The sequence below is a fragment of the Trichosurus vulpecula genome, chromosome 7, assembly GCF_011100635.1.
Source record: "Trichosurus vulpecula isolate mTriVul1 chromosome 7, mTriVul1.pri, whole genome shotgun sequence".
Taxonomy (NCBI): domain Eukaryota; kingdom Metazoa; phylum Chordata; class Mammalia; order Diprotodontia; family Phalangeridae; genus Trichosurus; species Trichosurus vulpecula.
The window spans coordinates 246,565,558-246,637,646 of NC_050579.1; the positions used below are offsets into that span (position 1 = coordinate 246,565,558).

Genomic DNA, 72,089 nt, shown 5'->3' on the forward strand with positions numbered 1-72,089 from the left:
CACTTTCAGTTGAGATACGGGGTTGGAAGTGAGATTGTAAGAGACTGACAGGTAAGTCAGTCAGTCAATAAGCATTTAAGTACCTACTATGTGGCAGGTACTGTGCTAAACACTGGGGACAAAATCTTTGCTCTTTAGGAGTTCCCAGTCTAATGGGGAAGACAACATGCAAACAATTATGTACAGACAAACTATGTACAGGATAAATTGGTAATACTTAAGAGAAGGAATGTTCTAGAATTAGGAGGGACCAGAAAAGGCTTCCTAGAGAAGGTGAGATTTTAGCTGGTACTTTTGAAGGAAGTTAGGGAGCAAGGAGGTGGTGATGAAGAGGGAAGGCATTCCAAGCATGGGGGAAGAGTTTGGATGTGAAAAGAAAATGGGTTATAGGACAATAACTTGAGGTGATGTCAGGGTCAAGGGAATGCTTTTTTTTTAAGGATGGGAGAGTCCTGGGATTGTTTGTGGGTGACAGAGAAGGAGCCAGGGGAAAAAAAAGAGATTGAAGATAAAAGTAGGACCACAGGGAATAGTTGTTGGAGGAGCACAGGTTTGTCAAGCAAAAGGTCCACTTCTTCATCAAGATATGGAACAAGCGAGAAAAGAAAGGGTGTGGGGAGGTGATGATGAAGAGGAAGTTTAATATGTGGCATAGGAGCAAAGAGAGAGCTCATGAAAGATGACGTTTTTCCCCAGTAAAATTGGAGGCAAGGTCCTTAACTTGAGGCAGGGTGATTGGTGGGTGGTTGGGTAAAGAGTGGTACATATGGAGGAAAATGTTTGAAATGAGTAGAGAAAGTGTTATAGAGAGTTAATGGGGAAGAATAAAACAATTGCATGAAGAAGTGAGGGCCTAGTTGTGCTTAAATAGCACAAATTTGTACTAGTTCCAGCAGCATTTGAATAGGAGTGGAGAAGATGGATGGTGGCGGGTTGGGGTTAGGTGAGGTATAATTGGCAATAGGACAGGAGATCAATGGAATTAAAAGTAACTAAGCTGATAATGTGACAGAACTGGTTGACCATAGGGCCAAGATTGTGAAAGGAGGGAACAGAGGCCAGACCAAGGGTGATGGACTTATAGAACATGGATGGATGAAGGACTTGAGGTTCTAGTGAGGATGAAGTATAGATTTGGGAGAAAGGAGACAGAAGAAGAACCAAAAGATACAAGCTCTTCCTAAATATATGGAATGCCACCTATTCCATCATGTAGAGAGGCTGTAATACAGATAGAGATAGGAGTATAAGATAAAAATTTCAGATATTAAAATTATGAAAGAGGGGCAGCTAGGTGGTACAGTAAGTAGAGCACCAGCCCTGGAGTCAGGAGGACCTGAGTTCAAATCCAGTCTCAGATGCTCAACACACTTACTAGCTGTGTGACCTTGGGCAAGTCACTTAACCCCAATTGCTCTGCCTTCTCCCATCCAAAAAAATTTATGAAAGAAAAATTATAGGCAATAGTCAGGTAGCTATGTGGCCCAGTGGGTAGAATGCAACCTGGAGTCAGGAAGACCAGAATTCAAATCTAGTTTCAGGCACTTAATAGCTATGTGACCCTGGGCAAGTCTGCCTCAGTTTCCTCTTATGTAAAATGAGGATAATGATAGAATCTCCCTCCAGAATTGTCATGAGGATCTTACAAAGTGCTTTCCAAAGTTTTAACGTGTTATTATTTATTATCATTACCTCTATGAATGACTGAGGCAAAGTAAAGGAAGTCATAAGAACTTGGAAAGTTAATGAACTGGGAGACCAGAGTGATTGAGGATGCATCAACATATATATTAAAATCCTGAGAATGAAGGCAGAGAAGACCAAGATCAAGGTACTGAATTCCTTGAGAAAGGAAGGAAATGGACCCAGAGAAGATGGAAGATAATTATGACAAGGAGTTAGACTGAATGATAAATATGGATGGAATAAAGTTCTAAAGGAGAGCTTGAGAAAAATCAGCCTACTGCTCCTCCCTGCTCAGTAATTTAAGAGCCATGAGAAAACCAGCATTCATACCATGGAGAGTGGTCTGGAGTGCAAAAGGTTGGAAAGAGTAGGGAGAAGGTTCAGAATTAGAGCCCCTTTGAGTAGAGTTCCTATTTATTCAAGACCAATAAATAGGAAAAAGAATTAACAAGCATTTGTTTATTGTACCTATGATGAGCTCTATACAGTCAGTTAAAACAAGACCTGAAACTGACTGCAGCTCAGATAATGAGCCTCCTATTGCAAAGACTTAAATTGAAGAAAATAGGGAAAACCATCAGATCATATAGGTATGACCTAAATAACATCCCTAATGAATATGAAGTAGGAGTGATGAACAGATTTAAAGGATTAGGTCTGGTAGACTTCTGTCTACCTGAAGAACAATGGATAGAGGTTCACAATATTGTACAGGAAGCAGCAGCAGCAACAACAAAACATTCCAAAGTAAAAGAAGAGCGAGAAAGCAAAATGGCTGTCTGATGAGGCTTTAAAATAGCTGAGGAAAGAAGGAAAGGAAAAGGTAAAAGCAAAAGGGAAAAACATATCCAACTGAATGCAGAATTCCAGATAATAGCAAGAAGAAATAAGATTTTCTTAAATGAGGAAAATAAAGAAATAGAATAAAACGAGAGATTGAGAAAAACAAGAGATCTCTTCAAGAAAATTGGAAATATCAAGGGAATTTTTCATGAAAAAAATGGGCATGAAAAAGACAAAAATAGTATAGACTTAGGAGAAGTAGACTTGATTAAGACAGAGTAGCAAAAGTATACAGAACTATTCAAGAAAGATCTTAACATCACTGACATCCATGATGGTGTGGTTGCTGATCGAGAGCCAGACATCTTGGAGAATGAAGTCAAAGGGGCCTTAGGAAGCATTGCTAACAATAAGGCCAGAGGAGGTGATGGAATTCCAGCTGAGCTACTTCAAACCCTAAAAGATGATGCTGTTATAGGGCCACATGCAATACGCCAGCAAATTTGGAAAACTCAACAGCGGTCACTGGACTCGAAAAGATCAGTTTATGTCCCAATCCTAAAGAAAGGCAATGCCAAAGAATGTTCAAATTACTGAACAATTGCTCTATTTTCATCCGCCAGCAAGAGTATGCTTAAGATTTGGGAAACTAGGCTTCAGCACGATGTGAACTAAGCATTATCAGAGAGCAGGCTGGTTTTCAAAGAGACAGAGAAACTAGAGACCAAATTGTCAACATTCACTGGATTATGGAGAAAGCAAGGGAGTTTCAGAAAAACAAACAAACAAAAAAAACCCCAAAACATCAATTTCTGCTTCATTGACTGTGTGGATCACAACAAAATGTGACAAGTCCTCAAAGAGATGGGAATACCAGATCATCTTAGTTATCTCTTGAGGAACCAAGAAGTAACAGTTAGGACCAAACATGGAACAACTGTTTGGTTTAAGATTGGACAAGGAGTATGACAAGGGTGTATATTGTTGCCTTATTTGTTTAACTTATATGCAGAGCACATCTTGCAAAATGCCAGGCTGGATGAATCAAAATCCAGAATTAAGGTTGCCAGGAGAAATATTAGGTATCTCAGATATGCAGATGATACCACTGTTATGGCAGAAAGTGAAGAACTATGAAGCCTCTTGATAAGGGTGAAAGAGGAGAATATAAAAGCTGGCTTGAAACATAACACCCCCCCCCCCAAAAAAAAAAACCAAACTCAAAACCAACTGAGATTTTGGCAACTGGTCCCATCATTTCCTGGCAAATAGGGGGAGAAGAAGTGGAAGCAGTATTGGATTTTATATTCTTGAGCTCAATGATCACCGTAGATAGCAACTGCAGCTGTGAAATTGAGAAGCTTGCTACTTGGAAGGAAAGGTACAGCAAATCTGAACAATGTGCTAAAAGCAGAGACATCACTATCCTGATGAGGCTATATAGTCAAAGTTATGGTTTTTCCAGTAGCAATATATGGCTGTGAGAGTTGGACTATAAGGAAAACTGAGTGTCACAGAATCAGTGCTTTCAAATTGTGGTACTGGAGAAGACTTTTGAAAGTCCCTCGGAAAGCAAAGAGTTAAAATCAGTCAATACTTAAAGAAATTACTTCACACTATTCGTTGGAAGGTCAAATACTGAAGCTGAAGCTTAAATACTTTGGCCATGTAATGAGAAGACAGGACGCATTGGAAAAGACCCTGATGTTGTGAAAGATTGAAGGCAAAAGGAGAAGGAGATGGCAGAGTATGAGATGGATAGATAGTGCCATGGAAGTAACAAACATGATCGTGGACAGAATTGGGGAGATGGTAGAAGAGATAAGGGCCTGGTGTGTCCATGGGGTCACAAAGAGTTAGACATAACTGAACAACAACTATAAATCAAGTGCTCTGCTAGGACATAAATACAAAGAGTAAAACAATTTCTACTCTCAGGGAGCTTACATTCTTTTTTAAAATTTATTTTATTTTCTCTTCCAGATTCTCTCCTTCCTCCACTCACTTTCCCACCCATCAAGGAGGTAAGAGATACAAAATCCATTATAAATATCAAGTTATGTAAAACAAATTTCTGCATTAGCCATGTAGAAGGAGAAGAAGAAGGAGGGAGGGAGGGAGAGGGGGGGGGGAGGAGAGAGAGAGAGAAGGAGGTTTTAATCTGCACTCTGAGTTCTTCGGCTCTCTATCTGGAGTTGGATAGTATTTTTCATCATGAGCCCTTTGGAATTGTGGTGGGTCATAGTATTGATCAGAGTTATCAAGTTTTTCATAGTTGATTTTCTTTACAATATTGCTATTACAATGTAAATTGTTTTTCTGGTTTTGCTCACTTCACTTTGTGTCAGTTCATATAAGTCTTCCCAGCTCTTTCTGAAACCATCCTTTGTATCATTTCTTAGAGCACAATAATATTCTATCACATTCATATGCCATAACTTGTTTAACCATTCCCTAATTGATGGACATGCTCTAAATTTCCAGTTCTTTGCCACTTCAAAAAGAGCTGCTATAAATATTTTTGTATAGGTGAGTCCTTTTCCTTTTTTTAAAAAATCTCTTTGAAGTATAGCCCTAGTAGTAGTATTTTTGGTTCAAAGAATATGTCCAGTTTAAAGCTTTTGGGGCATAGTTTCAAACTGCTTTCCAAAATGGTTGAACTAGTGCACAGTTCCACCAGTAATGCAATAGTATACCTATTCTTCATGTATTCCCTCCAAAATTTATCAATTTCCTTTTTTTTTTCATTTTAGCCAATCTGATGTGTATGAGATACTAGCTCAGAGTTTTTAATTTGCATTTCTTTAATAAGTAGTGATTTAGAGCATTTTTAAAATATGACAATTGACAGCTTCGATTTGTTTCCTCTGAAAACCACCTGTTCATATCAATTGAGAAATAATTCTTAGTCTTATAAATTTAACTCAGTTCCCTGTATGTTTGATAAATAAGACTTCTATCAGAGAAACTTCAATTTATTATTTTTTAACATTCTTTTCTTTTTAAATTTTGAGTTCCAAATTCTTTCTTTCCCTTCCCCTCCCCCACCTACTGAGAAGGCAAGTAACATGATATAAATTATACATGTGAAATCATGCAAAACATATTTCCATATTAGCCATATTTCCAAAAAAGCATGAAAAATAAAGTGAGAAAATTATATTTCAATTTTCACTTAGAGTTCATTAGTTCTCTCTCTGGATGTGGATAGCATTTTTTCATCATGAGTTCATTTGAATTATCTTGGATCATTGTATTGATCAGAGTAGCCAAGTTTTTCACAGTTCATCATCATTACAACATTGCTGTTACTGTACATGATGATGATCTCCTGGTTCTCATTTTGCATCAATTCGTATAAGTCTTGCCATGCTCCTCTCCACCCCAAACCATCCCCATTGTCATTTTCCACAACACAATCATATACCACAACTTGTTCAACCATTCCCTAGTTGATGAGCATCCCCTCAATTTCCAGTTCTTTCCCATCACAGAAAGAGCTGCTAAAAATGTTTTTGAACATAGGTCCTCTTCCTTTTTCTTTAACCCCTTTGGGATACAGACCTAGTAGGGCTATTGCTGTGTCAAAAGGTATGCGCAATTTTATAGCCCTTTGGGTGCAGTTCCAAAATGTTCTTCAGAATGGTTAGACCACTTCACTACTCCACCAATAGTTCATTGGTGTACCTATTTTTCCCTTATCCCCCCTCCAGCATTTGTCATTTCTGATAGGTGAAAAGTGGTACCTCACAGTTGTTTTAATTTCCCTTTCTCTAATGAATAGTGTTTTGGAGCATTTTGGAAAATATGACTATAGATAGCTTTGATTTCTTCTTCTGAAAACTTCCTGTTTATATCCTTTTTAAGTTCCTTATGATTTGTCATTCGTATTTACTTTTTTATGCTTCTCTTGATTGTTGAGTTGGATTCTTTTCATCAGGAATTTTGAAAGTCCTCCATTTCGTCAAATATCCATTTTTTTTCCACCCTGTACTATTTCAGTCAGTTTTGCTGGGTAGTTTATTTTGGGTTATAATCCTAAGTCCTTTGCTTTATTTATAGAATATCATATTCCAAGCCCTCTGCTTCTTTATAGTGCAGCCTCTATATTTTGTGTGATTCCGACTGTGGCTCCAAGATATTTGGTTACTTGTACTATTTTCTCCTTGACCAGGAAGCTTTGGATTTGCACTATAATATTCCTGTGAGTTTTAATTTTGGGATCTTTTTCAGTTGGCAACTAATAGTTTCTTTTGATTTCTGCGTTGCTTTCTGTTTCTAAGATATCTGGGCAATTTTTCTTTGTAATTTCTTGAAATATATTTGATATGGCCTTTTTCGATAGGGTTTATTTTTATCATGCTTTCATGTCTAACAATTCTTAAGCAATCTCTCATAGGGGAAGCTAGGTGGTGCAATAGAAAGAACATTGATCCTGGAGTCAGAAGTACCAGAGTTCAAATCCAGCCTCAGATACTCACTATCTATGTGACCCTGGGAAAGTTACTTAACCCTAAATACCTCCAAAAACAGGTCAATTATTTTTTTCTATGAGGTATTTCATATATCCTATTTCTTTAGTCTTTTGATTTTGTTTTATTGTTTCTTTGTGTCTTATGGAATCATTAGCTACCATTTGATTCTTTTAATAAGTTAATAATAATAAACTAATAAGTTATTTTCTTCATTGAGGTTTTGTACCTCTTTTTACTATTTAGCCAATTTTTATTTTTAAGGAGTTATTTTCTTCAATGTTTTTTGGTGCTTCTTTTACCAGCTGTTAAATCTTATAATTTTTTGGGTATAGATCTCAATTTCTTTTCCTAACTTATCTTTTACTGCTCCTATTTTATTTTTTAAATCTTTTTTTCTTTAAAAATCTTTTAATTCTTCTAGGAATCTGTATTGTTCTTTAAGACTTTGATTGTAGATGTTTTCAAGTCACTATTTTCTGAGTTTGTGTCTTGAGCTCCGCCATCACAGTATTAGCTTTTTATGGTTAAGTTCTTTTTTTGTTGTTTGCTCATTTTTCCAATCTGTTTCTTGCTTCAGACTTTATGTTAGAGTTGGGTTCTGCTCACCCCTTTGCAGAATGTCTGGCCTGAACTTCTGTCTTTTATTTTCTGCTGCTGTTTTCACAACTCCATCTGGGGGCCTGTAAGTTTTCCATGTTTCCAAAATCATCTGATCCAAGGAGAAGTCGGTGCTTTATAAATTCCTGACCCAGTTTGGGTCTGTTGGTTTTTGTGTGGTTGAGCTTCCATAGTCTACTGCTAAACTCAATCATAGTTAGCCTGCCAAGAGGTTTTCTAGGTTCAGCTCAATTGAAATGCTGGTTCTTCCTTGGTTTTGGTCTCCTGCCATGGATTATTCCTCTGTAAGTTTACGTTCAGGTCTAAAGGTTAGAACTAAGTCCCTGCTCTGTTTCTTGGGCTCAAAGCCATATTGCTATGGTTCTGGAGCTTCTTCCTTGTTTCGTACACAGATAGGGCCCTTGTGATCAGGCCTGCTCCTCCTCACCCTGGAATATGATCCATAATAGGGTAAAGGGGAGCAGAGTTTCCAAATGGCACCCAACCCTGTGCACAGTGCTAGTACAGGGGACCCCTGGGATCTCTTTTTGCTCAGGAATTCAGTCCCCTTTTGTACCTGGACACTGAGCCGCTCCTTACTACTGTTGTCGCCACAGCCGTTGACACTTCCTCTGCAGCTGTGGCCTGTTGCCAGTATTGCCCCCCCATTCTGGCCAGCCCCCACCCTGGTGTCTGAACACCTCTCTATCTTCTTAGCCAGCACTCAGCTGGGAAAATGACTCATTGTGACTCTTTCTTGCTTTCCCCAAACAGAATTTGATTTGGTGCATCTAGGTTGCTGGGAATGGGGTGGTGGGAGGGAAGGTGATGTTGGGAGAAAGAGGCAAAAATGCTGGCTCTCACTTTGCCACCTTAACTCCACCCTCCCAAGCTTACATTCTAATGGGAGAGTCAACAGGTACACACAAGAATGTGCATAGTGTAAATATAAAGTTAACAAATACTTACCAAGTAGTTAAATGTTGGATGTCTCCAAAACCTTGGTGAAGCTTTAAACTTTAATAACTTAAAATTGCCCCAAGACTTTTTGGCATATTTAGTATAAAGTAGTCTGGAAGAGAAGCAACCAGCATTTGTCCATGAGAAAGGGAGAGAATCAGAAAAGGCTTCTGGTAGAAAGTGGGAAGCCAGGGAAGTCAGTAGCTACATCTTAATGTGGGAGAGGGACTCTATGAAATAGAGGTAGGGAGGGTCTATTTACTTTGCAAACCTTAAAGCACTAACTATATAAATACTAGCTATTCTTATTCTTTTCTTAGTTTTAGTCTTATTCTTACTCCAGACCCTCCATCTCTTTTTTCTATGTCTTTGCATTGCCCATCCCCCCATGCCTGGAATGAGTTCCTGCCTTACCCTTTGACAGAAGGGGATTTGAGTTGAGGGAGGAGAAGTAGGGAAGGGGAGATGATGCAGCTGCCGCTTGAAATCATACCCATCCTTCAAGCCCCATCTCAAATGTCACTTTGTTCATGTATCTTTCCTGATCCATGCCCCTCATATCCCTCTTACCCCCAGTTAAAACTTCCTCTGTCTTCTGAGAGCACATCGTGCCACTTAATAGGATCTTACACATAGAGCTTAAAGGAACTTTAGAGACTGTCTCGTCCAATCTCCTCATTTTCTGAATGAGGGAACTGAGGCCTGGAGAAGTTAAATGACTCATACTGGTAGTGATTGGCATATGCAGGATTAGATCCTAGGTCCTCTGTCTTCAAATCCAGAGCTCTTTCCATTGTACCTTCCTGATTCCTGTGAGGATCAAATGAGATAATATTTGTACAGCACTTAACACAGTGCCTGGCACATAACAGCTTAATAAAGGCTTGCTCCCCTCCCCACTCCCGTTATAGTCTCATCTATGCTATTGTGTGCTTGTCTTATTTTCTCTGTTTTGTGAGCTGCTCTCTGGGCAAGAGTACCGTATCTTTGTATGCCCCTCCCTCAAATGCCTCGTGCAGGGCCTGAACAGAGTAGGAGCTAAATGTTTGAATGAAATGAAGTGGGGCTGATGCCTTCATAGATTCCCCTCCCCTGGTCTGACTCCCTCCTCAGGCCCCTTTCCCCAAGGATATCAAGGTGTGTGTGTGTATGTGTGTGTGTGTGTGTGTGTGTGTGTGTGTATGTGTGTGTGTAAGAAAACACAGAAATGTAGACAGCAGTTTGCAAAGGGAGGAGCTTAAGAGTGGGGAACCTCCTTATCTGTGCCTTAGTGGGGTCCATTGTAGTACAGTGCAACCTCAAAGACCTCTCTGTTTCTTTACCAGTCAGCCATCAATCTCCCTTTACCTCAGCTCTCTTCAGCTTTCCCCTCAGGTCCCAGATCTTCCAGTATTCTCCCACTCAGGGCCTCAGGTCCCTTCTGAATTGCCTAGGGTTTTTTATTTTATTTTTTATATTTTAAGTTCTACAGCTCCCCCAGTTCTACTAAATTTTTCTCCACTCCCAAATCCTGCCCAATCTCTTTTTTTCCTCTATTTCCACCCTTTTCCTTTGGCATTCTTCTCTGGGTCTCAGGCCCTAAGATGCAGAGAAAGCCCTGATTTTAGCTGTTCCTTCATCAGGGATCTAGATTTCTAGGCAAAAGTATCCAAGATGTTCCCCTCCCCTTTTTGCTGCCCATACTCTTTCTTCCTGTCTGAATCACCAGTGCCCAGAGGGATGGGAGTGGGGGGAAGGTAGGGATAGGTGGGATCTGACTACTAGGGATGCATTAAAGTCCCCCTAGAGAAAAATGAAGAGAAGTCCTCATGAGGCATTTAGCATTTCTCTTTTAGAAACACAAAAGTTCTGCCCCTCCCAGCTCTCAGAGTTAGATACAAGATTTTTCTAAAGGGCTGAGGGTCTGAGCAGTGGAGAACAAGATATGTTCCCCACAATACCATGAGGAAAGGGGACTGTGGAAGTAGTTGGGTTGTTGTGGTAGAAGACCTAGGAACCTGGGCCTGGGTGGGGCCAGAGATGGGGCCTGCTGGAAAGGGTGAGAAGGTGTGGTTTGAGGGGAGGGCAGAGCCCAGAGCTCTTGGCTGATAAAGTGAGATAGGGTGGGAGGGTTAGAGCTTCCTGGCAGCCTCCCCCAGATTCCTGGTCTTGAGTTTCCCAGCTATTGTACCAGTGACTGTGCCATGCCAGAAAACAAAGTGAGGGAGATATCTCCCTCTTGTCCTTGTCCTGTACAAGGAGGGAGGGCATCCTGAGAGGGATAGGCCTTCCCCAGTATCTCTGCATTGCTCTGCCCACTGCCAATCAGTTAGCCTAGTGACTATTGAGCGTCTGGTGTAGCGTACTCCCATACTATGGGAGATGGAAAAGAAATTAAGAGGCACAAAAAGCTAGCAATCTAGCGGGGGAGACAAGGTGAACAAACATAGAAGCCACATATAGAACAAAATCCTAAGTGATGCGTAGCGTGAATTCATAGAAGGAAAAGATCACTGGAGGTCGAAGTAATCCTGGAGAGCTTCATGGAGAAATTGAGATTTGAACTGGGCTTTTAAAGATGGGGGGGATGTGCCTGAGGGATTAGGGTAGAAAGGGATTAGAGGTGTAGAAAGTTCTCCAGATTGCAAAGAAGGAAGGAAACAAGTATTTTAAACACCTAATATGCGCCAGGCACTGGACTAAGCCCTATACAAATATCTCATTTCGATCTTTACAAAAACCCTGGGAGGTAGGTGCTGTAATTATCTCCACTTTACAGTTGAGAAAACTGAGGCAGGCAGAGGTGAAGTGTCACTCAACGTCACTCAGTGAGTAAGCATCTGACATCAGATTTGAACTTAGGTCTTTCTGACTCCAGGCCCAGGGCTATATCCACTTGGCCACCAGCTGCCTCAGCACCAGCTAAAGCAGAGAAACAGCATATAAAGCAGTGAGCATGTTTGGAGGGGGGGGGGGGGGAGGGGGGGAGGGGCTCGTGAGGGATCTGTTCTGGCCAGAGCAGAGTGTGCATATGGGGGTAAAGCAGGAGGTAAGACTGGTTAGCTGGAGTGGAAAGTCACATGCGCAAGTTTAGGCTTAATTGGTGGTCTATTGAGCAGAGAAGTGATCGTCACTCAACAATATTTTTTTATCCAGTTCTTTATTTTTTCAATTCTTAAAAAATTAAATTAATTAAAAAAAATGAACAAAACCCCATTTCCCCCCTCCCTTCTTTACCCCCCTCAATAAAAAAGAAACAAAATTCTTGTAACAAATATGCATAGTTTAGCAAAACAAATTCCTGCACTGACCGTATCTAGAAATACATCTCCCTTTGCACTGAGTCAGTCACCTCTCTGTCAAGAGGTGGGGAGCTTGTGTCATCGTGGGCCTTTTGCAGTCATGGTTAGTCATGGTATTGATTTGAGTTATTAAGTCTTTCCAAATTGTTTGTCTCCACAATATTGCTGTTATAGGAGAAATTGGTTCCCTGGCCTTGCTTGCTTCACTCTGTGTCTCTTCAAACGAGCCTTCTCAGAAATGGTCCCTTTCACCATTACTTACACACAACAGTATTCCATCACAATCAGAAACCACACTTTGTCCGGCCTTTCTCCCAAAGAATTCCTAGTTCTTGCAAAACGTTGTATTGGGACCTAATAGAAACAATACTTTAAGGAAATTCATCAAGTGGCCATATACATTACCTGTGTGACCCTGGGAAAGTCAGCTTAACTGGGTCTTAATTTTTCTTATCTGCAATAAGAGGGTGTTGGTGTAGATCACCTGTAAGGTCCCTCTAGGTCTAAATCTGTGATCCTGTGAAATGATCCTTACTCCAAAGGCACAGAGCCCAGAGCCTGAGGGAAAATGCTGCTGCTTGGAGTCCAGGACTGACCCCTTGTCTCCCTCAACAGGCCCTTGGCCTGGGTCAACCTCCTTGCCTTTCCAGGAGTGCTGGAGAGCCAGAAGCCACTGATCAACTGTGCTGATGTGTTTGCTTGGGAGTTTTATCCAGCAAAGCTTACCCCTCCAGCTCCTGCTGCTGGTGGGGGTACCTGTGGTCATTGTACTTCTGCTGGTACAGTGCCTTCGTTGGAGCTGCCTCCGAAGCAGTCAGCAAAACTCAGAGGCCCCACAGGACATGGAGGAGCCGGTCCCTGAGCCCTTCTCCTTGCCAGAGGATGATGCCCCAAGGCAGTATCCACCAGCCACCCTGACAGAGATGGCCAACTTCTACCAGGAGCTGCACTCACCCGCTGAGGGCCGAACTGTGATCCGACAACTGATGAACAAGCTCTTGGTGTTTGCATGGCGTGAGGTGGATCACCAGGGGGGCTGTCTACTGCTCAAGGACATGGGCATCTCTCTGTTCATCCCACCAGGCAAGGGACCCATGCCTACCCTGGTACATTAGCTCTGGCCCATTCTTTTCCCTCCTCCTTTCTCTGCCCTCTCCTGGTTTCCCTTCTTGGCTTTCACCTTACCTCCCACCTACCTTGGGGATGGAGTGAGTTGATTGATAGCTGTGTCACCTTGGGCAAGTCACTTAACCTCTGCTTGCCTCAGTTTCCTCACCTCTAAAATGAAGATAACAATGACACTTGCCTCCCAGGGTTGTTGTGAGGATAAAATGAGATTTGTAAATGAGAAATTTGTAAAGAGTATTGCAAACTTTAAAGCTCTCTATAAGTGCTAGTTACTTTATTATTATTATTATTAATTATTACCTCCTCTCCTCTAGTGTGTGTGTGCGTGTGTGTGTGTGTGTACACATGAACCAGAGGTTTCCTACTGTTGCTACCTGATCTCTTAATGCTGCATCTCTTTTTTACTACCTCTGTTCTTTATTCCCTCCCTCCCACCTTCACTAGACCCCAGCTCCTGATTTTGCTTCAATGTGCTACACCTCCCTCTTCTGCAATATGTATATATACTTCCCTCTCCTGCATCCCTCAGATGGTGTGACCGCTGATGCCTCAGTGCCTTACTCCTAGTGTAACTGAGCCCCACCTTGATTCCATCTGCCTTTAGCTTTGCCCTCTACTTCTGCCATTGCTGACTCTTCTACTCTGTGTTTTCCTTTTCCTAGGGGCAGTAGCTCTGGGACGCCGGGAGCAGGTGTCCCTGACCCTGGTGTGGGATCTGTCTGATGCCCCATCACTGTTGAGTACCCAGGCCTTGGTAAGCCCAGTAGTGGCATGCAACCCCCACGGAGCCTCTTTCCTGAAACCCTGCACTCTGACTTTCAAGCACTGTGCCCAGAACTCCAGCCATGCCTATATCTATTCCAGCAATACTACTCTGCTTGATAACAAGATCTGGAAGCCCCTGAGACAGCCTGGGGCTCACACTTCGAGAGATGAGTGTCGAATCCCCCTCTCCCACTTCAGGTAGGGTTGGTCATCTGCTCCATCTATTCCTTTTACTTCCTCCCCTTTTCAAATCAACTATGCCCCTAACAATTTGGACAGTGTCACTCAACATAGATTATTTCAAAAGTCTTAGTGTTATTTTTAGCTATTAAGGCTTAACACTACAGAAAGACATTTGAGACACTTGGTATATCAGTATAGAGAAGGGAGAGGTTAGGACAAACTATTGATGGATTCAGAATTTGAACTTATGAAGATTTATTTGCAAGTAGCGATCAATCAACCAGTCAATAAACATTTGTTAAGTATCTACTATGTGCCAGGCACTGCTTTAAGCACTGGGGATCCAAAAGGAGGCAAAAGACAGTCCTTGCCCTTAAGGAGCTTACAATTTGATGGAGGAGATAATAAGCAAACGAATATTCACAAACAAGCCATCTACAGGATAATTAGGAACTAATTAAGAGAAGGAAGGCACTAGAATTAAGAGGGGATGGGAAAGGCTTTCTGTAGGAATTGGAGTTGTAGTTGACACTTAAAGGAAGCCAGAAAAGCCAACAGGTGGAACTGAGGATGGAGAGCAATCCAGGCAAGGGAGATAGCCAGAGAGAGCCAGGAGGCCAGTGTCACTGGATCAAAGAGTACATGTGGGGGAGTAAGAAGCTACATCAGTCCTAATGTGTACCCATAGGCACACCCAGACACATAGAGACACATTCATTCATTCATTCAGGAGCATGCATTTTGTACATATAAATAGTTTCTTATTCTTAGCAGTAACCTCAGAGAGAAGTGGTAAATTCTCTCTCTCTCTCTCTCTCTCTCTCTCTCTCTCTCTCTCTCTCTCTCTCTCACCCTCCCTCCATCCCTCACCTCCCTTCCTCTGTGTGTATGTGTGTGTATGTTAAGGGAGCAGGGAATGGTGGTAGTGATAGTATGTTCACTCTGGATGGGATTAATAATTATTGTTTGTTAATTTTACAATTTCTTTATTTTTTAATACCTTGGTAAATTATTTTCCTCAGAAAACTTTCAGACACATATTAACAAGACATTCTCATATAGCCTCTCTTTCTATATATACATACATACACCACACACACATATACATATATAAACTATATAATGCAGAGATAAATCTATATCTGTATCATATATAATATATCTGAATCATATATGATATGCACATATGAGAATCTACGTATATATTATATACATAGATTCTTGTATAGCCCCTTTATGGATAAACATATAGGTATATTATATGATAGATAGTCTGTAATGGGGTGTAGGGTCTTTGCAGAAGACTAGGACTTCTGGTTTGAGAATTACAAGCCCTTTTCAGAACTGCTTTCTACTTTTGGTGTCTACCTGATTCACCTATCTCTCACCTGTGGCTCCAAGAAGCTGTAGCATGCGGAGTAGTCATACCCCAGTAAACTTTTTGCAGGTGGGCTAAACCAGGTTGGGGGAAACTGACAGACCTCAAACCTGATGGTGAGTTAGGGAGCTGTCTACCCTAAGCATGTGAAGACCTCTCCCAGAGGAATGGGCAGATGAGAATAATTTGTTCCAATAGCCATGAAGGTGGTGGAAGCAGGCGCTGTGGAATGCTTAGAGCTTGGCTAGACATCAAAGACACCAAGGTCATCCACTGCATTCCGAGCCATTGCCAGTCATCTTGGCTTTTGTCTTGCCACTGGATTTCCATGACTCTAGGAGACAGTGAGGCAGACAACTCTCTGCCTCACTTAAATCCAATTTATATGCACAAGGCAAAAGACATCGCTCATACCATTTTTCCATTTTTATTTACCTCAAAGTCCTGTGGTGACAGGGAAGTGATGAAGCAGCAGGTACAGATACACTGGGAGTTGTAGTCACAACCCTGCATGCAGGCAGCCCAGGCCATAGGGTCATCTTCTCACTAGACTGAAGCATCAGTGGGATTTGGCAGCTCCCTGGGTATCTGAGCAGCCTTTTTAAAAAATGATTGTGTTGCTTCTCTCCTGGCATAAGGAAAGGGCTAGAAAAGGTGCCCTAAAGTTATCTGCTTTATCCAACCCCGACCTGCTTGCTGTAGCAGGCAGGGATCCCACCCTGCAGTTGAAACACATAAAAAAGTACAAAAACTTTTGTGAAGATGATTCCACTTACCATCAGTACAGGGAATGTCTGCACACTTATGGACAACGTGAAATCCAGTTGACCTTAAAGATGAACAGCTCGTGTTGCAAGAAACCCAGCAGGTATCACATCCAGATAGCAGCCCTGAGTGAAACAAGGCTGGCAAATGAAGGCCGGCTTACTAAAGTTGGAGGTGGATACACATTTTTCTGGAGTGGCCACAGAGATGGAGAATGCTGTGAAGATAGTGTAGGTTTTGCACTCAAAACTAATCCATTCAACAAGCTTGTATGCCTCCCAAAAGGAGTGAATGACATGCTCATGACAATGTGATTGTACCTTGTAGGAAAGTGCCATGCCACCATCATCAGTGAATATGCTCTTACCATGATGAGCCCTGATAAGGTCGAAGAAAAAATTTATGAAAACCTGGAAGTCTGCATCAGGAATGTGCCAAAAGAGGACAAACTTATAATTCTGGGTGGCTTTAATGCCAGGGTAGGCACAGATTATCAGACATGGCAGGGAGTCCTTGGGAAGAATGGATTCAGAAACAGCAACGGCCTTAAAGGGCATTTACTACTGAAAACTTGTGCATCTCATGATGTTCTCGTCACTAACACTGTTTTCATTTACCTAAACATAATAAAACTTCCTGGATACACCCTCACAGAGAACATTGGCATTTAATAGACTATATTATTGTGAGGAAAAGAGACAGACAAAATGTGAGAGTAATGAAGGTGATATGTGGCACTGAGTGCTGGACTGATCATAGACTTATCCTCTCGAAGCTAAACATTCACATGCAACAAAAGCAGCAGTCCCAAGGCAAGATGACTACCAGAAGACTTAATGTCAACAGATAAGAACTCTCCTCAGAGTGTGAACAGTTTGTTGCTAACTTGGAGAGAAAGCTGAGCCAACACACTGTTGGCAACAGTGGAGTAGAAAAAGAATGGGCAGCTTTCAGAGATTTGGTATACAGCACTGCATTTATTCATCTGGGCCAGAATATTTGCAAAATCAAGACTGATTTAATGAAAATGGGGAAACTCAGAAAATGCTAGATGAAAAACAAGAACTCCACAGGCTTTACAGTAGGATGGTTCATCCAGCTCTAAGAAGTCAGCATTTAACTCCATTGAAAGTAAAGTGCAAGTGAAGCTGCAGGATTCTTGGCTCAGTAAGAAGGCAGGTGAAATTCAGTTTTATGCTGATAGTAATAATTCAAAGTACATTTATGATGCCATAAATGTTATTTGTGGATCAAAGACCCATGATAATCTCAGCTACTCAGTACTGATTGTGCCACATCAATTAATGATAATGACATGATCCTGAAGAGATAGGCTGAACACTTCCATAACATTCTCAACAGACTGTCATTAATCAATGCTGAGGCCATTGACCATATACTTCAAGTTGAAGTCAGTCCCCCCCTTTCTAGCCAAATTTCCGAATGAAGAAGAGGTTCTGAATTCCATTCAGCTCCTCTTGTGTGGCAAAGCGCCTGGTACTGATTCTATTCCAGCTGAGATTTACAAGGCTCATTGCTCATACAAAACTTGACTGAAATTTTCCAGGTTATATGGCAAGAGGAGGTTATTCCCCAGGAGTTCAAGGATACTTCCGTTGTCCATCTCTACAAAGTAAAGTGAAATAGGTTGTCCTGTGACAATCACAGATGGGGTGTCTCAGTCATTGCTGGCAAGATTCTTGTAGAGTCCTTCTTAATAGGCTAATCCTTCACTTGGAAGATAGTCATGTTCAGAAAGGGCCAAGGAATGGTTAATATGGTGTTTGCTGCTGGACGACTCCAGGAGCAATGTCAGGAGCAGAAAAGAGGCCTGTACACAACATTTATCAGTCTGCCCAAGGCCTTTGATACTGTCAGTCATGGGGGCTTTTAGAAAATCATGGCAAGATTTGATTGCCTGGAGAAGTTCATCAGTATTATACATTAGTTTCATGACAGTGTGCTTGCCTGGGTTCTGGATAGTGGACAATGCTCTCATGCTTTCCCAGTCACCAATGGAGGGAGGCAGGGCTGTGTACTTGCTCCTACACTTTTTAGTATGATGTTTTCTGTGATGTTGGACACTTTCAACAAGGATGAAAATGACATCAAGGTCAGCTGGTGAATTGATAGTAAATTATTTAACTCGAAAAGACTACAAGCCAAGGTTAAAGTGGAGGGAGAGTTGATAACATGACTTTTTGTTCGCAAATGACTCATTGTTTCAACAATCCAGCTAGCAGCTTCTGTGGGGGTATAAGATCCACCCACAGCTAGCACCCAAAAAGCTGCCAACAGCACAGGTTCTTTTGATCTGCTTAACTAAGGAAAGCAAGGTGAAGGGGTTGACAAGCTCACTTTAATTCAGCATACAAATATCATTCACTTAGTTCAGGGGAGAAGGCCAGCACCTTGAACTTCAGAGCAACATACAAACAAATTATAAACATCAACAGACAAACCCAATACAGATTCATAGTTACCAACATCTAGGTTCAGCCCGGGAGCTCAGAACAAGGGCTGACCCAGAGTCACGCTCCACCACTGCTGTAAGGAGGAGCTCCAAAAAACAAACAGCCAACCCCTGGTTTTTATATCTTTTTCAGCATCAGGGGTGAGTCACGCATTCGACTCACCCACAGTGACCTAGAATCGTCACAAAGAAGAGGACTTAAACCCACGTGGTCTAAAAGCCTCTGCTCTCCCAGACATGGAAACTAGGCCCTCCCTGGAGTTAGCCCCACCTTGGGCCCCACCTTAGTTGCCAATCCACACCCACTAAGGTTTTATACCTAATAGGGGTTTGGGCCTGGGGCTTAGCACCTAGTAAGGCTCAATGAACTACTCAAAGGGAACAAAAGCCAAACTATTCAAGGGCACTTGTTGAACTAAGTGCTAAGGAGCCCATTTTTGGTTACCAACACACTTGTGCACTCAATGCAGTCAGTCTTTGAGTCGAGGTGCAACAAAGTACGGATTGATTCTCTGTTGCTTTTGTTAATTTTGGCCTAACAATTAACACCAAGAAAACAGAGGTTCTCCACCACCACACCAGCACCACACCATTCATATGTGGAACCATCTGTAACAGCAAATGGAGAAATTCTGAATACTCTGGATAAATTCACTTACCTTGGCAGCCAGTATACTTTCCAGAGATGTAGACATGGATGATAAGGTTGACACATGCATTGCTAGAACAAGCTCAGCACTTGGGAGGCTCTGAAGGAAAGTGAGAGAGAAGAGGTGGGAGGCTGCCTCCCAAACTGAAGGTCTGCAGATAGATTGGCCATGTTGTTTGAATGCCAAAAGCATGTTGTCTAAAAGACTTTTATGGAGAACTCACACACCCACATAGGAGTCAGAAGAAGCAATACAAGAACACTCTTAAGGTCTCTCTGAAGAACTTTGGAATCAATTGTAAGACATAGGACCGCCCAGCATGGCTTGGTTGCAGCAAAGAAGGTGCTGTGCTCTATGAGCAAAGCAAAATTGCAGTAGCTCAAATGAAACATGAGATGTACAAATTTAGAGACATCTCTGGTCCAAATGTTCATATGGACTATTTGTGCCTGACCTATTGTGGAGCCTTTTGATGTCTTATTGGTCTGATCAGCCACAGTCAGACACAATGTACCTTGACCCTAACACAGTGATGGCATTTTGGTGCTCTTTGAGAATGAAGGACAAGAAGAAGAATATATAATTTGTCCCTGTATATAATATATAAATATGTAATATATGTGCATCTATTACATGTAATAAAGTATGTATATGTGCTTATGGTTATTATTAACAAATATAATTGGCACATCATATATTGTGCTCTAAGGTTCTGCAAAGCCCATTAGAACACCCATTATCACATATGGTTCTCAAATAGCCCTGTGAGGTGAATGCTATAGGTATTATCCCCATTTTACTGATAAGGAAACTGAAGCTCAGGGAGGTTGAATAAGTTGTTTGTAGTCACAACAGTTAGTTAAGTATCAGAATTAGGATTAGAACCCAGGTGTTTCCTGACTCTAAGCTCGATGCTGCCATATCACACTCTCTGGTGACTTACTTGCTGTGTTAACATAATGAACTATTGTGGTTATACAAAATAACTCATAATTCAGTGTTGATTCCTTAAAGCAATGTTGATTTTAGTTGATTATAATTATCAAATAGACAAACGTATTCAGCTCTTGCCTATTTATGTCCACAATCACTCCCTGTGTGCTCCCCCACCCCCCATCTCTTACCCTTATCTGTCCATTTTCCTGGAACTGTCTTCCGCCCTGTTTCTAATCCTTCTGTCCAGAAGTGTCTACCTCCTCATCCCTTTCGCCTGCCTTATTCTCTCTCTGGTTCCTACTTCTCTTCCTCTTTCTCAGTGACATAGTGGTGTTGTTCTCCACCTCACTGGAGGAACCAGCCGAGCATACGTGCCCCTCCTTGCCCCGTATGGATGAATGGACTTCCAGCTTTTCATGAGTCACTCCTTTCCAGCACTGTCCCTCCTGACACTCCTTCCTCCTTAGTCTCCTCAAGGCCACTTCCTCCTTCCCATTCTTCCCCAACCTTCTTAGCCATAGCACACAATGCTAGATCTGGAAATGACCTTAGAGACAGTTCATTTAGTCTAGCCCCATCATTTCGCAGAAGAGGAAACTGAGGTTGAATTTCTTTCCAAAGTCACATGACCAATTTAGTGGCCAATGGGGCACCTCAAACCCATGTTCCTCTACTACAAATCCAGAAACAATTCCATCAATCTCCTTGTCTCTTTCACCAGCTGAATCTGGATTGGAGATATGCCACCTCCCGCCTGTGTTCTTTTGCCAGTATCCATTGTCACAGATGCCCACTGCCTCACTTGCCCCCAACACTCTTCCTCATCCCCCTTCCTGTGGCCTCTGCTATCCAAACAACATAGTTGTGCCCATCTTTTCCCTTACCTCTTTAGTCTCTATACCTGCGTGCTGGAGGCTCCCAATGCATATGATGCCCGAAAGTGGTTGCAGATAGCTGTATTCTGCTCAGCCCTGGTACCAGGACAGTCACACCTGCAGCTGCGTGTCTACTTCCTCAACAACACACCCTGTGCCCTGCAGTGGGCAATGACTAATGAGGAGCCCTATGGAGGGCGCCTCCGTGGGCCCTGCCAACTCTTTGACTTCATGGGGACCCGAGGGGACCAGTATCTGAAGCTCAAGTACATCTCTGAAGGTAAAGTGACACAGAAAGAAGAGGGCAGTAATGTGAAGCCGGACACAGACAGAGGAAGCCAGCGAGAGAGGCAGCCCTGATACAGTATAAAGTATTCTAGATTCAGAGACAAGGGCCCAGGGTTCTAATACTGACTCTGCTACTTAGCACCACTGTGACCTTGGGCAAGTCAGTTTACATTTTTCAGGTTCCCTCTATAAAAAGAAGGGATTGGATTAGATTATCATTAAGATTATCATGCTATATTATTATAGAACTTTTTAATTCTGTGATCCTTTGAGGGTATTGCAGATACTAAGTGTGGGGTGATAGTAGGGAGACTGATACATGATGGGACCGTGGAGATAAAGGGGTAGACACTGGAGGAGAGTGAAGAGACCAGGAGAGAGATGAGCATATGTTGCCTTCTGGGATAAAGAGATTTGTTATAAGGAAATCTAATCTTGGGGCATGAAAATCCCCCTGATGGGAAACCTCATGTTCTTCGTTTCTAGGATATTTTTCTGATTCTTAGAAGATAGCGGCTTCATAAAGGGCCAACCAACCTTTCTTCTTATTTGCCACCAAATTTTGCCTATTTCTTCCTGCCCCTGTCCCCCTTCATTGTCTCTCCTGACTTTGTTGAAAGAGAACTTGGAAGGACAAGTTTGAAAAGAAGGATATAGGGGTTAACTGATTCTGTATGTGTCTCTCTCTCTCTCTCTCTCTCTCTCTCTCTCTCTCTCTCTCTCTCTCTCTTTCTTTCTCTCTCTCTGTCTTTCCCTCCCTCCCCCCCCCCTCTCTCTCCCTCCATCCCTCCCTCCTTCCCCTCTCTCTCCTTCTCCCCCCCTTCCCCCCAGCTATGCTTTTCCAAACCAAGGATGGGGTTGGTGTTAAGACCTAGGAATCCCTGGTCTTTTTTTCTTTTCTCATGAATGGATTAAAGGAGCTATATAGTAGTTGAGGGATATTCGTGTGTGTGTGTGTGTGTGTGTGTGTGTGTGTGTGTGTGTGTGTGTACTTGTGGGTGTGGGAGTGGGTGTGTATGCATATAGGCACACATACCCTCCTTCCCATCTCACCCCTTCCCCACAGAGTGACCTGCTCTCCTCTGCATCCCCCAAACCCAGGCTGGGAAAATGTGGATGACAGCAGTTGCCAGATTGTACCCTACCTCCACATTTGGCATGGAAAGTGCCCCTTCCGCTCCTTTTGCTTCAAGAAAAAAGCAGGTAACCAACCTAAAAGCTCATTCCTTTCCCTTCTTCATCATATCCAGTAGCAGTGAAAGGGTCCCAAAGTCCCTGAGTCCCAATTGCACCAGCAGAGACTTTGTAAGGCAGAAAAATAGACAGGCCCACAGATTCTCTAGTCCCCGGGTCCTGGAAGAAACCCTTCAAAGCCTGGTCCTCCTAGGAGCTGGAATGCAAGACTAGAGGAGGGTAGGGAGGGTAAGGAAGGGAGGGTCTTCCACTGTCCTCCTCATTCATGCATTTTGGCCCCCATCCATTTCCTCACCTGTTGCTTCCTCTGTTCCCTTAGGAACCAATGAGGATGAAGATAACTCGGCACTGCCCAATGAGATTATTGTCACTATGCACACCTTTCAGAATGTGAGTACCAAGGAAATAGTGTTTTCTGGGAAAAGGAGATGGGAAACCTATGGGACTAAGAAATTTGGGGAAATAGAGAGCAGAGGATATATGTTTTGTTAACATAATTAAACAAATGGAGCTGGAGTCCTTTAATGATTTCTTTTCCACAAGCCCTGAAGACCAGCAAGAGAGTTTAGAAAACATTTAATTACCCCCACCAAGCCATACCCATCCCAAGGGCAGGATTATACTTTCTTTCCAGGTGGGCTTTTTAGGTCAAGGAGGAGGTGTCACTCGTCTTCAGAATGAAGAGCATGAAGAGATTGGGGAGACACACTGGTAGTAGGTATTAGAAACACTGAGTGGGATTTCAACAGAAGATAGGAGATCAGTGGGAGCAAGGCCAGATTTTAGGCCAAACTAAACAAGCTGTAGTTTAGGGCCTCACGTTTTGAGGGGCCTCTACGTCCATCAGGTATAATGGTAGGAGTCTACATTTTAACATAACCTAGGACCTCAGCCGGGAGTTTAATCTGGATCTGAGTGGGGATTAAGAATTATCAGGGGAAAGGAGGCAAAGATGGAAGGGATTCCTCTAAGAGTTCACCCTAAAACCTTGAGGAAGGGAATGGAGGGGTGTGTGTGTGTGTGTGTGTGTGTGTGTGTGGGTGTGGGTGTGGGTGTGGGTGGGTGGTAAAGGAGTTTGAGTTCCCTTCTCTTCCCTCAGGCTGACATTCACTGGCTCCCACTTGATTTTTTCCTTGGTATCTGGAAGTGTATGAACCAGTCTTTGCCTCTCACCTCTTACAGGGGCAATGAACAAACTCGAGAGCATGCTGATTCACAGAGAATTCTCCTCTGCTAAGTATCCTCTACTTTCCTAGGAAAAAGAGAGCACAGGGGAAGAGGTTTTGGGCTGCTTGCCTCTTTTGGCATAGTGGCACCAGGCCTGGGAAAGGGGAAGGATGAACATGGAAATTCCATAAGTGTCTAGCTTCATGAAGTTCCTATTTTTTTATATTTTCTCTTCTTGATCTGTTCTCCAGATAAGTTGTTTTTCTTATAAGATATTTCACATTCTCTTATTTTTTCATTTTTTATATTTAAATTTATTATTTCTTGGTCTCTTATAACTTCACTGGCTTCCCCTTGCCCAATTCAGATTTCTAAGGAAACCTTTTCTTCCTTAAGATTATGGATCTCCTTTTCCACTTGGTTAACTTTCTTTTCATAATCTTCTTTTTGGGTGGACGGGGGGGGGGGGGGGGTGGAAGTCTTCTTTTTTTTTAGATTTTTTTCTGAATCTCTCTCATTTAGTTTTTAAAGTCTTTTTAAAGTTCTTCTATGAATTCTTTTTGGACAGGTGACCATTTGATGTTATTCTTTGGGGTAAGAGAAGCTTTTTTTGCTTCAGTATTCTCCTTTGAAGATGAACCCCAGTCTTCTCTATTCTCATAGTAACTATCTATGGTTAGATTCCTTCTCCTTTGCCTGCTCTTTTTTTTCATTTGTAGCAGCTTATTTTTTTTTTTGTAATCACCTCTAGTCCTAGGTGACTCTGGCTTCAGATCCTCCTTTGGTACTGCTCTCTGGCTTGGAACTGAAACCAAGAATTCTGTCCTCCTATAAGTACCCACAGCCACCATGCCCCATGGCTTGTGCACTCACTGGGTGTGTGCTGGTTCCTTCCCAGAATCCTCTCCTCAGACGGTTCCTTGTCAGGATTTTTAAGCTCTGTTTTCTGTTTCCCCATGTTTTCTACCACTGTCCTGACTCAGGGCTTGGAGACCAAGTACATGGAAATCCTAAGGTTCCAGGCATCAGAGGAAGAAAGCTGGGCAGTGCCACCTCCAGTCTCTCGACCTACCCCATGTAACAGGTGAGGCAGGAGATTGGTGGGAAATATCTAAGATGCCAATTTGGGGTTCCTGTCTCATCTTAGCCCCTATAGCTTCCCTAGGAGTGATGGGGAGAGGTGCTATGCTAATTATGGAGGAGGAGCCAACAACTTGATCTAGGATTCCCTTCCATTCCCTACCTCCCAACCACTTAATGTTTTTTCCCTCAGGCTGCCTCCGGAGCTCTTTGAGCAATTGCAGATGCTTTTGGAGCCAAGCAGTATCACAGGCAATGACTGGCGCAAGCTGGCATCCCTTCTAGGACTGTGTGGCATGAAGATCAGGTATAATGAAGGCTGTGGAAGCAGCTTTATCTAGGAATGAAAATGAGGAGGTAACTGGAGCTGGCTGGAACACATTTTTGAGTCTAGGCATATCACCTGGAGGCGGGATTGGTCATTGGTGTTTCCTCCTTCCTGCTATCTACTCCTTACCCAGCCAAAGGGCAAATCAATTACCTAATCACAAAAACTGTACTGGGCATCTAATACATTCATCCTTGGGCCAATGTGTTCAATGGCTCTGGAGTAAGAGAATCTGGATTAAAATGCCACCTTGCACATGAGCCCTTGGGCAAATCACTTAACCTCCTTGGGTCTCAATGTCCTCAACTATAAAATGAGAGTTTGAGGTTGTTTGGCCTCGGAGGTTCCTTTCAGCTCTCAATCTATGAATCTTTGAAAACACAAATAGAAAATACAGGCACTGTCCTCTGGGAACTTACAGTCAATTTGGGGACACAACTGAGTCCCAGGTCCAAGTTGCAGGCATTTCTTTTCTAGGATTATGAGCAAGAAACCACATTTAAGGGATCCATGGTCAGGGCTGGATGACATGGCCCCTGAAGCATCTCTTCCAACTCTGATCTTTCTTGGTTCTGTAACAAATACACAGAGAAGAGTCAAGTGCTGAATCACAAGGGACTACTTATAATCACGCTGGGAGACCAAAGAGGCAACAGGACATTGTGAGCTCGAGTGCTCAGAGAGAGCTTCATGGAGAAGGAAGGCTTGAGTTTGAATGTGGTCTTGAACATGGGTGATAACATGTACGTCGTCCTTGTGAAAGCTCTTCGTAAGCCTTACATAGTTATCTCAAGACATCCTTACACTAGCCCTGTAATGTAGGTGCTGTAGGTATTATGTTGCCCATTTTACAGGTGGGAAACTGAGGCTCTTAAAGATTAAGTGACTTGTACATGGCAGCCAAGCTAGTAAGTGCTTGAGGTAGGCGAGACCTGGCTTCAAATACTGACCCTAAGTCCATTGGTCCAGCCACCACCTCACGTCAGATAAGCATTGAAGCAGGAATGAGCCTGACAGAAGTAAGGACAATGATGAGACCTGCCTGACTAGAGGGAACATCTTCATTCTGAAGAGTTCTAGAAAACAAACAAAAGAGCATTAAGGCACAATTGGGGGTCACAAATGTTATTGAACTCCAGACAAAAGACTTGATTTTGTAGTCAAATAGGGAACCATTGAGGACTTTGAGCAGGAGAATGACATAATAAATTTTTTTTTAAAGAAGTAGCTGTCTTTCTAAAAAGATGACTTTTAATAGTCTATCTGATGATTCTTTTGGAGGAATTGAGGGAGAGAAAACTCAAATACAGGGAAACCATTATAATACCCCTGATATTATCTGTGTGACTTTGGAGAAGTCACTCCCCCTCTCTGGTGCCCAGTTTCTTCATCTATAAAATGAAGTGACTGGTTTAGATGAATTTTTCTGGTCCCTTTCAGTTCTAAACCTGTGACCATCTGAGGTGATGACGATATGGACCAATGTTGTGGCAGTGGGAATGGAGAAGATGTCGATACGAGAGACAGGTGGCCAGTGACTAAAACTCTGCTAGGCTTAGACTGAGGAAGATCTGAATCCAAATCTAGCCTCTGACCCTAACTGCTTGATTCAAATCACATAACCTTGCCATCCCTCTGTTTTCTCTTCTGTAAAATGAGGATGATAATAGCACCTACCTCTCACATTTATCACGAGGGGCAAATAGATAACATTCATAAAATGTATTGCTAAGTGCTATATAAATGTTAGATATTACTATTGTTACATTTAATATAATCATTGCATTTTAGAACTAGAGGGCAATTTAGAGGCATTCTAGGAAATAGCCTTCACTTTACAGATGAGGAAACTGAGGGAAAATAAAGACCAGAGAAGGGATGTTACTTGTCCAAAGTCACACAGCTACTCGGTGGCAGACTGTTGTCTAGGTCCCAGTTCTTCTGATTGCCAGTCTAGAGTTCCTTCCAGTCTATGACACTAGCTCAAAGGATGAAATGTTAGGATTGGGGGCTTATGTGACAGATAATGATGATGACAAATCTAAGTTTCTTGAAGTCAGAGACTATTTTATATACATACATACATATATACATACATACACACACATATATACGTATACACACATATATATGTATATATGTATCTATCTATTCCTATCCATCCATATACATATCTCTCTATATATATGTACATATGTATAATCTTTGAATCCTCAAACCTAGCACACACATATACATACACATATATTTTATACACACAGCCAGAGATTATGATGTCCTGTAATGACGAATCTAAGTTCCTTGAAGTCAGAGACTATTTTATATACATACATACATATATACATACATACACAAATAAGCACATATGTACATATATGTATTTATATATGTATCTATCTATATCCATCCATCTACATATCTCTCTACATACACATATATGTACATATGTATAGTCTTTGAATTCTCAAACCTAGCACACACATATACACACACACATACATACACATATATTTTATACACACAGCTGGAGATAATGATGTCTTATAATGACAAATCTAACTATACATATATATAATCTTTGAATCCTCAAACCCAGCACACACACACACACACACACACACACACATACAAATTTTATACACATACACAGATAATGATGACCTGTAAGGATGAATCTAAGTTCCTTGAAGTTAGAGACTATTTTATATACATACATACATATATACATACATACACATATATACACAAATAAGCACATATGTACATATATGTATTTATATATGTATCTATCTATATCCATCCATCTACATATCTCTCTACATACACATATATGTACATATGTATAGTCTTTGAATTCTCAAACCTAGCACACACATATACACACACACATACATACACATATATTTTATACACACAGCTGGAGATAATGATGTCTTATAATGACAAATCTAACTATACATATATATAATCTTTGAATCCTCAAACCCAGCACACACACACACACACACACACACACACACACATACAAATTTTATACACATACACAGATAATGATGACCTGTAAGGATGAATCTAAGTTCCTTGAAGTTAGAGACTATTTTATATACATACATACACATATACACATAATATACACATATGTATGTATTATGTATATATATTTATCTTTATCTATCCATCTACATATCTCTCTCTGTACATATATGTACATATGTATAATCTTTGAATTCTCAAACATAGCACACACACATACATACATATATATTTTATATACACACACAGATAATGATGACCTATAATGATGAATCTAAGTTCCTTGAAGTCAGGGACTGTTTTATTTCTATCTATCTATCTACACCTCTCTATACATACACACATACGTATATATTATTTTGAATTCTCATACCTAGCATAGAACCTGGCAAACAGGTAGTTAATTAATGCTTATTGAATGAGATGACAATAATAAAAAAAAGCTGACCCATAGGTACATATTCTTTTTAATTTTACAAAGCACTTTACATACATCATCTCATTTGAGCCTCTGAACAATTCTGTGAGATGTTATTATTTCACAGAAGAGGAAACAGACTCACAGTAAGAATTGTTCAGGGTCACACACAGCTAGTAAGAGTCAAGGGTGTGACTCAAACCCAGCTCTTCTGGATTCTGAATCCAGCCCTCCCATATTTGGAAGTTATGTCATAGGCTTATTAATTGAGAGCCAGAAAGAACTTCACAGACCACCTAGTAAAAATCCCTCATTCTATAGACAGGGAAACTGAGGCCTTGAGAGGCTAAATGACTTGCCCAGGATTACACAGCTAGTGTCAGAGGTAGTATTGCATAGAGTTAAGCTGGGAGGCAGTCACTGCTCTGAGAGGGTATAAATGGAGGAAGAACAAGGGACTGGGTTTAAGATTTGAAACCTCTCCTGGAATCCGCTGACTTTTGTTCCTCCCTCTCCCTCCCCACTCCCTTCCCTGCAGGTTCCTGTCCTGCCAGCAAAGTCCAGCTGCTGCTGTCCTGGAGCTGTTTGAGGAGCAGAATGGGAGCCTCCAGGAGCTTCGCTACCTCATGACGTCCATGGAGAGACTGGACTGCGCTTCGGCCGTCCAAGCCTACATTAACAGCAAGCAGGGCCAACTTTCGACACCATCAGGCACTCCAGTCATTACCCACAAAACCAGGTTTGATGAAGGCCTGGAACTAGATGTAAAACTTTGAGCTGAGGCAATTTCTACACCGCCTTCCCTAGGCTAGCAGGGCTGGGCAAGGCTTGGGAAGGGGCTCTGGTTAGGTTTAGGTTAGAGACATGGGCACTTTTTCCTTTGGGCATCATGTGAGACATTTACCACCAACAGGTTGGTCCTGGGGCTAGCACCAGTACACCTTTGGCAGGAGGTACTAGCCCTTTCTTAGTAACTCACTGACTGCCCTCTGAACTCAGCAGGGATTGCAAAGTGGGGCCAGGGAAAGTTACTTTCTTTGCAACCCACCCCTCACCTTATATTTCCATTATCTGTGGATGGATAACCACCAAAATTGAGGAAGGATTGGAGGAAAGCAACAACAACTGGGGTATGAAGATCTTTCAGGCTTGGCCAAATTCTCCTCTGCAGACTTTATCTCCTTATCAACAGCAGGGTGCAGACAACAGAAGTCTGGCTGAAATCCTCCATGCCTCAGTCTCTGGACTATTAGGGGTGGAAGGCAACCTAGAGGTCCCCTCACCCTACTCCCTCATTTTACACATGAAGAAACTGAGATCCGGAGAGTTTATGGAACTTATCCAGGGATTGGTCTATCGAGAGGACTGAAATCAATAGCATTTTTTCACATTTAATATCTATCCAACATTGTGCCAGGCACTGTGGGAGAACATAATAAAAACAGAAAATTGAACCTCTGTCCTTCTGGAACTCATGATTCTGGTTGAGGTGGTGAGACCAACAGGATCGAAACCACAGCAAACACTACAGGTGCAGACAATTAACACTGAATTTAGAGGACTAGTTGGTGTGGGAATGAAGTGGTCCATGAAGGCTTTGTGGAGGAGGTAGAATTTGAGCCAGGCCTTGAAAAGGGCTGGGGTAGGATCAGAACATGGACAGAGAAGAGCAGAGGAAATTCTAGTCAAGTCAGAAGAACATGGCCAAAGGTATGGGGGCAGGATTGAGTGTGACATGTTTGGGTTGGTGTGAGAGGACCACCCTGATAGTGAAGGTGAAGGGAGGGGAGGCAGGAGAAGATCCAGAGGCCAGACCTCACCTGCCTGCCCAGCTATTTCTATTCGGTCTTTTCCATAGCTTTCAATCTCTGTACCTCTTGATCAGAATGATAAAAATGGAAGGGAAGTTTAAGGTCATGGTATCTAATCCACTTATCACTGCATTATGGATTTAGAGCTGTTCCCTTTGGGTTTCTCCTTTCTTATCTGTGCCTATCTCTCTGTCTCAATTTCTCTATCTCTCTAAAATTCCCAGCAGACAGCATTTGTGTATCAAGGTTCCTCAAAGGCTATTTTTAAAAATCGAAGTGTGGGTAGATATTTCAATCACACCTCTAAACTGGCTTAGAAGGTTTAAGAGAAAGGGGTAGGATAAGAAGATATGTCTCTGGCTGTGGAATGAATCTGATCTAGTACTGGTAATTCTTATGGCCTAATGGGTGCTGAGTTGGCCAAGGAGAGGCAAAGCATCTATTTGGCAACAAATGGTTTGGTTTTCCTTTGTACTTGAACAAAATAAAATGATGTTTCAAATATTTGTATTTTCATAACAAGTGTGGGACTGTGTGAAATAGGATTGAGCAGCCCATGAGTAACAGGAATATATAGATTGAGATGGAATGCCCTACCCCCAAGTCTTAGGGAGATTAGAGTTGTGGGGACCAGGAGCTCATCTGTACCCAGAAATCAAATCTATTAGATTTTTGAAGTCTAGGGGTAAGATTTTTTTTTTGTTGGGGTGAGGAAGGTTCAGAATAAAAGCCATTTTTTCTCATTGTTCCAGGGGGGAATTAGTTCCCCCCAGAACTGGAGGGTAAGTTAAGGAAATCTCAGCAGGTTTAATTTCCCCTTGACACCTAGCTTTTATTCCGCAAAAGTTAATCACAAATACGGAGTAAACATATTTATCAAAGCAAACAGTAAAACAGGAAGAGGAAGTCATATAGATTAGTTTAGGGGGCAGAATATACAATAATATCAGGGCTCAGCAACTCAGGAGTAAGAAGAAATCTCACCTGGACCTAAGATAATCACACCAGTATAGTCAGCTTTTAGCAGTCTCTGGGGATTTAGGGGCTGGGAATCAAGGGATATGTGAGGATGCAGGCTCCTTCCCATAGCTTTATGGCTCTGGGATTCCCTTAGTCATCATTCAAAGTCTGCCCCTTTTTTCTCTCCTCCTTCTCTTCTCTCTCAGAAGTCTCTCAGCCAATCAAAAGTCATGTCACAGGGCTGTCCTGCAGGGGACTTTCCAGCCCACTTAGGTGTTCAGCTATGTTTTGTTGGCTAGATCAGTTCGGGTGTGAATATTTTTACCTTAGGTGGAGCAAAATTGAAAGTGTAAAACTTCCTTGCTACTCTGCTGATGTCCTTCAAGAAAAATCAATATTTCTTTCTTTCCTTTCTGTCTATACGGAAAACTCACTGAGAAGTGAGGAGCTTCTTCCTTGCCACTCCTGGAGTCTGTTTGGGTCATCATTGGGTACACAGAGATTTATAAACTCTATCAGCTTCTCTCCTTTCTACCCTTTCCTTTGCCACCTGCCAGAATCAGCCATTACTCAGTGTTTGTTCCTCCACCCTCTCAATGACTGATTATTGTCATAGAGTGTGGCTGATTAAATCTCCAGAGAGGAAGGCAGGGAAGAGAAGGTGGTGACTGAAAAAAAAGAATCACAAACCACCTTCCAGGGAGAAGCTAGGCAAGATGTCCAAGGGAGGCCAAGACTCCATTCCTCTCCTTCTCTGGCTACCAGGCCTTCAATTCTCTAACCCAGTCAAAGTATGTCCATAGGTGTTTTCCCAGTTTTCTGAATCAAATTCTCTTTCCATGATCTTCCTGAGGTCACTGAGTGGATCCTCTGGTAGTGTTTGAGAGAGGATTGAGAGCCCCCCGATCTCAGCCTGAAGCCCCAAAGCAGGTTCCCAAGTTCCTTGGAAGAGGCACGGGAGTCTAGGGAGTCACTGAACGGTAAGCTAGGCCTAAGAGGCCTAGCCCTAGACCAGACCTACACAACTTGGCAGTAGGTAGGGGCCAAAAAAAATAAGCTAAACTTCTTTGGGCCACAGATAGGTTTTTAGAGGCTCACTTTCCAAGTAAAGGTAATTAATGATTAAACTATTTTGCAAAATAAACCATATTTTAAGAAAGGGAAATTTCAATTAATATCAGTTACACTTATTACTTAAGATTTTTATTTATCATGAAATCATTGCTCTCAGACTAGAGACAGACTGATGATGGTTGGTTGCCGTGGGTCACGTGATAAACAGGAGAGAGTATGCAGAGGCAATCCACCAGCCAAGTTACATGAAGGGCACAATAGTGACCAGTAGAAGGCTGCTTATACAGGGCACAGACAAAGCACTCGTTACATCTTTACTTTCTTTTACATCCTCTACATTTTTCACAGGCCGCTGGAAAGCAAGCAGCCTGCAGGCCATATATTGGGCAGGCCTGTCCTAGACAATCCATATTTACCCAGCTAGATGATGGGGAAGAGAGAAAATCGGATGTGGTGGAGTCAGAAAGTCCTGATTTTATGTCCTGCCTCTGACACTAACAAGCTGTGTGACCCTGGGCAAGTCACTTAACCTCTTAGTTTCCTTATCTGCAAACAGGGATAATAGCACCAACCTCATGGGGTTTTTGGGAGGATTAAATTAGAGACTATATGCAGAGTGCTTTGCAAATTTTAAAGTGCTATATAAATACTGGTTATTATTTACCTTCATTATCAAAAACAACAGTAACATATGTGTGATCCTACCATTGCGTTTTTTAGTCACTGTGGTCAAAAAATTATCTATATGTCTTTGAGCAAGTCACATTCTTTCTCTGGTCCTAGATTCCTCTCAGTTTTCCAATCTGTAAAATGAATGAATAATGAAGCATTTATTAAGCTCTTACTCTATACCAAGTGTTAGAGCTATACATACAAAACCAAAGACAGTCCCTGCTTTCAAGTACCTTAAATTCTAATGGAATTAGAATTGGAGACAATTCTCTCTTACGGTGAAGACAACACACGCAGGGGAGTGGTGGACAGTGAGGGGCACTTTGTCTTGGAAAGTTATAGGGATGGTGAGTCGGGTGTAAGGGAGTAGATTGACATACCCCATCCAGGAGTAAATGGTAGTTAATTTGACTGTGTTTCATGGTTGTTGTTGTGTTTGTCTTTCATTCTCAAAGAGGACCATGATGTCAGGGAGGTGATGACATGACTTGCAATTGACTTTGATTTGAGTGATGGAGGGCTGTGCAAGGTCACCAGCCTCACCTTCTCCTCCAGAGCCATCTGGGTCCAGTGACCTGATATTCACCAGGAGAACTGGAGATGGCCCAGGATGCGATGGGAGACCCTGGCCCTTTTAGGCTCTGGCCTTTTTCAGGTTCTCACTTTGAGGGAGGTAGTGCCTCTTTAAGAAGTGAGTCAAGGGATGGGCCCTTTAATCAAAACTCATAGTTGCAGACCTTGGGGGAGAGGAAGAGGAGGAAGTGTGAGAAGGGATACACACTTGGCAGCGAGGTAATTGGAGAGGCTGAGGACAAAGCATAGGGAGTCAAGTGAAGCTTGGTGGTGGGGATTCTCCTGAAGTAGTGGTCCAATAGAGAAAATCACTAATTAGGATTTGGAGGCAGAAATTACAATAGAGGAAAGCCATGGTCTTCCTCTGGTGCGGGCAACAAGGTAGTAGACAAAAGGAGTCTGCAGAATAGGGTGTTGGATTAGCTCTCCAAGCTTCCTCCTGATTCTAAAATGTTACAATTATGTGAAATGTCTCTTATATCCACCCCTTCACTAGCCCCACACTTCATTAGCTGCCATAGCCAAAAGAAAATTGGCAGTCTGGTGATGTACTTATTTGAGTAGGCCCTTGGGGCAGCTAGGTGGCACAGTGGAAAGACTCACCTTCCTGAGCTCAAATATGGCCTCAGATACTAGGTTGGTGACCCTGGGTAAGTCACTTAACCCTGTTTTCCTCAGTTTTCTCATCTCTAAAGTGAGCAGTAGAAGGAAATAGCAAACCACTACAGGACCTTTACCAAGAAAACCCTAAATGGAGTAATAAGGACTCAGACATGAGTGAAACAACTAAACAACATGGATAAAAGACATATAGCCCATTGGGATCTGCTAGGACCTTTAAGAGATGGTGCTCTGCCACCATCTCCTTTAACAATAGAGGGTCCCTTTTATGCCATGAAGCGGTATCGGAGTAGGAATTAGTAGAATGAGAGCATTCCTTATTAAATAAAATTAAAATCATGTAATAATCATATAATAAAAATCATATAATCAATTAATAATTATATATCAGCACTTAGCCATTGGTAGGAAGTACAACAATGTATGGTGCAAAAATATAATAAAATGACAGATATTTGAGAGGTATAATAAAATGGATAGAGAGCTGGTTTCCTAGACTGGGTTCAAATCCCACCTCTGATAGTTACTGACTGGTGCTGGGCAAGTCACCTCATTTGTCCTCAGGGCTCTAGATAATTCTCTAAAACTGTAGGTTGTGGAGAAAGGTGCCAACTTGCATGGGTAGGAGGAGTTTTCTTCTCTGGCATTTTCCCATATCAAACAGATCCTGAATCTAGTCTGCATTCTAACAGATACTGACAGAGTGCTTCAACATTTCTGTAGTTTATCCCATGATTTTAGTGGATAGTGTTCTGAAATGGCAGTCAGGAGATAGAAAGTTCTAATTTGAATTCTCTCATTAACTAGCCATATAATCTTGGCCAAATTGTTTCACTTCCCTGTACCTCAGTTGTCCCATCTGCCAAATGATAGGATTGGATTAGATCACCTCTACGGTCCCTACTGGTCTCAACATTGCAAGGTTCTGTGTGCCCCTTGCACCTACGTGGCACCGGAGTCAGGAAGACATGAGTTCAAATCCAGCCTCAGACACTTGCTAGTTGTGTTATCCTGGACAAGTTTCCTCATCTATAAAATGTGGATCATAATAGCACCTTTCTCAGGTTTGTCATGAGGATCGAATGAAACAATATTTGTAGAGCCCTTAGCAATATGCCTGGCACATAGTAGTTGCTTGTTCTCTTCTTCTTCCCTTCCTTATCTAAACTGGGCCCTGAAACACAAACATCATATATACTCAGCATTCTCTATCTGGCTGGCTTGAGGCAGTGTGAAGAGGACAACTTCGGGGTCAGGGACTTTAGAACCGAGGAATCATATAGTTCCTGTATTTCCCAGATTTCTCCCCCTCCCCCTCCAGTTATCTGACAACCACAGCAATTTCCAGAAACCCAACCAGCTGGGCAAAGTCTATAACATTAGAACTAGACAGGAGGAGGAGATGAAACAGCTTGCCTCTCCTGAGGTCTCCAACAATGTGCTGAGACTGTGAATTTAAAATTGCCTGTCCCTGGAAAGTGACATAGTGTAAAATGCTCCCTTCTAAAGATCAGTAACCTTTAGGAATGCCTATGATCTATTACTCACCTATGATGTCTTTTTTAACTGAACGACAGCCGTAGACTTCCCTCTATATGTATATCCCTCAGAATGGCTGCCAAAAGCTTTTTGGTTTTTTTCTTGGGTCTTTTATTTATTTTTCTATTCAGCCTCATTCATTGTCTACACTGCTTTATTCAGGTGTACTCATTATTCAACATATGTTGACTAAGCACCAATTATGTGCATTTATTTATTCATCCGATGGACATTTTTTCAGGGTATTGAATGGCATATTGTCCTCTTAAAACAATTTCTGATCCTTGCTATCTCTTCTTCTCCGTTTTCTTTAGTCTCCTAGTTTCTTTTTTTCCCTTACAGTTGTGGTGCATCATTTTTTAAGTAAACTTGCTTATTTTTTTTTAGTTTGCAATATTCACTTCCATAAGTTTTAAACTTTCTCTGCCTTCCTCCTCTCCCAAAGATGGTGTGTAATCCGATATAAGCTCTACATATACTTTCCTATCAAACATGTTTTCACATTAGTCATATTGTATAGAAGAATTAGAACATATGAGAAAGAAAACAAAACAAAACAAAAAAAGAGAGCAAATAGTATGCTTTGATCTGCATTCAGACTCCATATTTCTTTTTCTGGATGTGGATGGCATTTTCCATCATTAGTCTTTTGGAGTTGTTTTAGGTCCTTGCATTGCTGAGAAGATCCAAGTCCATCAAAGTCAGTCTTCACACAATGTGGCTGTTTCTGTGTACAATGTTCTCCTGGCTCTGCTCACCTCACTCAGCATCAGTTCATTTAAATCTTTCCAGGTTTTTCTGAAGTCTGCCTGCTGATCATTTCTTATAGCACAATAGTATTCCATTACATTCATATACCACAACTTGTTCAGCCATTCCCCAGTTGATGGGCATCCCCCCAATTTCCAATTCTTTGCCACCACAAAAAGAGCTGCTATAAATATTTTTTGTACATGTGGGTCCTTTCTCTATTTTTATGATCTCTTTGAGATATAGCCCTACAAGTGGTATTGCTGGATCAAGGGGCATCATTTTCAAAAAGAGGTTAATATCAACATTAGCTGGAGAGTCTGGGTACTGCTGAATAGGCTAATTTGCCAAGCTAATCAGGAAATCTAAGGTGGATTCATACATTAAGTGGGTATTAGCTCATGGTGACTATTTCATTTTAACCACATTGGTTAATGCCGAACATTAAACATTGGCTCTTAGTTCATTCAAACTAATGATGCTATAGATTTTGCCATTCTCTGGCCCCCCCCAAAAAACTATCAGGGCATATTTCTGGATCTTGTCACCTTCCATCTCCATTCTTCACGCCTTTTCAGTATCATTACATCCTTTCTTTTCTTGTTCTTATAAAGACCGATTCCTCCACCTAGACCCTCCCTCTGACTTCCTCTGTCACTGGGCCTACATTTGATGGCATTTCCCTATTTCCCGCACCGCCCCCCCCCCCACATTAGATTTATCAGTTGGTGTTTATGAAGCATCTACTATGTGTAAAGCAACGTGTGAGATCTATACTATACAGTCCCTCTCAAGGAATCTGCAGCCTGGTCACGAGGACAAGACACAAAGAGCAGATGACAGCTAGCATACAAGATGTTGTGCTAAGTTCCCAGGAAGTAGTATTCCCAATCAGTGCTATGGAAATGATCTCTAGGGGCTGGGCCGGTTTCACAGGAGAAGCAGATGAGATGATACTTGAAGGAGGCTGGAAATAATGAAGGATTGGGGGAGGAATAGGCAATTTGGGGGACTGAGTGGAGTACAATTGAAAGAGAGGAGGCTAGGCATTCCAGATGAAGGCAACAACATGAGCAGATGAATGGAGGTAGGAACATTCTGGTAGTGATATGAAGAGGAGACTAAGCAGGCGAGAGGAGGAAGGCAGGAGCACCTACACAGAGGTGAATGAAATTGTCTAGCTCAGTGATGCTGAGGATCTGCACTGGGCTGGTATTAATGGGAACAGAGAGGAAAAGGAACAAATGCAAGAGAGAGGGCAGAGGTAGAATTGGTGGGCTTTGGTATTTAATTGGACATGAGAGGTAAGAGTCAAAATTAATCTCAAGATTACAAAGATAGGAGCCTGAGTGAATGGTGACAAGGGCATAAATAGTAAAGTCAGAAAGAAAAGCAGGTTTAAGGGAGAAGATAATGAGCTCAGTTTTGGACATGTAAAGTTTGAGGAGGCAGCACTAGGATATCCAGGGGGAAATATCCTATAGGCAGTTGAAGATGTTGGTCTGGAGATCAGAAGAGAGGTAAGAAAGAAAGGAAACAAGCATTTATTAAGCACCTATTATATGATAGGTACTGCTAAATGCTTTAGAAAGCTGAATGGTCACTGCTTCAGTCAAACTGAGACCTTTTAAAGACCTTAGCTCGAAAAGGCCAAGGATCCCCACTGTATCCTTGGTCATCTCCAGTTGTCCTGACAATATCTGGCCACTGGACCCAGATGGCTTCAGAGGAGAAAGTGAGGCTGGTGACTTTGCACAGCCCTCCCTCACTTAAATCCAATTCACTTGCATGTCATGGCATCACCTCCCTGATGTCATGGTCCTCTTCAAGAATGAAGGACAAACAGCAAGCAGCAACAGAGGCCACATTTAATCCTCACAATAACTCCATGAGCTACTGTTATCCCCATTTTATAGTTGAGGAAACTGAGGCAGACAGAGGCTAAGTGACTTGCCCAGGGTTACACAGTCAATGTTTGAGGCTGGATTTGAACTTGGGTCTTTGTGACTTCAGGCCCAGTACTCTAGCCAGAGCTGCCTCTGATCAGGACTAGAGATAATAGTTTTGTGGATCATCAGCATGGAAATAGTAGTTGAAATTATGGTAGTGAAGATTGCAAAAGGAGAGAATGTGTTAAGAAAGAAGCAGGTCCAAACACCCAAATTAAGGGAAGAGAATGAGGAGCCAGGGAAGGAGCTTGACAACGAACAAATAGAGAGCAAAAGGAGAACCAGGAGAATTAGATGCCAATAGAAGAAAGAGTGGCTCATAGGAAAGGGTAGCCAACAGGGTCAAAAGTTGCAGAAGTTGGAAATGATGAGGCAATTGTGGAGTGATTTTAGGTCCAGCAATTTCAGGAAGATGCAGTGTCCTTTCTGAGCTCTCTATCCCAACTTCCACAAACACTGGAAGAGGGTGGTTGACTATGTCTCCCTTCAGAGGATGGTTGGAGGGTTGGAGGTAGTTTTCTAGTATTATCATTTACAAGCCCCCATCGGTGTGCTTCACAATATCAGTTACCAGTTAACATCTCTCCAATATTGATTAATAAATAATCAACTAATTTTTAAAAGTGATATTTACTGAGAAGGCACACAGGAACCAAAGTACAAGAACATTTCCCCAAACTGGGAAGTGCATTCAGAATCCAGGGGAGAGTGAGCTCAAGCTTAGAGAGCACATGTGTCAAAAGGACAACTCATAATTCCTTGTTGGATGGCAATTCATTTCTCTTGTGGGGTCCTCACCAAATTTTCTCTAGGTGTGTATAATTTCTTGCTGGGCCCTTGTAGAATCTTGAAGCTGCATTTTACTCTGTTTGTAGTCTGTCCTCTCAACTCCTGGCTGGATGCATTGTTTGTTATTGGTTCAGTCTCTCCAAAGAGTAGGGAGGGAGGGGAGTATAGTATATCCTCTGGGCTTGTTCCTTTTTCTTCCCTTATTGCCCTCTGGTAGAGCCTCAAGGAGGTCTGCTTTCTTAAATCACTTTCAAAACAGTTGTTGGAATTATCAATGTAGGAATCTCCTTTTACATACCTAGACCCAAGTCTGAATGGGTAATTATTTCAACCAACATTTCTCTCTACATTTTGTCATATAATTCCATTTAATGACTCAAACTATGTCACTCCTTGCTAACTTAATGAACTAGGTTGTTTTAACCTAGTTCATGCTTTTGACTGATTTATTCAATAAAGGTGTAGAAAAGTTCACACCTATTTTATACCTTTGATTGACTGTATCATGCAATCACATTGATGTTTTCACCTGCAAAAAGTATCAGGACATAGAGCATCTTGTCAGTGATGGTTAATTGGGGTTGAAGGTGCGGAAAAACAGCCTTGTTACAAAGGGATTGAATAGAGAGTACCTGTTAAGGAAATGGAAACATTGGGTATACAGAACTTGGTTGAGAAGAAGAGTAATGAAGGAGAAGAAAGATGGTAGCAGGTTTTTTCTTTCTTTCTTTTTAAGAATTGTAAATCTTTAAATTTTCCTGTGGTCAGAGATGATTTTGTTGTGGTTTCATGATGTGCTGTGGTAGAACCATCTCAAAGAATTCAGAGTCAGACCACCTTTAATCCAAGTATGGGCATTTATTGAAATTGACACCTATCATAGAGCCAACTAAGTTCCAAGAGGAACCAGCAACTTCGGAGAAAGCAAGATGGATTTTTTATAGGGTGAAGATGTAATCACATAACAGAAATTATGAATATTAAAAAGGCAGGAAGGGTTTGTTAAGGGATTAGGTAATAGGGGAGGGGTCCCAGCCATAGTGGAACTGCACATGTGATTACCCACAATCCATACAGAAAAACCAATTTGGGGGTATGTATATGTATGATAGTGATATTATAATAAGCCTCTGTCCCTCATAAGTTCACCTAAAGGACAGCTTTTGCTATTACTGCTCAAGTACCTACTTAGGGAATGTCCCTCCTATTGTTTTGGGGTCTGCATCTGGCATCTTGGCGGTGCTGCTTTCTGATTGGCTGAGTATTTTGGTCCCGTCTGAGACTAGATGGATGTGGTTGTGGTTAAGTGCGTGGACACATCTGCTGTTTCTGTGAGAAATATGAGTTCATGGACACACCTGTTGTTCTAGTGAGCAGTAAGGCATATATGAAGAAGTTAGGATATTTACTGGGGTGAAGGGTGGGGTGAGTGGCTAGGTAGGGGCACTGGGCCTGCTGCTCAGTGGGGCCTGTAAGGAAGTTAGAATATTGGGTTTGGGGGCAGCTTTATCAGGACTCTATCAATTTCATTTTTGTTTGGATGCTCTAAATATTTGTTTAATTCAATTTAATTAATTAGAGGAGGGCTAGACATCTTGATGGGAAAAAGAGAAGGAGCCATTGGCAAAGGAAATAATAATAACTGACATTTATAAAGCACCTACTATGTGCCAGGGACTCTGCTAAGAACTTTACAATTATTATCTCATTTGATCCTCACAACAACCTTGGGTGATAGGAGCTTATTATTATCCCCATTTTACAGATGGGAAAACTGAAACAAATAGATTTCAAGGGACTTTCCCAGGGTCACACAGCTAGGTGTTTAAGTGTCTGAGGTCAAATTTGAATACAGATCTTCCTGACTTCACACCCAGCTCTCTTTCCAGTGGGCCACCTAGCTGCCTTTTTAAAAGCAAGATCAAAACTACTCAAGAAAGAGGGGATATTGCTGGAGCAAGGTCTTGGAGGAGATGACAGGCAATAGGATCAAGGGCTCAGGTAGAGGAACTAACTTTAGTGGGGAGAGAGAAAACAGGAGAATGAGTAATGAGGCTGAAAGGGTGTGAGGAATGGTGCCAGATGTCCTCACTCTTCTTGATGACATTGGAAACTAAGTTATCTGCCGTAGGCATGGAGGGTATGGCTAAGGTTTGGGGAGGTATAAATTGATCTTCAACTCTAGCAAATATTTCTTAAGTTCCTACTATGGCCAGACTCCTTTGCTATGTACAGGGAAGGATGAATAGCTCCTTTGGAGAGTTTATAATCTCTTAGGGATTGGGACACATGCAACAGAAATTATAATATGAAATGATATATAAAAGCCTACAGGTACAAACCAAGTACTCTGGAAGAAAGGGGGAAAGATTATCATGGATTGGGGAGATAGTGGAAGCTTTGTAGAGGAGGCATTCAAAATAGTCTTTACTGAACTGATTTTAAATAGGCTTTCTCTTTATTTATTGCTTCCCTCCATGTACATTCTGTTGATCCATCCCAACACAATGGGGTTCAATTCCCTCTTATCACAACAAAGATTCTAATGGATATAGGCTATAGATGGGTTCAAAACTGAGAAGGAATAAATCCTAAGTTCAAAGGTAAGCGTAATATCTATTGATTTGTAGTCCATGTTACTTGAAGTATTGGAGAGACTGAGGAGATTCATGGGCCCAACAGAAGGGGAAAAAAATCACTGCCTGAAATATTTACATATAAATCATAGGATAATGATAGAACCATACAACACTAGAATGGGAAAAGACCTGCTCTGCTGGGAACTCCCATAAATTGTGATGAAGGAGCCTAGTGATGACAGATGACTTCAAGATTTACCAGTGGATCTCATCCTACTGAATAGGGAACCTCCTGCTCTAGTTCTTATTCTAACGAGGTCTATTGATTTACTGTGGACTTAATGCTAAGGTAAAGCCAGTCTTATGGCATTTCTGTGATTGAGAAATTTTGCCACTAGGTGGCAGTGTTTGATCACTTATTCTTAGAATAGCTCTCCACTGTCTGAAAAGAAAAGGTTGAGCTGTGACCTGAACCCAAAGAAAACCTCTATTTTTTGCAAGTCTTTGTCTGACTCTACCTTCTCCTCTCTTTACGTCTATCATTTGTTCTACGTACCCACTTTTTGATTTTTCATCTCTACTCCCTTCTCATTACCATTCTCTGTTAGTCTTTCTGTGTCTATAATCTTCTCTTTATGTTTCTTTTTTCCATCTTTGTCTTTTCAGTCTGTGATCAGGGGACGCAGCATAGTATAGGAGACAGAGCTGGATTTGTGCCGGAAGATTGTTTTTCACATCTCAGTCTTACTGTTTATTACTGGTGTGGCCTTGATCAAGTCACTTCTCAGAATCTCATTTTCCTCATCTGTAAAATGAGGGACTAGCCTTGTATGGTGCTATAATTCTCTTCTCTCCATCTATATTGACCTTCTCTCTTCTGTGTATTTACCTTCCCCTTCATCTTTATATACGCTGACCTTTGAGTCTCCAACTGTCTTCTCCTTAGTAGCTATATTGTCTCTCTTTCTCAAGTCTACCCTCTGTTTTCTGTCTCTATTTTCTCTCTTCTCTCTGGATCTACCCTTTCCTCTCTCTGAATCTACCATCCTCTCTCCCTGTATCTTCTCACTCTCTGATCTGCCTCTCCTTTTTTTCTATGTCTACCTGAAAAAACTTGAGCACATAATTTCTTGGGGAACAGATTCAGGTAGCCAATGGTGACTTCCTTTGCTGATGGATCCTTTATCTCTTAGAAATTCCAAGGCCTAAATTAGATTTAACACCAGTGGATATTGCCATGGAGAGTAGAGATGGATAATTCCCTCCTCTCTGCTGGAAAGGAGCAGGGCTAAACCCTTCCTAGGACCTTCCTAGCTTCTCTCTGGAGGTGGTTTGTGATGTTCTTTTCTTCAGCCACTGCCTCCTCTTCCTTGCCTTCCTCTCTGGAGATTTAATCAGCTATACACTGTGACAACAGTCAGTTCACTCTTAACCTAGGAAGAATATCATGAACCTCAGGTTGATGTGGTTCCCCTTTTTGCTATGTTGTAGCATTTATATAAAATGAAAAGTTACTAATATGACAATAGCTTAAAGATCCCAGTTAGATAATGCCTAACATTTGCACAGAGGTTTGGCTCTCAGTTGTAATTGAAACTGTGTATTTCCAGGGAACATTAACTTCCTCCATTCCTTCTTTTCTCAGAATATACTAAGCATAAAACACAAATCTTTGTGATCAATCACAGATTTCTTCATATATGAAGAAAATCAGGATATAGGGTACAGATAGGTGATATAACGTATAGAGTCCTGGATTTGGAATCAGGAAGACTTGAATTCATATCCTGCTTCAGATGCTTACTAGCTGTGTGAACCTGGGCCAGTCACCCTCTCTCAGCTTCAGTTTTTATATCTGTAAAATGGGGATAATAAGAGCACCCACATCACAGGGTTGCATTGAGGATCCATTGAGGTAACTTAAAGTGCTTTGTAAACCTTAAGGCTCTATATTAAATGCCAGCTATTACTATACAGGAAAACCGTAGATAAAAGAAGTGAAAAAAATGTATCAGAGAGAGGAAAGGTTAGATCCAGAGAGAAGAGAGAAAATAAAGACAGAAAACAGAGGGTAGACTTGAGAAAGAGAGACAATATAGCTCCTAAGGAGAAGACAGTTGGAGATTAAAAGGTCAGCGTATATAAAGATGAAGGGGAAGGTAAATAGAAGAGAGAAGAGAGAAGGTCAATATAGATGGAGAGAAGAGAATTATAGCACCAGACAAGGCTAGTCCCTCATTTTACAGATGAGGAAAATGAGATTCTGAGAAGTGACTTGATCAAGGTCACACCAGTAATAAACAGTAAGACTGAGATGTGAAAAACAATCCTCCAGCTGCAACATGTCTGTTATTAGACAGGAGTGAGGAAGGAAAAAGGAAAGAATGAGTCTTTTAGAACTTTTCTGTTTTTGATGAGGTGGTGACAACCAGCAACTTGTCAGGATTCTAGGTAGTTTCCTGCCTCTACCAATAGAGCAGGAATTTGAACCCAGGTCCTTACTTAACCTCCATGTGCTTCAGGCAACTCCCTAGGACTTACCTATTCAATGTCTATGGATGAGTTGTGATCTCTGGTGATGAAGGAGTTCCCAAACTGAGGGTTTATCTCACCTTTGTGCTACATGTGGTCCTCACCAGATTAGGTGCTGTGGTGATAAAAACAATGAAATAAATTTTACTTTCAAGGTGTTTATATTCTAGTAAGGGGAAGAAACAGCTACACATGCACACCCACACTCACATACAGATGTAAATGTAAGATAGTATTTTTTTAGAGGGAGAGAACACTGAAAGTGGAGTGATGAAAGAAGGTCTAAAAGGAAGCTAGGAATTCTCTGAAGTAGATTTGAGGATGGAAGGCTAGCTCTGCAAAGGTAAGGAGGCACATGGTGAACTCTTAAGTTCAGGGAATCGATAATCCAATCTGATAATGGTATAGAATATTTGAAAAGGAATAATGGGAAATGTGTTTGAAAGGTGAGGGAGGAGTAAACGTTAAATGTCAGACTAAGGAGTTTATATCTTAACCTAGAGATAATGGCGAGTCACTGGTGATATTTGATCATGGGACTTGTACGGGTGTCCCAAAAGTCTGGACACATAGGAAGCGTCATTAACATCTCATTAACCATTTCACCAAAGCCTCTGTGCTGTTCAGCTACTTCTTTTTCTGGGGTATGTTAAAGGAGAAGGTATACTCAATGAAAATCATGGATGCAACACACTTGACTGAACTCATAAAGAGTGAATGTGCTAAAATTGATGGCAATGTGGAGTTAGTGCATTGAGTTTGTGTGAATCTTGCAAAGCACATCAACCTTTGCATCACAAATGATGGAAATCATATTGAAGATGTCATTTGTTAATATTTCAATTAAATAAAATATTGTTAAAAATTTCATTCATTTCATTTCTTGAAAATATGCATTTTTGCCTGTGTCCAGACATTCCACTTTCAGTAGCTACTGAGTCAGCTGCGTTTTCAATTCTGTTGGGGATGTCAATATGCCTTAGATCTTTTGGCCTTATTCTTAGTAACTTTGAACCCTATGAAATCACTGCTTGATTTTGTTCTTGAGCGGGTTTCTCAACCTAGGGTCCATGAATTGCTCTCTCCCTACCTCCAGGGGTCCTTGGATAGGTTTCAGGGGTCTGTGAACTTGAATGGTTAAAAGAAAATTACATCTTTGTTTTCACTGTACACGAACTGAAATTTAGTATCTTTGTGTTATTAAAAACATTATTCTAAAAAAGGGCCCAGGGGCAGCTAGGTGGCATAGTGAGTAGAGCTCCAGCCATGGAATCAGGAGGACCGGAGTTCAAATCTGGCCTCAGACACTTGACACACTTACTAGCTGTGTGACCTTGGGCAAGTCACTTAACCCCAATTGCCCTGCCTTCCCCCCTCCAAAAAAATTGAAAAAAGGTCCAATAGTCTTTACCAGACCTCCAAAAGGGTCTGTGACACAAAAGGTGAAGAACCCCTGTCCTAAAGAGAGCCATTTAGTGAAGATGATCAGAATGTAGACTATAAGGCAATTCTTAGCTCAAAAATGAACGTACTGATCTAGTATAAGTTGAATCGCCAAGTACACACACTCTCAGAGGAATCATCAGCTCGACAATATACAAATCCGTCAGGAATGACTTTTATATAATAAACACACAATCCTTTACAATTGTCCTAGAAATATATCACATTATTCTTATAAAGAAGATTATAATGGATTTACAATCAATACCTGTCCTAAGCCCAGTAGGTCTTGCCTGTATCTGGGAGAGACTCTTCAATGAGGGAGAGGGTAAAGGAGAAGCAGAGGGAGAAAAAGAGGGAGAGGGAGAGGGAGAGGAAGGGCCTCTGCCATTGGGGTTCTCTGTTCCAGCTCAGAGCAGATCCAACAGGAAGAACAAGACAGGCTAGGAGTGGAGGTCCAGGTAGTCTCCTGGACTATTTGGTAAAAGGGAGGAGCAGAGCTGCCAGACTTTTGTTCCATTGATAATAAGAAAGGAGAGAGAGAGAGAGAGAGAGAGAGAGAGAGAGAGAGAGAGAGAGAGAGAGGGAGGGAGAGACAGAGACACACAGAGAGACAGAGATACACAGAGAGACAGAGATACAGAGACAGAGATAGATAGTAGAGAAAGAGACACACAGAGAGAGACAGAGATGGAGAAAGAGACAGACAGATAGACACAGACAAAAAGACAGATAAAGACAGGCAGAGGGGCAGAGAGACAAAGAGATAGAGACAGAAAGTGACAGAGACAGAGAGAGGGAGAAAGAGAGAGACACAGAGAGAGAAAGAGAGACAGAGGCAGAGAGACAGAGATAGAGACAGAGACAGGGTTGCAGAGAGACAGAGACACAGAGAGAGACAGATACGGAGACAGAGATAGAGAGCAGAGAAAGAGACACACAGAGAGAGATGGATAGAAAGACAGAGATGGAGAAAGAGAAAGACAGAGAGAGAGAGAGAGAGAGAGAGAGAGAGAGAGAGAGAGAGAGAAAGAGACAGAGAGAGACAGAGACACACAGAGAGACAGAGATACAGAGACAGCCTAACGAGGGGAAGGAAGTAAACAGGGGAACCACAGCTGTTATCGCCATTCTCCCCCCACAACCCCAATGTGTTTATGGCCCTGCTGGGTTCAGTGTTTGAGTTACAGCTGAAATTGTCCTGATCTTTGCAAGACTCCTGTTTCTGAGGCCAGGGAGAGACTCTAAAGAACGGTTTTCATTTAGCTGAGTTATTAAAACCAATGATCATTTATAGCGTATTTCTTAGAAACTGGTATTCATGGAAGGAGCACACTCCAGACTTGAAGTCCGGAGACTTGAATTTGAATCCTGGCTCTCACACTCAGTAATTTAGCCATGTGGTCGTGGGGAACTCAACCTCTCTGAGACCCAGTTTCCTCGTCTCTAAAGCTAGTGTAGCAGTAACTCATATCAGCTAGCTCACAGGACAGAAAAAGTCCTTTGTAAACTATAAGGTATACATAGATGGGAGCTGTTCTGGTCCCGCAGGTGAAGTGAATAGAGCACGAGGCCTGGAATTAGGAAGCCCTGAATTCAAGTGTGGTTCAAACAGGTGATAATTGTAACCCTGGACAAGCCGCTTAACCGCTCTCTGCCTCAGTTTCCTCATCTCTAAGATGGGGATAATAATAGCACCTGCCTCCCAGGGTTGTTGTGAGGATCAAATGAGATCACACTTGTAGTGTCTGACACATAGTAGGTCCTCGGTAAAGACTTATTTCCTTCCTTCTTGCTTTATATTATTACAATTTTTTATTTATCAAAATTAATCTATACATAGCCTCTCAGTTCAGGTAATTTATACCGTAAGTGTGTACTTTTGTTGGGGTTCACAAAACCTTGCTTCGAGTCTTGGGTGTAAGTCGCCGGGCCTCAGGTCTCTCATCTTCAGAATGAGGTGATTGTGCCCTAAAGTCTGAGCATTTCTAGCACCAGTCGGTCCAGCTTTCTCATCTAATGGATGAAGAAGCTAGGATGGCACAGCTGGAGAGAGCAACGGGCTTGGAGTCAGGAAGACCTGAGTTCAAATCCAGCCTCAGACACCCATACCAGCTGTGTGAAGCTGGGCAAAGAACTTAACGTCTGTCTGCCTCAGTTTTCTCAACTCCAAAAGGGGCGTAATGCTAGCATTTAGCTGCCCAGGTTGTCATGAGGATCAAATGAGATAATATTTGTAAAATGTTTAGCACTGTGCTTAGCACATAGTAGGCAATCAACAAAGACTCAGAGAGGGGAAGTGGCTCCTTCAGATTCCTAAAAGCTGGGCACCGACAAAGTCAGGACTATAGCTCAGGTTGTCTGACTCCTAGCCAAGAGCTGCTTCCACTATTCACGCACCATTACAGTAATTCTGTTAAAATACTTGTGTGTCACCTGGGAGAGGGAACCCATTAATCTATTGAAATGCATTAGTTCATTCATTCTTCCGTCCAACATGCATTTACTTTATGTTCTAAAGTCTTATTTTGGTCTTTCTGTTTCACATCACATTCATCTTTAATGAGAACAGTGCTTGATGGTTTGCAAAGAACTTTACAAACAGTATTTGATCCTCACAGCAACCCTGGGAGATGGGTGCTATTCCCATTTTATAGATTAGGTAACTGAGGCTGTAATGAATTAAATGATTTGCTCAGGGTCATAAAACTAAGTAAGCATCAGGCAGGATTTGAACTCAGGTCTTCCTGACTATGAGTCCAGTACTCAGCTCCTCCTACACATCGACTACACATCAAAAAGAAAAAAAAAGAAATGGAAAACAAAGCCAAACTAAGCAACGCATCAGCTCTGCCTGACTGCAGATGTGTTAGTCCACAGTTACAGTCCCCCAGCTCTGTAATGCAGGGTTGGAGGGGAGCGCATTTCATTGATGATAACCAGCATTTACATGGCACCTTAAAGTTTACTGGGTGCTTTACAAATATGTCACGACAACGCTGGAGGGTAGGTGCTATTACTGCCTCCATTTCAGAGGAAACTGAGTCAGAGAGAAGTTAAATGACTCATGCCAGCTAGTCAGCATCCGGGACTGGATTCGAACTCAGATCTTCCTGACTCCAGGCCTAGTGCTCTCTCTTCCAGGGTCAAGATCAGCAAGAGCTAATTAATCTCTTACTTTGGTGTCAGATACCAGGCTAGGTGCTAGGGATACAAAGACAAAAAAAAGCGGTTCTTGCCCTCGTGGAGCTTATATTCTATTCAATTTATCATAACGGTGTGTAGAGAGAAATTATCATATCACCTTATATTTGTTTATTTACTTATTCATTTAACACATATTTATTGGGGCTTCTTATGTTTATAAATATAAGGCACTATCTATGACCTAAATATTCAGACTATGAGCCTCAGGAGCAAAAGGCTCCATTCTTTTGGTAGCCTGGGCATGTAGCACAACGCTGGGCACGGAACAGGCATTTCCTATATGTGTTTGTTGAATTGAGCTAAACTGAATTAAAGGGTTAACAATGGAAGGCAGTTCACAATTAAATACTAGAATGAATGAGACAGACAGTAAATGTTAGAAGTGTTCAGAGAAAGTAGAGATCAATGTAGACTGGAGTAATTCAATTCAGTTGAGTTCAAGTCAACTCAACAGCATTTATTACACGGCTGCTATGTGCAAGACAAGCTGTTTGGACTTACAAGAGAAGTATGAAAGATGTCATTGGAGAGTTGGAGGACTAGCGAAGAAGACAGGCCTGTCAAGTGATATCAAGGGAACTAGAGGAAGGCCCCTAGCCCTTTGGGTCTATTGCCAGTGGAGAACTTACGGGAAAATATGCAAATAAGTGGTTGTTAATTTAGAACCAGAAGGGAGCTTAAATAACATCTAGTCCTATCTTCTCCTTTTTGGAGATGAAGAAACTGAGACCCAGAGAGGTTAAGTCATTTGTCCAGGGTCACATAAATAGAGAAGGACAGAAATGAGATTTGAACCCAGGTCTTCATGCTCCAAAGCCAATGCTTTTCCCATTTGTTGTGACATGTTGTTGCACAGGAGAAGAAGGCATTGATGGATTATGATCTACATCTTTGGGGGGAGGGCTATATTGATGAAATTATAGTCAAGTCAATAAGCATTTATTAATTGTCTACTATATACCAGGCACTGTGTTAAGCCTGAGGATACAGGGAGTGTGTGGAGTGTTAAATGAAGATTAGTGCCTCTGGTGTGAGGCTTGCCAAGGCCTTTTCAGGGCTGCCCATTCACCTTTCATGTCCACCTGGTAGCCAACTCTCACCTGTGGCTCCAAGAAGCTCTAGCATGCACAGCAGCCACACCCCAGTAAAACCATCTTTCAGACAACTAAGGGAAACTGACAGGCCTCAAACCCATTGGTGAGTTAAGGAGATGTCTACCCCAAGCATGTGAAGACTTCCCCCTAGTGGAATGGGCAAATGAGAACAATTTGTTCCAACAGCCATGAAGCAGCTGAAGCAGACATTGTGGAAGGCTTACAGCTTGGTCACATATCAAAGATATCAAGGTCATCCTCTGCATCCTGGGCCATCACCAGTCATCTTGATTTTTGTCTTTCCACTGGATTTCAATGACTCAGGAAGAGAGAGTGAGGCTGATGACTTTGTGCAACTTTGCGTCACTTAAATGCCATTCATACACCAGTCAAGATATCACTCTGTGATGTCATTAGGGGCTATCTCCAGTCATCCTGATCTATATCTTGCTACTGGACCCAGATGGCTCCAGAGAAGAAAGTGAGGCTGGTGACTTTGCACAGCCCTCTCTCACTTAAATCCAGTACACTTGTAAGTCATAGCATCACCTTCCTGATGTCATGGTCCTCTTTGAGAATGGAGGACAAACAACAACTGGTGAGTAGTGTGAGGTGCCCCACTGGGGATTCAACTGACCAGTTCCAGTTGGGCAATGCAGCTTCTTCCTCCCTTCGTCCCTCCCTCCCTCCCTCTCTCCCTTCCTTCCTTCCTTCCTTCCTTCTTCCTCTCCTCTTCTCTCCTCCTTCCTCTCCTTCTGTACACATAGGGTATCATATCCTTACCCGCAGGTGTTCTACCCAAGAGAATGTAAATTTTGATAGCTGAAACCTCACAAGATATCTTGGGGTTTACTGGCTAGATTTCTTTCTTAAGGACTATGCCTTGAACCCAAATCACTCTGGCTCTCATTGATTGGCCAACCATAGGTCCCAGCTCAAGCCCATGGGGTAATTGTTTGGGCCCTGATTGTTTAGAGTGAATGTAAATACCACTTGTTTCTGTTTTGGCCAGAAACTCTGAGGGTCTTCCCCTCCCAGATATCTATATCTATATCTACGCCTATATCTACATCTATATCTATATCTATATCTATAGCTATAGCTATCTCTATCTCTATCTATGTATATGTATATATGTGTGAGTGTATGTATATTGAGTAGGTAAAAGAAGCCTTCTTTACCTCATTTCATACCTACCCTTAATTACTGAATGGGCATTGCTTTAAAAGGCCCCCTGCATCATGGGTCCATCTCTACTCATCCTGAACTTTATCTTGCCACTGAACCTAGATGGCTCTGAAGTAGAAAGTGAGGCTGGTGACTTTGCACAGCTCTCTCTCACTAAATCTAACTCATTTGCAAGTCATGGCATCACCTTCCTGATGTAATGGTCCTCTTTGAGAATGAAGGACAAAAAAAACCCAACAGCAACAACCATGATATCATTGGTCCTCTTCAAAAAACCAAAAACAAACAACAACCATTCTGTGCTAAGCCTGAGGATACAAAGGAAAGCAAAAACAATTCCTGTCCTGAAGGAGCTGACAGTCTAGTGGGTTACAAGCCCACTGAAATATCAAAGTATGAGGCATCATTCCAGGTGTTAAATACACAGGGATTAAATATGATAGTGTTCCTCTAGGAGTTCCCATTCTAGGAAAGCAGCATGTACAGTGAAAAGAGAACTGATACTGTAGCTAGAGGACTTACTGGGTTTAAATCCCATTTCCAATAGTTACTACCTGTATAGCTGATCAACTCATTTAACATCCCAGGCCTTGGTTTCATCACCTGTGAAATGAGGGGACTAGATTAGACTAGATAGTCTCTAAAGTGCCTTCCGGCTCCAGAGCTAAGATCCTATGAATGAGAATCTCCTGTGTGTATCCAACTTGCACCCAGGTAGGGATAATGAGATAAGGTAGTGAGTCAGAGGCAAAGGAGAAATCCAGGCAAAGTACTCTAAGAACACTTGAAGAAGGAGAGAAAACTTTTAATGGTGGTGGTAGTGGCGGTGGTAGTGGTGGTAATATTAGGCAAGGCTTCATGGAAGAGGTGGCACCTGCATGGAGCCTTGAAGAAAGGATTTTATTTTGTTTTTAATTTATAGAATAAAACAAGCATTTCCATAATGTAGTATAATATAAAATATGATTGCATGTGAAACTGCAAATGTATTTTGTACAACTTGCTATACCTTTTAAATATATAATAAAGTTATTGTATAAATTTCTTTTTCTCTTTCATTCCCCTCCTGCACCCCCATCCTAGAGATGGCTACCATTAGACAATAGGGGTGTGTGTGTGTGTGTGTGTGTGTGTGTGTGTGTGTATACGTATGTATGTATATATGTATCTGTGTATTTATATCCACACACACCACACATGTATGTTTTATGCAAACTTCTATTTATCGGTTCTTCCTCTGTATGCAGATAGTGCTTTCTTTATATGTCTTTTATAGTTAATTTGGATTTTTATAATAGTTAAAATGACTTATTTGCTTAATGTCTATTCTTGAAACAATATTGCTGTTATTGTATGCAACGTTCTCTTGGTTCTGCTCATTTTGCTCTTTGTTATTTTGTGTCTTTCCATGTTTTTCTAAGGTCATTGAGCTCATCATTTCTTATAGCACAGTGTTATTCCATCACAATCATATACCATTTGTTCAGCCATCCCCCAATTGATGGACATCCCTGCAACTTCTAGTTCTTTGCCACCACAAAGAGAACTGCTACAAATACTTTAGAACATATTGGTTCTTTCCCCTTTTTCTTTAATCATTTTTGGACATAGACCTAGTAGTGGTATTGCTGAGTCAAAGGGTATAGGCAGTTGAATAAGTCTTTGGGCATAATTCCAGATTGCTCTCCAAAATGGTTGGATCAGTTCACAATTCTACCAGCAATAAATTAACATCCCAACTTTTCCACATCCCCTCCAACATTTTTTGCTTTCCCTTTCAATCATTTTAGCCAATCTGGTAGGTATAAAATGCTATCTCAAGGTTGTTTTAATTTGCATTTCTCTAGTCAATACTGATTTAGAGTATTTTTTCATATGATTATAAATTCTTTTGATTTCTTCATTGGAAAACTGCCTGTTTATATCTTTTCATCATTTACAGAGCAAACTGCATTCTAAGCATGGCAGATGTCTTGAGTGAATTCACAGACATGGGAGATAGCCAATCAAGTTTAGGAAATAACTAGTAATTCATTTTGACTAGAATATGCAGTGTGTAATACCAAAAAAAGGGGGGGGGGACAAGAAAGGGAGATTGGTATAAGATTATAAAGGGTCTTAATGTCATGTTAAAGAGTTTGTATTTTCTCTAGTAATGTGTTGATAAATATTTAAAAACTGGCTCTCCAAAAAACAAAGCAATGAAATGACACATTTTAAAGTTTATTACCATTTTCTCCATTACTTTCTGAGGTCTAAACAGTCAACAAAACAATAAATCAAGCCATGATTTGTAGCATTTGATGATTTCTGAGGTCTAAATGCTCATGAAGAAAGTTTAACAATGGGTTCTCAAGAGCTGGTTTGAGGCAGCTCTGATAAACACTGATTTTATCAAGTGGTATTTTTACCAATAAGAAAAAAAGGAGTCATTTTTGGCTTTCAAGCAGGGCAGTGTAGTGAGAATAAAATTTATTACCTTACTAAGATAGGAATAAGTTTGTTAGTTTAGCAGAACTTCATTTTGTTTTAGGCTTTTATTTTGTGATTGAGTTGTTTCAAGCAAATTGTGTTTCAATAAGATAAGCACTTGTGTGGTATGATATAGTACACAATATGTATGTGTTCTTAAGTAACTGATAAACATATGTAGACTCTCTGAGAAGAGAGACCACCAACAAAAAAAAATATTATAAACAACTTTATCAGTAATTTAAGTCGCAAACGACCAATCAAATTTTGTGATAAACAACTTAGGACCACCCATAGCCAGAACTATAAAAAAGTGACTAGAGGCCCCAGCCTCCTCTTAGATGGCGACTGGCACTGGTTCTTGCTCTCTCTGCTCTTGAGTCTCTAACAGCCTGTGATCAATTGAGGATTGTGCTGATTGATGGAGACTTGCCAGATAACCACCTTAGAGGGAGTCACATGGCCTCTGGCTGAGCAGAGAAATGACCTTGTCATGAGTCTAACATGAAGGAAGTTTACCAGAACTTCTAAGACAAAGGTTGATGGTTTGTTTCTTAGAGGAGTGTATCATTTGTACTGTGTGTGCATTTTGACTAATAAAGTCTGAGTGCATGCATTGAGAAATATAAGCCTGATCAGTGTTCCCATTAGATTAGTTAGCATATGTAATGGTGAGGCAGCTATAAAGCATTCAACCGTGTGTTATAGGGAATGACATAGGCATCTGCATTAGAAAGATTATTTTGGCAGATATGTGGAGGTTAGATTGAAGAAGGGTGAGATTGAAGGACAGGAGTCAGGAAGCTATTAGAGTGTCCCCAGGCAAGTAGCAAATGTGGGCTGGAGCTAGAGTTAAGGCAGAGTGAGAGAAGAAAAAGGGACAGCCATCCCCCCTGTTGGGCTGTTGGGGAGTTAGAACACTTAGTAATTCATTAGAAGGGGGGAGGATGAGATGGAAGGGGAAAGAATGAAAGATAACTTGGGTGACTGAAAACATGGAAGGGATAATGATAACTTCAACTGGACAGGTTTTGGGAGAAAGCTAATGAGTTTCTTGGGACATCTCGAGTTTGAGTATTGGTAGAGATGATCAGTAGGCTGCTGGAGACTTGGAACTGAAATCCTGGAGAGAGGTTGGGGCTAGATATATAGGTTTGGAAGCTATGTATGTAGCAATGAAAAATGAACCTAGAAGAATAGATGAGATCACCAAAGATGGAGCAGAGGGAGAGACAAGAGAAAAGGGCCCAGAACAGAGCCTTAAGATATACTCACACTTAGAAGGCAGGAGCAGGATGTGGAACCATCAAAGGAGATGAAGAAGGAATAGTCAGATAGGCAGGCTTTGTTAAAATTGTCTCTTGTTCTGGTCCCCCCTGATCACCCTTCCTCCCCTCTCTTTAGTATGGTAAGTTTATAAGTAACTAGTTAAAAAAATAATGATAGGGAGTATATGCAAAGGAAAACCTAGAAGTCCTGCACAGACTATCCCAAAGATCAAAGGAGTGTCATTTGCAAACTATGGTATATTAGCTAAAAACCACATCTTGAAAATATGGGCGAAATCAGAGGAAGCCATCTAGGCCTTGATGTCAGGGCCTTTTGGTCCTGTAATGTGTAAATCTCAGCTAAGTTTCAAGTATCTGAAGTAAGACCAGCAGAACTCCCAATAATGCTGGTGATTTTGAGAAGACATGGATGAAACATTAAGTTTTACTGACAACTTTGAGATGATTTGGATATATTATTAGATATATATTTGGATTATTGGATTGGATATGTACTGGATTGTTTGGATATATATTAATGAACTGACCCCAAAGTGGTACAGATTTGGGTCTGTTCTCGACCCAAACCCTCAAACTCCTGTTCACCAAGCCCTCTTTCCTCTCTATGGGGCTCATGCTGCCTAGAGCTCCCAACTCTAATCCATGGTAACATGACTTAATCTCTGTGGCTTCCCCCTCCCCATTCTCTTCCCCACTCTGCCTGCCTTCCTTTACTCCTGCATCCCTGTCCTCATGCGTTCTACTTCTGTACTCCCCTCCCTTTTCACCGCTTATCTCTATCTCTTCTGTGCCTGTTCACCCGTGCACTCTCTTTGCCTTATTAAAGAGGGATTGAAGCCTTATTTCCCACTGCCATTGTGGTCTTTCCCAGTGAGGACCCTCATTTTGTAATTCTTTAAATAAATTAGCAATTCAAAGGCAGACAACCAGGAGAAGAAAGTGTCATGGAAACCTAGAGTGGGGATAAGATGAAGTGGTCAATGATGTTAGATAATATAGAAAGGCTGAGGAGAATAAGGACTAAGAAAAATCCATCTGCTCTGTGCCCCCCTCCCCCAATTAAGAAGTCATTTGTCATACAGAGAAGTTCAGGGAAGTGTGAGGATTAGAAACCAGACTCCAGGAGTTGAGTAACAAATGGATGGTGAGGTGGAGATGAAGGCCAGTATGAGCCAGAAACCTTGACAGTGAACAGACCTGCTGGTAAGACTGTTGTTCCTTACCTTGACTCTAAAGGATTCCTTGCCTATCAGTCTGTGGCTGTATTGGTTGATTCTGAACCACCACCTCCACTTTACTCTTATTTGATAATGACCTAGGATTGTATTCTGGATTTGCTCATAGCTGAGGGCATAGTAGAAAGAACACTACAGTTTTGACTCAGAGGGCTGGGATTCAAATTCCAGCTCTGAGTCTTGGTTTTACTCTGTAAAGTGAGAGAGTTGAAATGAATGATATCTTAAGCCTTTTCCAGCTCAAAAATCTCAGGATGCCTGTAGATCAGAGGTCAACAAATTATGACCCTCTGGCCAGATCTGGCCCACTGACTGTTTTTGTATAGCTCACAAGCTAGTTCTACCAGTCTTCTCTCTCAGACTGTGTAAAAACTGGTGGAGTGCCAGATTTGGCTCACAGATCATAATTTGTTGAGCCTTGCTATAGCCTGTCAAGAATGCATTCTCTAAAAATTCCGTCTCTGATAGTAGAGAAAGAAGGGTGGTAGAGGGGGTAGTAGAGCTGAAGACAGAAGAAGTTCCCCTTTAAACAGCCCCAGAAAGGAGAAATTATTTGCCTAAGTTCATATGGGTTGGAGAGAATAGAGGTGAGCCTCAAAACCCAGAGGTCTTTCCACTATACAACAATAGCTCTCTGTTGCTCAATGACTTTTCTGAGGATCCCCACAATGCCCCTCCAGACAACAGCTCATCTATACCAGACGAGAGAGGCAGTGTATTGTAATAATCATAATAGCTATAGTGTTTTTTTTAAGATTTCCAAAACACTTTATACGGGTAATCTCATTTCATCTTTGTGACAACCTCTTGAGGCAGACTCTATCATTATTCCCATTTTGCAGATGAAGACATAGAGTCTGAAAGAGGTTATAAAATCTGCCCAGGATCACTCAGCTAGTTAAGTGTCTGAGTCTGGATTTGAACTCGGGTCTTCCTGATTCAAAGTCTAGCATTCTATCTACTATGGCATGTACTCATCCAATAGAATACTGGACTTGGAGTCAGCAAGTTGTTGTTCACTCATGTTTTAGGCCTATCTGACTCTTTGTGACCTCAATGGTGTTTTCTTGGTGAAAGTACTGTAGTGGTTTGCCATTTCCTTCTCTAGCTCATTTTTCAGAAGATGAAACTGAAGCAAGCACTTGTCCAAGGTCACACAGCTAGTGACTATCTGAGGCCAGATTTGAGCTCAGGAAGAAGAGTCTTCTTGACTCCAGGCCTGGCACTCTATCCAGTGCTCTGCCTAGCTGCTCAGAATCAGGAAAACCTGGTTTCAAGTCTTGCTTCTGACAAATACTGCCTGTGTGATCACGGGCAACTCATTTAAGTACTTAGTGGCCCAGCCAATCAGTTGCAGAGTTGATGATTTGCATTGGTTGCAGGAATTTCTGATCTAGGAGCTCCTTATGCTAATGAAATGAAATTCCAGTCAACAAGCACAACAAAGCCCCAAATCCATTGGCAGTGATAGAATATGTTACCTCTTCCAGGTAGGAAAATTGCAGTTTAGAAGGAGGCTTCTGGAGTCTTAATCCAAAGAAGGGACTTAAACATGAGTATTTTGGGTACCAATGGTGGGTGGGGCCTTTTAAAAAGGCAGTGGGACCTTTCCCCCCCAAGTCCTATCATACATATTGCCACATCCTCTGTTTAAGCTGTACGACTGGCCCTATTCCAAGGGCTCTACAAAAGCATGCTGTCTATAGATCTCCTTGGAAGCAGGAAGATTGACAGAGGAGAGAGCTGCCATACAGAGAGATGTGTTGTCTTTTTTTCCCCCTAAATGGTATTTCATGCTTGTTGGACCTATCTATCATCTTCTGAAATCACTTTCTATGCTCATCATTTCCTCTATGCATGAAAACTGGGTTTTTGCGAAGTACTATTTGCTGTATCCTGTGATAGCTCTCCTACTTGTAACTCCTGGCCGTTTCTGTATTCATTGCCTCCTTTCTCTTCAGCTCCATAGCTCTGTCCCGTTATATATTTGGTCCATTCTTTCTGAGGTCCCCAGTACTAGTCCTAATAGGGCATTAGCAAAATGGAAAAAGCACTGGACTTGAATTCATAAAAGTTGGGTTTGAGTCCTGGGCCTATAATGTAATAGCAGTGTGACCTCGGAAAAGTCACTAACTCTCTGATTCTCACTTTCCTTATTTATAAAATGGAGCTGTTAATAACTACATTGTTCCAACCCCTCTCAGGGTTGTTGTGAGGAAAGTCCTGCGTAAGTCATAAAGAGCCACTGACATCACTATGCATTTACTTTTTTAAAGTTCATCTACTTAATAAATTATTTGTTTCCTGCTTTGTGGCCTTGTCTGAATTTAGGATGTGTGACTAAGTGAGCAAGGGTATTTTGGTTATAGTTTTGTGGTCTACGTAGCTTGGCTTCAGTCCTAGACATACCTGATGTCAGTTGTTTCTGACTCTTCATGACTTGATTTGGGGTTTTCTTGGCAAAGACACTAGAATCGTTTGCCATTTCCTTCTCCAGCTCATTTTACAGATGAGGAAACTGAGGCAAAAAGTTAAGTCACTTGCCCAGGTCACACAGCTAGTAAGTATCTGAGGCTGGATTTGAGCTCAGGTCTTCCTGACTCCAGGCCCAACACTCTATCCACTACAGTACCTAACTTCCCCATCTGACAAAGAGGTATACAAAAATCAAATTATTGAAACGCTAAATGTAATTACTATTACTAACCATATTCTTAAAAATGATGTCTACATAATAATAGTATCCTCATACCTCATATGGGACCAATTCCTGCAGAACAAAGAGAGATTTCAGAATAGTTACTACATGGACTTCTAGTGGTTGTAATCTTCCTAGTCAAGAAAAAGAAATAGAAACTGGAAGGGGCCTAAGTTCCACTGGTCCAACAACATTGGAACATGTCTACAACAAGATAGGAAGGGATGGAGGGGGGTAGGTGGGGAAGAGAGGGAGGAAGAGAGAGAGAGAAAGAGAGAGAGAGAGAGAGAGAGAGAGAGAGAGAGAGAGAGAGAGACAGCAGATACAGAGCGAGCGAGAGACAGACAGACAGACAGACAGAGAGAGAGAGACAGAGACAGAGACACAGAGACAGAGGCTGAAACAAACACTGTACCAGTAGCAGTAGCGTAGTGAAGGAGGGTGCTTTGAATGCGGGATGACAATGAGGCAGACTGACGATGAGCGTTGAGTGGTTGGGGCAGTCTCTCTTTGCTTGTCATTCTACTCATGGGAAGAAAACATGGAGAAACTACAGGACTGTTTTCCCCAAGAAAACCCAAGCAGCTGGTCAATTGCCTCTTTCCTCTTTCTCCCTACTCTCTTTTCCTTCTGAAAGTGTAGATGTTTAAACCCAAAGTTCTTGGTTTATTTTCAACTGGTCATTTGCTGTTTTCAATAATACTTTAAGTCTGGCTTTCTCTAGATAGAAATAAGATCTGATCTTAATTGTTTTTGTGATTGTGGGTGCAAATCAGGAAATGGAAGCAGCTAGTTTGATTCCAACAGGATTTAAATAGTTCAGGAATTAACTCTGTCCCGGTGACCAGAAATTATTCTGATCTGGGGGCTACAGGCTTTTTATGATTTTTCTCATTTTCATTTCCTTCGATCTCTTATCTATCGAAGAACGGCTTTTGGTCATGTATTTTTGTTAGTTGTCTCTACCTGAGATTCCATAATCCTTATCAGAGAAATTTGATGAGAGGCATTGTTCCCAGTCAACAGCTTTTCTTCTTATCCTACCCACATTAATTTTGATCGCACAAAGGCATTTCAAATTTGTTATTAAATTATCTGTTTTATCTTTAGTAGTTGTCTGTATCCCTTGTTGAATAGAAAATTCATCCTCTAACCTTAGCTATGAAAAGTATATGATCTGATACTCTTTTATTTTTTCTGTGGTATGATCTTTAATATTCAGCATAACTATCAATTTTGAATTTATTATGGAATATTATATAAAATAGGGCAGCTATGTGGCATAGTAGGTAGAGTGCTGGGCCGGGAGTCAGGAAGATCTGAATTCAATTGTGACCTTAGACACTAGCTATGTGATCTTGGGCAAGTCACTTAGCCCCATTTGCCTCAGTTTCCTCATCTGTAAAATGAACTGGAGAAGGAAATGGCAAACCACTCCAGTATCTTTACCAAGAAAACCCCAAACGGGGTCATGAAGAGTCAGACCTGACTAAAAATGACTGAACAGTAACAACATAGTATAAGATATTGGCAAAAGCCTAATTTGTGACATATTGCTTTCTAGCTTGCCAAGTAGTTCATATCAAATAGAGACTTTAATGGGTTTTTTTTTAAATTAATGATTCTGATAAAGTTCCAGAAAAGCAGATTTTAAAAGAGGAGAGCTGGTGTTTTTTTTTCACTTCTATGTATAAAGAGTTCATTATTCCAACAAGGTGTGGCTAATCAGTTCTCCCATGTCTTAGTCAATATTTACCCTCTAATGAGAGAGAGAGAGAGAGACAGAGAGAGAGAGAGAGAGAGAGAGAGAGAGAGAGAGAGAGAGAGAGAGGAAAGAGAGAGAGAGGGAGAGAGAGGAAAGAGGAGAGAGAGAGAGAGAGAGAGAAGGTAAAGGTGGTGGTGACCAAACAGGGAGGTCATAGCTAAAGCTGGTCCCATGGGAGGATAGATATAGCTGTGGTCTGGAAAAAATCAACCCTTCCTCTTTCCAGAAGGGAGGAGGGAAGCTCTCCCCACTCAAACTTCACAGTGACACCTTCTGGTTACATATAAAATGGTTTTCAGTTTGCAAAGCACTTTACTCAAAACAACCCTGTTCAATATCCAGAGCAGATCTGTACAACTTGACAAGTAGGTAGGGTCCAAAATTAAAATAGGCTGGGCTGAACTTCTTCAAGCCACAGATAGGTTTTTAGCAGTTAATAATTAATGGTTAAACTATTTTGCAAATAAAACATATTAAAAAAAGGAAATTTCAATTAATATCAATTAATTACACTTATTACTGAAAATTTTTATTTATCTCGAAATGGCTCCTCTCAGAGTACTGACAGACTGATGATGATTGGTTGCAGTGGGTCATGTGATCAACAGGAGAGAGTGCCCAATGGCAACCTATCTGACAAGTGAAACAGTAGGACAATAATAACAACGTAGATGATAATTATCAAAATGCCCGTGTAGTTCTGCATCGCAAAGTACATGAGACTCTCCACATGGAAGGTGGAAGAAGTAACACCAGAAGTATCACAACATGGAGCCTCGCCATCCCCAAACCTCTCCAGCCCCCTGCTGGGGAGTCTCCCCTGAACAAACTCACAGTACAGCTGAGTCAGCCTGTTCAATTCTAACAATCACGAGGGCGGCCATCAGCGGCCACCAGCAGCCGTAGCTGCTCTCTCGCGCAGCATTTCCCATGACATAATTTCCTTTTTCTGTCAGGAAGCTCCTCCTACCACATGTAACTTAGGCATCCTCACATGGCCTATTAATGGGTGGGAAAGATCTTCAAATCTGATTGCTACTACACCAAGTTACACGACAGGCGTAACAGTGACTAGTGGAAAGTGGGTTAAGCGGTGCACGGACAAAGCACTCGTTACACCTTTACTTTCTTTTACATCCTCTTCATTTTTCTCTGGCCACCAGAAATCCTTTGGCAGGCCACAAGCAGCCTGTGGGCCGTATGTTGTGCAGGCCTAATCCCGAATATATATTGAGTTTTAAAATGAGGGACCACAGGTTCAGAAAAATCAAGTAATGATCATGGTCATATAGTTAGCAATATGGGAAGGTGGTACTTAAAATCAGGTTTTCTGGCTTCAAGGCCACTGTTGTTTCTGCTTTAACACACTGCTGTTTTAGAGAAAGAAATACAGAAGAACAGCTTGGTACATTTCTCCCTCATCTTTAATGATTACAAACATTTTGTTAAACTTAATTCTTATTTACTTCCTCCAGACTTGATTAGAAAAAAATTTTTTTTTTAGAACTTTGTTCTGTATCGATATAATTCCTTACCTGGAACAATTCTGAGACTTTAAGGCAGCTTGGTGTCAAAAAAGTTTTTCCTCAACTTCTAAGGACTTTTTAGTGCCTCAGCCATAGGTAAACCACTTACTTTGCTTCACTATTACAATTATTAAACATTTTTATTTTTACCTAATTTCCTGGAATAAGAAGTTCTGCTGTCCTTTTGGCCACCTCAGTGCAGACTGCAACATAGCAGAAACAAAAAGATAAAGTGCTATCATACATATCATCATCTCATTTCAGCATGAAAATCATGGATGTCTTTTCCAGGTGAAAGGTTTCTCAAAGTGTTTGCCTTCTGGGGAAGAGGAATGGTGTCTGCCCTATTTCCCTTGACTTTTTCCATTCTTTGATGGATAGTGTATGAACTGATTATTTAAATGGTCGAATCACAAAATCCTAGAGATGAAAGGGACTTCCGATGTCATTTAAAGTAATCTATTTCTAAAGCATGAAGTAGTTATCCAGACTCGACTTGAAGACTTTTGATGATAAAGGGATGAAATACTCCATTCTCAGGTACTTCTAATAGTCAGGAGGAAAGTTCTTCATTATGGTATTGAGCTGAAATCTGACTCTGTAACGTCCTCACATGGTTGCTGGTCATAACCACTAGAGTCAACTAGAACAAATCCAACTCCTCTTTCCTAGGACATTCTATCCAATATTTGAAGATAAAGGGAGGCAGGGGTTACTGTGGAAAGACCACCAACTCTGAAGTCAGAGGACCTAGGTCAAAATCACATCTCTGATGCCTAGTACCTGTGTGACCATGGCCAGGTCATTTAACCTCCCATGTCCCCATCTGTGGAGTGTACTAGAGGACATTTAAGGTTCCCTCTAGCTCTAATCTATGAACTGATCCACTATCTTCTGTCTTCTCCAGGCTAAACGACCCTTAATTCATATATTTAGAGTTAATAGGGACCTTATCTAATCTATCATTCTCATTTTACAGAAGAAGAAACATGGCCTGGGTCTGACTTAGGGTAGTACCCCTGGTAGGTTAGGTCTGAAATTGGAATAAAATGAGACATTTCCAATCTATTTTACAGTAGTTAACAAGAGAAGGTTTACCTAGCCAAATCAGGGGGAGGATATTCAGAGAAGTGAAAGATGTTCGTCAAGGATAAAGCTTTGATTTCCAGTATGACTCGTGTTGCTGGTCTGTGATCAACAAACCAGATGGAAAGCTCCAGCCCCTAGGTCCTCGATGTTTTGTATTCAGGTGATCAAGAAGCTATGTCAGTAGCTGGAGCCTTAGTCCCCTGAGCCAATTAAAATTTAAACACAGCTTCAATACTTTTTAAGGAAAAATTTGCCTCTCTCTATACATATATATATATATATATATATATATATATATACATATACACACACACACGCATATATACATACAATGTGGATATCAAAGGTGGATAAGCAACCCTCAAAAGGACCTGGCAAACCCTCACACTAGAGATGCTAGTTCTCCCTGAATACCCCACACACCCCTAAGGACTTAATAAATGCTTGTTAACTGAATTGTCCAAAGCCATCCATTTCTTTCAGCTCAGCCTCCAGCCTCATGATTTGTGATTCTCCCACTATCATGGTCAGCCTCCTTTGGACGTGCTCCAGCTTCCAAGATGTAGCACCCAGAACCAAACACAATACTTCACATGTGATCTGACCAAGGCCTGGGCAATGGGAACATCTCTCACTTAATTTTCATTCACTTAAACTCCATTTATCCAACTTCTTCTATGGTTCAGGAAGTCACTGTGCTAGGTGCTGAGGACATATATGTCCCCTGTGACCCAAGGGAGCTCTAGTTTTGGTTCATACGGACTCATCTTGGGAATAGATCTGCCCCCAAAGAGGGGGAGTTAAGCCCTTTTTTGCTTTTGACCCCACTGATGAATAAGTCCAGAGAATACCTCTAAAGCAAAGCTAGGTATTTTTCATGTCTAGCATTTTTATGTCTAGTATCTTCCTTAAAAGTGCATAACAAGATCTAACAGCCAGGTGGGGGTGGTTAATAGAGTGCTGACCCTGGTATTAGGAAGACTGGAGTTTAAATCCAACCTCAGACATTTATGAGCTGTGTGACTCTGGGTAAATGACTACATGGCCATCTGCCTCAGTTTTCTCAACAGTAAGGATAACAAAAGCACCTACCTCCCAGGGTTGTTGTCATGATCAAATGAGATAACAGTAGTAAAGCACTTAGCATGGTGCCTGGCACATAATAAATGCTTATTTCCTTCCTTCTGTGTGGTACATATCATGGATATCAGGTATAAAACACTTGTTTGTTTTCTCCATCAGAGAAAATACTTAAGACTTAAAAGATTCACAGACATCACATGTGTTATATTTCCCTGAAAGGTAAAGATCATTTTGTGGAATTTTTGAAATAGAATTTCATTCCTTAGGATTCCACTGCCTGAGCAGCTCCCAAGATTGGAATCGCCTGACCATAAGAGCTTAGCTTTGGCTTTTGTCCTTCAAGGGACTTTGCTTCTGTATTTATACATACTAGATGCATCTTGAATGAGGCCTGACCCCAAAAGCAGGGGAGGGGGAGAGTTTCCCTCTGTCTCTGGCTCATTGCCCTTATCCCAAGGAAGCTCTGGAGGACATCTCCAAAACAAAGCTTATGTGTGACTTCCCCCCAAAGTGGGTAAAAAGGTCCCTTCTAGAAAAGGTACTTCTGTGTACAGTATGAAAATCTTGTACAAGGAAACAATTTATTTCCTCTTCCATTGAAAATGCTTAAAACACAATAGACTGATAATTAGCAAATACAGAAATCTATTTTTAAAAAGTCTCTCACATACTTTATCTCTTCTAAAGTTGAAAACCTTTGAGATTGCCAAAAGAGATATTTCACTTTTATCTCAGATACCCACTGCTTGAGCAATTCCCAAGGTCCAGATCTCTTGGCCAGCCACTGCAGAGCGTGGGCTTTCTAAGTCCTTTGAGCTGCTGCATCATTCAGTGGTGAGTTCCTTGAGGACAAAGACTGTTTTTTACCTTTTTTTGTAACCCCAGCCCTTAGCACAGTGCCTGACAAACAGTAGGCAATAAGTACTAGTTGACAGGGTACAGTATCCTTCTGGTAGTAGTAGTGGTGGTACTTCTCCAAGAACCAGCGCTATTGTAAGAGGCATCTTTCGCTGGGTTGAAGGCAAGCTGAGAATGAGGGAGAGAGATTAGTCTAGTTGGGGTGAAATATCCCTTTCTCTGGACACCAGGTTACTATTGGTGGAGACTTAATGTTTTTGTATCCAATGGTTTCAGGCAGCCAGGATGGCTTACAACTTGTCACCGGCTACAGAGTTTGGAGTAACAAAACTTACACCAGAACCTGTTTACTAAAAGGGCTGGAATCTCTTCCAGAGGCAATGATTTTTTTAAAAACCAATTCTTAAACAGAACACTTAGCAAGGTTTCAAAGTGGTTTTGTGACAAGTACATTCATAAAAACCAACAACCAATAAACCCCACTTCCTGGCCCCCAGCTGGTTCCATTTGCTCTTGCTGCCTGTCACAGCTCAGCTCTCTCTCTCTCACTTTCTCTGCTCCCTGCAGTCCGGGCCTCTCGCCCTCCTGGGCTCGTCAGCTGATGGGCAGCAAATATAGCTGGTGGCATGCCAAAGGAGTGTTCAAAGGCTGTCCAGAGCCCTGAACAAAGAAGAGCAGCGGGAAATAGATTTCAACAATTGACACCCTACAAACACCCATTGCACAAATGGCTTTTAGGCAATAACTATCCAGGCAGCTGTTGTCAGGGTTTAAAAAGCTATGAGCTGAGGTTCTGACCCTTGTCTTTTCCAGCATGCTGGGGCTAGAGGGAAGAGGTGCTGCTCATTTCCCTAGCTTTAGTGTATGTGTGTACCAGCGGGCTTGCTTGAATATAGGGCAGAAGGTTTGGAAAAGTAGGGTAGAGAATGATTGTAAAACATTTTGTTTTGTAAACTGTGAAGTGCTACAAATGAGTATTTTATATAAATGTGGTGGTCCTTCATAAGCTGTAAAGACCCATATAAATGCGAAAACTTGTTGTAAACTGTGAAGTGATATATAAATGTCAGTGGTATATATAAATGGCTAAGTCCTTCATAAATTGGAAAGAGCTATATTAAAGTGAATCCTTTAAATAAAAGTGAAAGCTCTTACAAACTGTAAAGTGCTATATAAATGTAAGTGATTTATATAAATGTGGAAATAAAGCTATAAAGCACAATATAAAAGTCAGCTGTTATTATCACCTGCCGATTGCTGACTTGGAAAGATGAGCCAGCCACATGCTACAGTCAATTCTTGTGGACAGGGGGCTCATAGGCTGCAAGAAGGCAGTGGTAGCAGCAAAGAGTCACACATACTCATTTTGTCCTATGTGACACCCTTTCCTACCTCCTTCCCCACTCTTGGACCATATTGAGTTGGCATTCTAGTCAAGTACATGGAAGCTTGGGGTGAGCTTGCCTCTGAACATGCATAATGGAAGCACCCTCCTTCCTTCCCCCACCCCCAGGCCGTGCTGATCCATTTCAGAGCATTTGCTTATATCCTGTGATTGCTTCCTGTTGGCCATGATGGCTAAGGGGTTTATACTGTATGGTGAGGAAGTCTTTTAATTGGCTGTGGAACCAAAACTCCTTGGATAGTCCAAAAACACAGTCCTCAATCTTTGGGCCTCTTCTTCCAGCTGTCTTCGAATAATTCCCTGAGCCCTGGAGAGGCAGGAGGGATGGGATGCCCCTCCTCCTACTGATCACAACTATAAGTTCATAGTTGCCTAGGCACTTAAGCCTATGTCTGGAATGGAGTCTCACAGTTTGAATCTTCTTTCCTTTAGTACAAGACCTTGTGAAATCTCCAAAGGCAGCTGGCATCTTCTTCTTTTGAGGCACCCGAACAGCTGGGTAGGGACCACCAGAGCAGTTTCAGTGGCAACAGCAGCAGAGCCAGACCAGCAAAAGGGAGAGTTACCTATAGAAAGAAAGACCACTGGGGAAAAAAGAGCCCACAGCATTGATCAGGCTGTGCTCAGAGGAGGTGAAATGACTAAATAGCAGAAACTTCACCAAAATCCCAAGTGAGGCATGACTATTATTACCCTCTCAACTGACTGTAATCATTGTATGGCTCTTTATTGCCTAACATACCCTTTTCTTTGTGGGAATGAAACTGCTTGTCCTATACCTTTCATATTTGTACTCTGGGTACCTTTTCTTATTTCCTCATCTAGAGAAAAAATAGAATTCTTCCTCAGGAGTCTGAAGTGGGGGTTCTTCTTCTTTTAAGAAGACAGGTGTGGGGCGGAGCCAAGATGGTGGCTAGAAAGCAGGGACTTGTCTAAAGCTCTCCCCTAGGACTCTCCAAACACCTATAAAAATAACTCTGAATGAATTCTAGAACTGCAGAACCCATAGAATAGCAAAGAGAAGCAGGGCTCCAGCCCAGGACAGCCTGGATTGTCACTGGGTAAGGTCTATTACATGGAGCTGGGAGTAGAGAGGAGCAGAGCCCAGCGTTGGCCACGTCAGGACCAACCAGACCCAGAGCTGGGCGGAACAGGCCCTAGCGCCCTGAATCAGTGAGTTGTGGCAATTACCAGATTTCTCAACCCACAAACACCAAAGACAACAGAGAAGGTAAGTGGGAAAAAACTGCGGGGGATAGAGTGAAAGGAGTTTGGGGTTTGGCCACCGTCACTGAGGTGGTGTAGCTACAGAACCACAACTGCAGTTGCTTCTGGCCCCAGGCCCACCTGGGTGGGAGTAAATAAGTGGCAGATCTGAGCGGGAGTGCACAGCCTGCTCAGATCTGAGTTGCAGTCTGGGTTGGCGGTTCTGGGGGGAGGGGGAGCGCTGGTGTGGCAGAGCTTGCTGTGTAGAAATAGCTCTGAAAACAACAGCACAAGGCCCCTAAAGCTTGGGAAAAAGTGCTCTCTACTCTATAAGTAGTCATACCCTGACAAAAAACTCAAGGGTCAGGTAGTTGGCTGGGAACATGGTCAGGGAGTGAAAACTCACTTAGATTCAGACTCAGACTTTGGGATCTTTCTTTGGTGACAAAGAAGACCAAAATATACAGCCAGAAGAAGTCAACAAAGTCAAAGAGCCCACATCAAAAGCCTCCAAGAAAAACATGAACTGGTCTCAGGCCATGGAAGAGCTCAAAAAGGATTTGGAAAAGCAAGTTAGAGAAGTAGGGGAAAAATTAGGAAGAGAAATGAGAGTGATGTGAGAAAACCATGAAGAACAAGTCAATGACTGGCTAAAGGAGACCCAAAAAATACTGAAGAAAATAACACCTTAAAAAATAGACTAACTCAAATGGCAAAAGAGTTCCAAAGAGCCAATGAGGAGAAGAATGCCCTGAAAGGCAGAATTAGCCAAATGGAAAAGGAGGTCCAAAAGACCACTGAAAAAATACTACCTTAAAAATTAGATTGGAGCAGGTGGAAGCTAGTGACTTTATGAGAAATCAAGATATTATAAAACAGAACCAAAGGAATGAAAAAATGGAAGACAATGTGAAATATCTCATTGGAAAAACCACTGACCTGGAAAATAGATCCAGGAGAGATAATTTAAAAATTATTGGACTACCTGAAAGCCATGATCAAAAAAGATATCATCTTTCAAGAAATTATCAAGGAGAACTTCCCTGATATTCTAGAGCCAGAGGGCAAAATAGAAATTGAAAGAATCTACCTATTGCCTCCTCAAAAAGATCCCCAAAAGAAAACTCCTAGGAATATTGTCGTCAAATTCCAGAACTCCCAGATCAAGGAGAAAGTACTGCAAGCAGCCAGAAAGAAACAATTTGAGTATTGTGGAAACACAATCAGGATAATACAAGATCTAGCAGCTTCTACATTAAGGGATCAAAGGGCTTAGAATATGATATTCCAGAGGCCAATGGAGCTAGGATTAAAACCAAGAATCACCTACCCAGCAAAACTGAGTATCATGCTCCAAGGCAAAATATGGATTTTCAATAAAATAGAAGACTTTCAAGCTTTCTCAGTGAAAAGACCAGAGCTGAATAGAAAATCTGACTTTCAAACACAACAATCAAGAGAAGCATGAAAAGCCCAGTGCTGCTCCATTTCGCCTTTGTCGTGGATGTCAGGAGGAAGAGAGAATAAACAATGAGGTAAACCTGACACCAAATAACAATAAATAATAATAACACAAATTAGAAAAAGAGGCCAATTCAAATGATTGTGATCTGATTTGCCTCCACACCTGTCAGCTGGATGTGAAAACATTCTGTGTGTGTGTGTGTGTGTGTGCGCGCGCGCATGTGTTTGTTATCCAGTTGAGACCCACAAGAGAAATCTCAATGTTGAGAACACGAAACAACCAAATACAATGGAGCTGAAAAGCACAAGAAGATGAGCGTGATCCTCTGCTGTGAAGACTGGGACTGTGGCTAGGAAGGAGGTGGAAGTTGATTTTGTTGCTATTGTTGGCTTGTATTTAAATACTTGATAATTTGTGAAAAAAAAGAAGACAGGCAACCCCAGAGCAGTGAACCAAGGACCATCTCTCTCTCTTTCCCTCCCTCCCTCCCTCTCTCTCTCTCTCTCTCTCTCTCTCTCTCTCTCTCTCTCTCTCTCTCTCTCTCTCAGTATTTTAAGGGCCATGGGCTACTGGCATTGTTGGGCCACTCATGAAATATTCAGGGAAAATCTGGTTCCATTCTCAGCTAGTGTAAGAGTTACTGAGTCACACAGTCTAGGACAAAGGTATACCCATCAGTCACTTTTGTGAGAAGGCACTTTTAGTGCCTCAGTTTCCTCATCTATAAGATAAGGGGGCTATGTTAAAGAGATTGGAATTCAGAGGTAGCTAGATGGCATGGTAAACAGCAACAACCCTACTATCTACAGTCAGGAAGACTTGAGTTCAAATCTGCCATCAGACTTTTATTAGCTATATGACTCTGGGCAACATAGCTGCTTCAGTTTTCTCATCTGTAAAATGGGGCTAATATTAGCATCTACCTCCCAAGGTCACTGTGAGCATAAAATAATATAGTGTTTATAAAGCGTCTTAAAATGCCATATAAATGATACTGCTGCCAATACTACTACAACTAATACTACTACTGTTGTTCAGTCATGCCTAACTCTTCATGGCCCCATTGGGGTTTTCTTGGCAAAGATACTGGAGTTGTTTACCACTTCCTTCTCTAGCTCATTTTATAGATGAAGAAACTGAGACAAATAGGGTTAAGTGACTTGCCCAGGATCACATAGCTAGTAAAGGTCTGGGGTTGGATTTGAACTCAGGTCTTCCTGACTCTAGGCCCAGCACTCTATCCACTGTGCTACCTAACTGCTGCTACTCCTCCTCTACCTCTTCCTTCTCCTCTTTTTCCTCCTCCTCCTCTCCCTCCTCCTCCTATCCCCACCAGCACTACTATACTACTAGTACTACTACAACATGAGCTTTGGAGAAAACATTGCCCATGTTGTTCCATAAGAAATAAGAAGTGTTCTCTGAACTTTAAAACTCTATGGCCACTCAAAGACAGAAAGGCCCATATACAACAAAATATTCTCAGCCACACTTTTTGTAATAGCAAAGAACCAGCAACAATGCAGATTCTTATTGAATGATGAAAAGCTGAACAAATTGTGGTGTATGAATGTAAGAGAATATCGCTGTGCTGTAAGAAATGTTGTATATGAAGAATACATAGTAGGATGGGAAGCATTATATGAATTGATATAAAGTAAGCAGAATCATGAAAATAATGTATATAATGACTACAACAATGTAAAAGAAAGAACAAGAATGAAATCTGAAAGCGAACTTGGTATAATTACAATAACCAAGTTGAGCTAATAAGAAATGGATGAGAAAATATGCTTTCTTCCCTACTCAGAAGAGATAAAGAACTATGAGCGTGGGCCATCATATGTATTGTCAGACTATGTTAATGTCTTGGTCAGTTTTTGCTAAACTGCTTCCCTTCTTCCCTGCCCCACCCTCCATTTCTTTTTTATTGTTTGCAAAAAGTAGAAATGAAGGTGATGTAAAAATAAAAGATATTAATATATGTTTATATATATATATAAATATATATATATAGTCTCTCTCTCTTTCTCCCTCCCTCCCTCCCTCTCTCTCTCTCTCTCTCTTTCTCTCTCTCTCTGTGTCTCTCCCTCTCTCTGTCTCTCTGTCTCTCTTTCTTTTCTGTCTCTCTTTCTCTCTCTCTCTGTCTCTCTCATTCTCTCTCCCTCCTCCTCTTATTACAGACTGCTGTTTTCAAGATCTGACAATGAACAGTAAGATATTTGGTAGGCTAAATTCAATAAATAGACAGTTTTGTTCAAAGGAGAGAAAGAGATAAATTGAATGAGACTAACAAACATGTGAACTGGGAATATCAAGCATCAAACCCATCCAAATGACTTCTCTGAATTATGACTATAATTCTGAGTAGTAACCCTAAGGACACAAGGTATACAAACATCTTTGAAAACAGGATGCTCATAACTTATATCTTACCTGGACATGATTTGAGCAGCAGCATGATATAGGGGAAATAGCACTGAATCTGGAATCAGAAGCCCAGGGTTCAAATCTTACCTCCGATGATTACTGCCCATGTGACATTGGGCAATTTCACTCCATGAAATTTAGTGTCCTCATCTGCAAAATAAGGGGGTTGAACAAGATGACCTCTGAAGTATTTTTATGCTCTAAGTCTGTGATTCCTTGATTTTCCAACTCCTAGGACAGAGGGATAGATGGAAAAATGGACACAGAGAGACTACTAGTTGTTTCTCTGCCCACCAGAGAAGGAGAGCAGCACTCCTACCTGGGGCTGAACTGCCTTGGGAAAA

At 41.5% G+C, this 72,089-nt stretch overlaps 1 protein-coding gene across 1 annotated transcript; it reads left to right on the forward strand.

Annotated features, from left to right (window-relative positions):
• The first annotated feature begins 12,471 nt into the window (after positions 1-12,471).
• Positions 12,472-29,219, forward strand: UNC5CL (unc-5 family C-terminal like). Its single transcript, XM_036765738.1, has 8 exons — positions 12,472-12,865; positions 13,573-13,873; positions 20,953-21,215; positions 22,325-22,426; positions 22,737-22,807; positions 24,568-24,668; positions 24,858-24,971; positions 28,982-29,219. Exons 1-8 carry the CDS (start codon positions 12,472-12,474, stop codon positions 29,217-29,219), a joined length of 1,584 nt encoding a protein of 527 aa, XP_036621633.1.
• The last annotated feature ends 42,870 nt before the right edge of the window (positions 29,220-72,089 follow it).

Bases quoted from the DNA above. Each gene is read 5' to 3' on its own strand.
- UNC5CL (XM_036765738.1), top strand. From the start codon at position 12,472: ATGTGTTTGCTTGGGAGTTTTATCCAGCAAAGCTTACCCCTCCAGCTC. The intron at 13,874-20,952 runs GTAGGGTTGGTC...TTACCTCTTTAG, and splicing joins ATCCCCCTCTCCCACTTCAG to TCTCTATACCTGCGTGCTGG. The intron at 22,427-22,736 runs GTAACCAACCTA...CTGTTCCCTTAG, and splicing joins TTGCTTCAAGAAAAAAGCAG to GAACCAATGAGGATGAAGAT.